General features: G+C 33.2%; 3 protein-coding genes and 1 long non-coding RNA gene across 6 annotated transcripts in view; 3 read left to right on the top strand and 1 right to left on the bottom strand.

Moving 5' to 3' along the window:
- Positions 1 to 8,955: 8,955 nt before the first annotated feature.
- pycr1b (pyrroline-5-carboxylate reductase 1b) lies at positions 8,956 to 25,000 on the top strand. The gene is made up of 8 exons (XM_073825812.1): positions 8,956 to 9,068; positions 9,908 to 9,990; positions 11,901 to 11,971; positions 12,068 to 12,247; positions 17,636 to 17,857; positions 19,718 to 19,810; positions 21,583 to 21,746; positions 24,480 to 25,000. Exons 2-8 carry the CDS (start codon positions 9,924 to 9,926, stop codon positions 24,640 to 24,642), a joined length of 960 nt encoding a protein of 319 aa, XP_073681913.1. The 5' UTR covers positions 8,956 to 9,068; positions 9,908 to 9,923; the 3' UTR covers positions 24,643 to 25,000.
- Positions 25,001 to 25,149: 149 nt separating this feature from the next.
- On the bottom strand, positions 25,150 to 29,762 carry LOC141293757 (uncharacterized). 2 transcript variants are annotated; one of them, XR_012340812.1, is made up of 3 exons: positions 28,013 to 29,762; positions 25,556 to 27,947; positions 25,150 to 25,431 (listed from the first exon to the last, which is right to left on the bottom strand). It is a non-coding gene; the product is annotated as an uncharacterized lncRNA (long non-coding RNA). The 2 variants fall into 2 exon arrangements; XR_012340813.1 differs by having other exon boundaries at positions 25,556 to 26,082; positions 26,119 to 29,717.
- Positions 29,763 to 34,180: 4,418 nt separating this feature from the next.
- mafgb (v-maf avian musculoaponeurotic fibrosarcoma oncogene homolog Gb) lies at positions 34,181 to 65,417 on the top strand. Of its 2 annotated transcripts, none has more exons than XM_073825754.1 (3): positions 34,181 to 34,485; positions 57,422 to 57,489; positions 61,135 to 65,417. In XM_073825754.1, the coding sequence occupies exons 1-3, from the start codon at positions 34,314 to 34,316 to the stop codon at positions 61,612 to 61,614; spliced, it is 720 nt and encodes a 239-aa protein (XP_073681855.1). In that variant the 5' UTR covers positions 34,181 to 34,313; the 3' UTR covers positions 61,615 to 65,417. The 2 variants fall into 2 exon arrangements, with proteins under 2 accessions (XP_073681855.1, XP_073681856.1); XM_073825755.1 differs by lacking the exon at positions 34,181 to 34,485 and adding an exon at positions 36,272 to 36,374.
- Positions 65,418 to 69,057: 3,640 nt separating this feature from the next.
- Positions 69,058 to 72,089, top strand: part of cp110 (centriolar coiled-coil protein 110) — an 11,813-nt gene continuing 8,781 nt past the window's right edge. Inside the window, exons 1-4 of the mRNA XM_073826151.1 lie at positions 69,058 to 69,114; positions 69,359 to 69,500; positions 69,605 to 69,697; positions 71,340 to 72,089. The exon at positions 71,340 to 72,089 is cut by the window's right edge and continues 634 nt beyond it. Of these exons, the coding sequence (XP_073682252.1) occupies positions 69,363 to 69,500; positions 69,605 to 69,697; positions 71,340 to 72,089 (981 nt within the window). The 5' untranslated portion in view covers positions 69,058 to 69,114; positions 69,359 to 69,362. The remainder of the gene's footprint in view (positions 69,115 to 69,358; positions 69,501 to 69,604; positions 69,698 to 71,339) is intronic.

Genomic DNA, 72,089 nt, shown 5'->3' with positions numbered 1-72,089 from the left:
AACAGCTATTATTCATTGGTCCTCTTGTTCTTCTCTTGTGTGTTGGCGGCTCAGATCAATCAGGAGTTTATTATTTATTATGTTTATAATGCCTCATTTGTCTCTTTAGGTTTAAGAGGGAAGATACAGAAACATTTGTCATTTCCTCAAAAGCTACAGGAATAATAATACAGTTAAGAAACAGAGGACAATAAAATATTCACACGTCTGTCATTTAGACGGATTCATTTTTTATTACTTATTAGGAATCATTTATTTTTATTTCGGTTTATTTGTATGCAATTTTTTCTGATAATTCTGATAATTTCAGATTTTCTTTCATCTTAGTTAAAGTTTTAGTCATTTTATTATGGGCTTTATTATTATTATTATTATTATTATTATTTTATTATTATTATTATTATTATTATTATATTATTATTCAGTTTTACTATTAAGGTTTAATTTATTTTAGTTTTAGTTTATTTCCAGTTTTAGTGCTTAAATGTAATTTAATTTTTCAGATAATTTCAGATTTTCTTTTATTTTAAAGTTTTAGTCATTTTTATTCATTTATGTGTTTGTTTGTATTATTATTATTATTATTATTATTATTATTATTTAATTTTACTATTTAGTCATTAATTTATTTTTATTTCAGTTTGAGTTTATTTCCAATTTTCAATTTTGGATTTTCTTTCATTTTAGTTAAAGTTTTAGTCATTTTTTTATTCTTATTCTTATTTGTTTGTTTGTTTGTTTGTTTGGGTTATTATTATTATTATTATTATTATTATTATTATTATCATTATTATTATTATTATTACTATTCAATTTTACTATTTAAGTTATTAATTCATTTTAATTTCAGTTTGAGTTTATTTCCAGTTTCAGTGCTTAAATTTATTCTAATATTTTTAATTAATTTGCAATATTTTTTATTTTTGTTTGAATTTTATATTTATTTTTTATATTACTATTTAGTTTTTTTTTTTTTATTCAGTTTTAGTTTATTTAATTTTTCAGGCAATTCTGATAATTTCAGATTTTCTGTCATTTTAGTTTGTTTTAGTCATTTTGTTATGGGCTTGTTTATTTATTTATTTGTTTGCATGATGATGATGATGATGATGATGATTATTATTATTATGATTTAGTTTTACTAATTAGGTTACTAATTTATTTTTATTAATACATTTATTATAATTTCAGTTATTTTCCAATGCAACATTTTTCATTTATATTTGAAGTGTTTTTACTTAATATATATATATTTTATTTTATATTTTTTATATTACTATTTAAGTTTAATTTATTTTTATTTCAGTTAATTTTTAGTGCTTAAATGTAATCTAATCTTTCAGATAATTCCCAGAATTAAACATAATTTTTTTTTTTTTTGCTTGAATAAGATAAAACATACATTTTTATAACATAAAAACTAGTATTATCTGGTAATGTGTGTGTGGTGGTCCTGAAGCACATCTCCTTGTAAAGGTGCTTACTGATAACACGCTCAGAGATTGCTGACTCCGTGATGTAGATAATCACACTCATTTTTTTTTTAAGGCTGTCGTTGATTTTTCTGCTTGGCTCGGCTCTCTCTCTCTCTCTCTCTCTCTCTCTCTCTCTCTCTCTCTCTCTCTCTAATGTTGTGTGAGTGTGTTCTCAGTGAGTGTCTCAGACAGATGGGTCGGTGTGTGTCTCAGGTGATGCTGCTGTAATGTGTGTTTTTCTCTCATCATGAGGACTTCACGGTGACTTCTGTTGGTTTTATGTAGCGCTGATTATAGTTTATGCACCAAAACACCAGGGGTTTGTTCTCCAACTACAGGGAGTTAATTCATTTAATAGAAATGCCAGTGTATGTATATGTATATACATACTGCTGCTCAAAAGTCTCTTCTGCTCATCAAGGCTGCATTTATTTGACCAGAAATGCTGGGGGGAAAAAAACAGTAATATTGCAAAATGTTATTAAAATAATGTTTTTTTTATTTTAATATAAGGGCCTTTTACGGTTGCCAAAAATGTAACTTTTTTGTTATTAAGAACATAGCCGAGGTGACAAAAAGTAGCACAAATGTAACATAATGCATTACGTTACATTAAAAGTAACTAATGTAATTTGCTACTTTTAATTTTTTATATTACTATTTAGGTTTAATTTATTTTTATTTCAGTTTTAGTTTATTAGTTTTAGTGCTTAAATGTAATCTCTTTTTTTCTGATAATTCAGATTTTACTTCATTTTAGTGAAAGTTATACTTATTTTCTATATAATATATATACATTTTAGTTAAAGTTTTAGTTATTTTATATATATATATGTTTTTCAATAAAAAAAAATTATTTAACTTTTAGTGTGAAAGAGCCTTTTACAGTTGCCAAAAATGTAATTTGTTACTTTTTTTTTTGTATTACTATTTAAGTTTAATTTATTTTTATTTCAGTTTTAGTGCTTAAATGTAATCTAATTTTTCTGATAATTTGGATAATTTCAGATTTGACTTCATTTTAAAGTTTTAGTTATATTATTTTTATTTATTTTATATATATATATATATATATATATATATATTCATTACTTTCCATAAAAAGTAACTAACGCAATTTGTTATTTTTTATATTTTTTATATTACTATTTAGGTTTAATTTATTTGTATTTCAGTTTTAGTTCATTTCAAGTTTTAGTGCTTAAATGTAATCTCATTTTTCGGATAATTCAGTTCATTTCAGATTTTATACAATTTGTTACTTTTTTAATGATGTAACGCAATATTGTAATGCATTACTTTTAAAAGTAACTTTACCCAACACTGTGGGTGTGTGTGTGTGTGTGTGTGTGTGAGAGAGAGAGAGAGAGAGAGAGAGAGAGAGAGAGAGCGATAGAGAAGCAGAGTCTATATGTGTGTGTGTGTGTGTGTGTGTGTGTGTGTGTGTGTGTGTGTGTGTGTGTGTGAGAGAGAGAGTGTGTGTGTGTGTGTGTGTGTGTGTGTGTGTGTGTGTGTGTCTGTGTGTGTGTGTGTGTGTGTGTGTGTGTGTGTGTGTGTGTGTGTGTGTGTGTGTGTGTGTGTGTGTGTGTGTGTGTGTGTGTGTGTGTCTGTGTGTGTCCCTGAGGGCCTCTGGTTGGTCTTCAGGTTGAGTGGAGCCAAACGCCGCTGGGGTTTCCTTCTCCGTATCCATGACCAGTGTGTGGATCACGTTCTGGTCGCTGCCTGCATGTTCACAGCGGGAAGCGTCAGCGTCTGAGCCAGATCAGCAGCGACAGCTGTCAGTCAGCAGTCAGAGGCGCGTGTGGCTGCGGGGAGCTGCGCTTTACTGCGCAAAGAACCTTCCTGTCAAGAGACATCAGTGCATGATGTGCAGACATGAAGCCAACCAACCCTGATCCTTCATTCAACATCAGCTAACCGCTCTTTAACTACATCATTTGCAGTACATTATTACTTATGGTTAAAGTAGCGATGAATCAGAAATAGCAACAGATCTTTTCTTTCAATCATTTAGTGCTCTTGAACTCCGCCCCTCAAGCTCATCTGCATACACAGCTGAGAGACACGCCCACATCTCAACATCCAATCAACAACTGATGCACAGAACTAAGCCCCGCCCTGCATTTGTTCTTCTTCGCTAATCCGTTTTACTCATGTACTTCATGTGTACTTCATGATATATAGTGAAAAAGTCTGGCAGGAGAGGATATTAAACGCAAGTCTGAGAATAAAAGTTCAAACTGCAAAATATAAACCTGAAATTCTGAGAAAACACTTGCAATACTCTAGAAAAAATATTTAAAAAAATCACAATTTTGAGAAAATGCCAGAACTGCAACGCAAACATCAGAATTGCAAGAAATACACTCATAATTCTGAGAAAGTTATTGAACGGCAAGATATAAACTCTGTTTTGAGAAACAAATCAGAACTGCAAGATATATAAACTCTTAATTTTGAGAGAAAAAATATGTAAATGGCAAGATATTATCTCGCAATTGTGAGAAGTCGCAATTATGAGGAAAAAATCTGAACTGCAAGATAGAAACTGATAAATCTGATAAAAATTTAAAGATAAAGATAAGATATCATCTCGCAATTATTAGAAAAAAATCAGAACTGCAACATATAAACTCATAATTCTGAGAAAAAATTATAAGATACAAATTTACAATTCTAAAAAAAAATTAAAGCTGCAAGATATAAACTTACAAATCTGAGGAAAAAAACAATTCTTGGAAAAAAATGTAAACAGCAAAATATAAACTTGCAATTCTAATAAAAAAGTTAAAACTGCAAGATAATATCTCACAATTCTAAAAAAATAAATAAATAAGTCGTACCAGGGTAATCGTACATTTCTAAAAAAAAAAAAAAAAAAAAAGGTTAAAACTGCAAATCAGTGTCAGAAATAGGCTTCCACACTATGATCCAATGACACCGGAAGTCACACATTCAAATAAAAAATGTCCGCACCACTATTTTATCAAGTTGAATAAATGAATCAATATTAATTTAAAAGTCATTAAGCACTCATCTTTTAATGAATTAAAGGCGTGGTTGATCCAAAATATAATCTGCAAAATATAAACTTATAATTCTGAGAAAGTTATTAAAACGGCAAGATATAAACTCAATCTTCAGAGAAAAAAGTTGCTGTATTATCTCCCAATTATGAGAAAAAAGTTGCAATTATGAGAATTTTTTTTTTTTAAAAACTAAGATATAAACTCACAATTCTGAGGAAAAAAACAATTCTTGGAAAAAAAATTTAAACAGCAAAATATAAACTTGCAATTCTAATAAAAAAGTTAAAACTGCAAGATAATATCTCACAATTCTAAAAAAATAAATAAAGGTCACAATTCTGGGAAGAAATTTGAAACTGCAAGATGTAAACTTGCAATTCTGACAAAAAAGATGTTAAAACGACAAGATATTGTCTCGCAATTATGAGAAAAAATTCGCAGTTATGAGAAAAATAATCAGAACTGCAAGATATAAACTCAATTATGAGGAAAAAAGTCAGAATTGCAAGAAATAAACTCATAATTCTAATTAGAACTGCAAGATATAAAGTTGCAATTCCGAAAAAGTAACAGTTTTAGATTTAAACTCATAATTCTGAGAAAAAAATATAAACGGCAAGATACAATCTTACAATTCTAAGAAAAAATATTAAAACTGCAAGATATAAACTCGCAGTTATGAGTAAAAAAAGTCGCAAATATGAGGGGAAAAAAATCTGAACTGCAAGATATAATCTTACAGTTTTAAGAAAAATGTTAAAACTGCAAAACATAATATATAAACAATATTTTTAAAAAGATAACTTTTTCTTCTCAGAATTGCGAACTCTCAAGGTTTATTTCTCAACTGAGATTATATCTCGCAATTCTTTTTTCTCAGAAATCTAAATTGTGAGAGAAAAAAACACAATTACCTTTTTTTTTTTACTTTTTTTATGACACCGGAAGTCTCGCACATTCAAATAAAAAAATTTCCGCACCACTATTTTACGTATTTTCCGTTAGAAATACGGTAGAAAGTATGTGATTTCGGACGCAGCCTAACTCATTTTCCTAGTGCGGCTCGTGCGCTGTATTGTGATGATCCCCTCATGCATATTTTTGATATGCCAGTCAAGTTGAATAAATCAATATTAATTAAAAAGTCATTAAGCGCTCATCTTTTAATGAATTAGAGGCGTTGTTGATCCAAACGCACCTGAACGCCGACTGCTTTTTAATAACAGGCTCGTGCGCTCGGCTTCATTTGTATTCGTGGCGTGGCCGCCGTTACTACAGACATCAAAGAGCCCCTCGTAAGACCCAAGCGTCACCTACGAGCCCCTGAATGTCAAGAGCTGCGCGGCTCTATCGCGCCTGACGCCTCCTTTGTGTGAAAGCGTTTAATCCGGTGGCCACCGCGGTAATTTCAGCGCTCGCGATACGAGGAGAATACAGAAAGAGCGGGAACGCCGTGTGTGGGCGCCTCTCTCTCTCTCTCTCTCTCTCTCTCTTTCTCTCTCTCTCTCTCTCTCTCTCTCTCTCTCTCTCTCTCTCTCTCTCTCTCTCTCCGCGCCAAATGAGCCCCTTAAGAAAAGCCGTCAATCTGTGGATTTGGCATCCGTCTCCGTCTAATCACGGTGACAGAAATCGTGGTGCGCGCTTCGCCTGGATTCCTTTTCAGACAGAACTGATTCATGTATTTGGGTATTTTTAATAAATCTGAGGGGATTTGAGGGAGAAAGCCAATGAGTGTCGGTACGCTCCGGCGGGCACAGAGAGGCATATTGTGCCCACGCCGCGGGACTTTAATTAACTTATTTAAAGAGGCAGACGGGCGAAGTTTGGCTCGCTCCAACTTTCTGTCAGAACGCGCGAACGTTTCCCGCGCTCGCCCTGAGGTGAGGTTAGGCGCGCACACTGGCAGACAGACGGTAAAAATGGCGGGATGAACGCCGGACATGAGCTCTTCGCTCTCAGAGTGAGACAGCAGCTGCTGTGTGGATCTGTCTGTATATTTAGCACACTGGCATGAACACTATTCAGACACATTCTCCCTCAGCTGTGCACTAAACACAAGCACATGATGATTAAAACATGCTCCCATATCAACAACATTGGATCAAGAGGACGGCCGGATGTTCCTGATAAATTAACAGCAACTTCTGCTTCTTCAACGTTTTCTTCAACTTCTGCATCTTTCAATTTTTCTTCGACTTCCACATTTTGTCTTTGACTTCTGCATCTTCAATCTTTTCTTCGACTTTGAATTCTATGACTTCTGCCTCTTCGACTTTTTCTTCAACTTCGGCTTCTTCTAATTTTTCTTAGACTTTTGCATTTAAATTTTTTCTTTAAACTTATAATTCTATGACTTCTTTGACTTCTTCAACTTTTTCTTCGACTTCTGCATCTTCGATCTTTTCTTAGATTTCTAATTCAACTTCTGCTTCAAATTTTTCTTAAACTTTTTCTTCAACTTCTGCTTCTTCGACTTTAGCCTCTTAATTTTTCTTCATCTTTTTCTTCGACTTCTGCATCTTTCAATTTTTCTTCAACTTCTAATACTATGACCTCTGCTTCTTAGACTTTTTTTTTTACTTTTTCTATGACTTCTGCCTCTTTGAATTTTTCTTCAACTTTTTCTTTGACTTCTATGACTTCTGCCTCTTTGACTTTTTCTTTGATCTTTGCATCTTAGAATTTTTCTTCTTTGACTTTTGCTGCTTCTAATTTTTCTTCAACTTTTTCTTCAACTTCTGCTTCTTCAACTTTTTCTGAGAATGTTTACATGCAACCAATAAATTATGACATTTGTGACCCTGGACCGTCATAAGGTCCTTTTTTTTTTTTTTTTTTTTTTTTTAGATTTATACATCATCTGAAAGCTGGGAAGATAGGACAATATTTGGCCGAGATACAACTGTTTGAAAATCTGGAATCTGAGGTTGCAAAAAAATCGAAATATTGAGAAAAATCGCCTTTAAAGTTGTCCAAATGATGGTCTTAGTTCTTCTCAAAAACGACCATGCTTTCTGTTGTCTGACTGATAGTTTAGAGTTTTTTTTGTTTTTGTTTTTTATCAAGTAAAAGGTCTTTTAGTGTAATTGTTTAGTGGGAAAAATCCTGACTGATTTTGATCAAGTAAACGTGAGAATAACTGTAGTGATATTTCCAGATGAACACTTACTGGCCTGAAGCAGCTTGGCTTTACTTGATTCTCCATCAGATCTGATCAAAAGGATCTTTTGAGCAATGTTTGTTTCCAGAAGCTTTACTTTTACTGTTCCTCAGAGGAGAAATGATCTTCCCAAAACACCTCACGTCTTTTGAATAATGTTTATTTGTTCATCTCTCAATCATCATTGGATTGCATTGCATTATATGTTTGAATCATTTCAATATTATCTTACTAAGACATATTATTGGAGATAATATGGAGTCTCTAAATAAAACTGAGCTGTTTTTTCCTCCCTATTCTCTCTATATCTCACTATTTGAGCCATAAAAACCTGATGGATAAGTTAAGATGCAATCTTTTTATAATATTTTGTTTAAAGTTTCAGTTAACTATTTCATTTTTTATATATATATATATATATATATATATATATGTCAGGCTTTACAGGGTTAATATAGTCTTCAACCACTACTGAGACTTTTGTATGTAAATGGTGGACAAAAAAATCCTGAATCCTTTTGATATATAATTCATGAGAAAGAGAGAATTTCAAGTATGCTCTCCTGACTTTTGGATAAACATACTTGAGGTTGTTTGATAATCCGTCTTAAGCTGATGCTGGATCTGATCCGCATGGAGAGCGTCTGGGATACGGTCTGGGCATGCGTGACCTCTGACCTGCAGCGTCACATGGGCTCCAGCGCTGCTGTATCTCAGACAGACACTCAGTCCACTTTATTTTTATGTTTAACCAGAATGCCAAAAAAAAAATCCTAAGGGAATGCAACTGGAATCTCAAACATCATTTAGTTCCAGTCCTAACTGAATATTGTTTTGTTGGTTTTTTTTTTATTTGTTTATTTTTTAGAAATTCGTTTTTTTACTTGCAATAAAACTGGCAAAAAAAAGTTAAAACTGCAAGATATTATCTCACAATTATGTGAAAAAGTCTCAATTATGAGAAAAAAAGTCTAAATTGCAGGATCACAATTCTGAGAAAGTTACTTAAACTGCTGTAAAATCATAAAAAATATGATGGTACCACTTTAATTTATAGGAAGACTTTTTTGAAGTTAACTTCTGCATGTATGCCAGCTGTCAGAACTATTATGTGACGTGTCGACATAAACACACACACCGCTGACCCACATCCAGCCTTTATTCTACAGGAACTGATGCAATAAATCCGCTCTGTTGCAAACCCCGCCCTCGCTGCATCCGCTGCGCCGATTGGCTTGACGCGACAGCAGCTCGTCTCTCATTGGTCAGTCCGCGCGTCAGTCAGAGTGCCGTCCAGTTGCACATGGAGGAGAGGAAGCCACGTTGACATCAATTAGTGTTTTTACCGCTTGATAAACTAGAACAACGAACCGAATCTTCCTTTCACCGTGAGTCTCGGCGGAGGTGAGAAAATGTTCCCTTTCCTGAGATGATGAAACATTCAGACAATCACGATAATGATAAATCAGGCTGGAGCTTTAGGAGTCATTATTCAAATGCACTGATTATACTAACAATAACAACCTGTCTAGAGTGGGTTTTGCTTTGTATAATAGCAATATTACTGTAGATGTACAGTGAGACTCAAGAAATTATGCAAAGTACCACATTATATGACTTTAATGTTTGCTACAATGTAACAAAGCGGTTGATTTACAATGGAACAAGCGATTGTAACAAGTGCAGCTGATGTTGCAGGCTGCATTAATGTATCATTTAATAAGACAGATTGTAATTGTGATTGTATTAAGAGTAAATCATGGCAGTGTCAGTGCCAGAGTCATTGGTTTGCATGAGCTGAATGAGTGTAATTTTAATATGCAATGAAATGCATAAAAAAAGTTAAAACTATTTACAGTAGGAAACTTAAAAAATATTTTCATGGAACATGATCTTTACATAATATCCTAATGATTTTTGGCATAAAAGAAAAATAAAATGTACTTTTGGCTTTTGCTACAAATGTACCCGTGGTTCAAATAATGCTAAATGTTTGTTTTTAATGCAGTGCATTTAAAATTTAACATTAATATTTGAAATAACAGCCTTTGTTTGTTTAATAAATGGTTCTAAACAATATTTTCCTCCTCTTTAAGTAACAATGTTACTTAAACTGCTGTAAAATCATAATAAAACATGATGGTACCACTTTAATTTATATTGAAGTTAACTTCTACATGTATGCCAAGTTATTTTGGATGAAATGATGTGTGATTTTAATGAATAATCTGGTGTTTTGTCAGGTTTGTCATTGTCAGGATGAGTGTGGGCTTCATTGGAGCGGGTCAGCTGGCACATGCCCTGGTCAAGGGCTTCACAGCGGCGGGTGAGAATCGGGTCGAGATGACCGTCCTCAAACACTAACTATTGAACCTTAGTCACTTAGAATGATCAGCATTGTGTTTGCCAAAATTTAAAAAAAAATGTTATGCTCTCCAAGGCTGTGTTTATTTGATCAAAAATACTGTAAAAATTCTGAAATATTATCAGAATGTAAAATAGCTGTTCTCTATGTGAATATCTGTTAACTTGTAATTTATTTCTGTGATCAAACCTGCATTTTCAGCATCATTACTGCAGTCTTCAGTGTCACATGATCCTTCAGAATTCATTTAAATGTAATTCTTATATTTTTGTAGAAGCCATAATACTATGCAAAAGTTTAGTGTTTTCTTAAAAACATTAAAATATAATAAAACAAATACTTTTATTCATCAAAGATGCATTAGATTGATCAAAAGTGACAGTAAAGACATTTATAATGTTACAAATCAATAATAAAATAAAATGTATCATGGTTTCCACAAAAGTATTGTGCAGCACAACTGTTTTCAATATTGATAATAATCATAAATGTTTCTTGAGCAGCAAATCAGCATATTAGAATGATTTCTGAAGGATCATGTGATCTAAAGACTGCAGTAATGATGCTGAAAATTCAGCTTTGATCACAGGAATTAATTACAGTTTAACAGATATTCACATAGAAAACAGCTGTTTTGAATACTAAAAATATTTCACAATTTTTACAGTATTTTTGATCAAATAAATGCTGCCTTGCTGAGCAGAAGAGCGTATCGTTTGACCATTAGTGTTACAATTTCTCCAAAAATAGCAAATCACACAATTAAGAACATCACTTCCAGAACAAAAATGTACAGATAATGTTCTCAACCCCCTTGTCATCCAAGATGTTCATGTCTGTCTTTCTTCAGTCGTAAAGAAATTATGTTTTTTGAGGAAAACATTTCAGGAATGTTCTCCATATAGTGGACTTCTATGGTGCCCCGAGTTTGAACTTCCAAAATGCAGCTTCAAAGGTTTCTAAAGTTTTCTAAAATGTTAGGTTTAAATACGCAAATAAGGCATTATGTAATGAAATATGCACTAATTTGCATACATTTCTAGTACAAAAAACTAAACATTGGATGAAGTCAGTTTTAAAATTGTTTAATTTTGTTTTGACATATTAAAGACAAATGTATTTACAGAGGGGATTTTGGGTATCTAATTTTGTCACGCCCTAATTAATAAATCTTAAAACAGATAGGAAACACTGTATATTTTTTTTTACCATTTGTTGAGGATTAAATGTTGTATAAAATCAAGCGAATCATGTATGAACAAATCCCTCTGTAAAAACCTTCAGGATATAGACAGGAATAAAAGTGTAAAGTTTGGTGTGTGTAAGTGCTACTGAAGTGGAGATTTATGGCTCAGTGTAGGAGAAAAAAACTCATTTTGAGAAAACGGCCTTTAAAAATACATATTGTAATTGAAATCTATTGACACAAATAGATAAAGTGCTATAAAAGAAACACTTAACAGTGTCTTTTGGGTGTTTTCTTTCCGCTAGTCTGAAAAAACAATTTATGAAAAACCAAAAAGCCCAAAATCTCAAACTTGACAGGTGCATGAAAAAACTGCGTTTTTGTCTGCAGTGTCTTTCATCTAGAAAAAAAAAACTGAGTTTTACTAGATAAGACCCTCAAAAAAGGTGACTTTTGAGGGGCTCTGTAGTGCACACCGGTTGACTTACAGTTACCAAAATGCATACACATATAGACCTCATAACAGGAAGTCAGCTATTCAAGGTTTTGTTAAAAAAGCGCATTCTCTGGAATTTGTGATACTCCTGATGGCTCGGGCCCATCATCGCTGCTTGCAGCTGTATTTGTATTTGCTTTCTGAATTATTCCACTCCGCATATTTCATCTTCTTTTGTCTGTGTTTCAGGTGTCATTGCTGCAAACAGAATCACTGCGAGTGCTCCTGACACTGATCTGCCTACAGTCTCTGGTCTGCGGGTGTGTAAACATGAACTCTCTGTCTGTGTGTGTGTATCTTGAGCCGTCTGCTGTTTATATCGTAACATCTTCTTTCCTTCCGCGATGCTTTCTCAGAAATTGGGCATTAATTTCACTACAAGCAACAAGGAAGCGGCGCACAAGAGCGATGTTCTGTTCCTGGCCGTCAAACCGCACATCATCCCATTCGTTCTAGATGAAATCGGTCCGGACATCGAGGACCGTCATCTGATCGTCTCCTGCGCCGCTGGAGTCACTATCAGCTCCATTGAGAAGGTGAGAAACACGCCACTAAACATTAGGATGAACATTAGCTGAAAATGTGCTCATTCACAATTCAGATGAGTTAGTTTCTTCATCAGATTTGTAGAAATGCGTCATTCCATCTCTGTCTCACCATTGAAGTGAATGGGTGCCGTCAGAATGAGAGTCCAAACAGCTGTTTAAAAGCATGCTAGCAACTTGCTAATAATGTAAAAAATCATGCTAGAAACATGTTAACAACTTGCTAATCATGCTAACAACATGATAGTTACTTGTTAATCATGCTAGCAACATGCTAATCATGTTAGAAATGCTAGAAACATGTTAATCATGTTAACAACATGCTAGCAACATGCTAATCCTGTTAGAAACATGCTAGCAACTTGCTAATGTTAAAGACATGCTAATAACCTGTTAATCATGTTAGAAACATGCTAACAACATGTTAATCAGTTTAACAAAAATGTTAGCAACTTGCTTATAATGTTAGAAACATGCTAGCAGCTTGTTAATCGTTCTAGAAACATGTTAGCAACTTTCTAATAAGGTCACAAACATGCTAGCAACTTGTTAATATTAGAAACATGCTAGCAACATGCTTATTACAGAAACATGCTAGCAACATGCTTATGATAGAAACATGCTAGCAACATGCTTATTATAGAAACATGCTAGCAACATGCTAATCATGCTAGAAACATGCTAGCAGCTTATATTGTTAGAAATGTGCTAGCAACATGCTAATCATGTTAGAAACATGCTAGCAACATGCTAATGTCAGAAACATGCTAGCAACATGTTAATCATGCTAGAAGCATGCTAGCAGTTTGCTAATATTGTTAGGAACATGTTAACAAAATGCTAGCAACATGTTAATCATGATAGAAATATGCTAGCAACATGCTTATGTTAGAAACATGCTAGCAACATGCTTATGTTAGAAACATGCTAGCAACATGCTAATCATGCTAGAAACATGCTAGCAGCTTATATTGTTAGAAATGTGCTATCAACATGCTAATCATGTTAGAAACATGCTAGCAACATGCTAATGTCAGAAACATGCTAGCAACATGTTAATCATGCTAGAAGCATGCTAGCAGTTTGCTAATATTGTTAGGAACATGTTAACAAAATGCTAGCAACATGTTAATCATGATAGAAATATGCTAGCAACATGCTTATGTTAGAAACATGCTAGCAACATGCTAATCATGCTAGAAACATGCTAGCAGCTTATATTGTTAGAAATGTGCTAGCAACATGCTAATCATGTTAGAAACATGCTAGCAACATGCTAATGTCAGAAACATGCTAGCAACATGTTAATCATGCTAGAAGCATGCTAGCAGTTTGCTAATATTGTTAGGAACATGTTAACAAAATGCTAGCAACATGTTAATCATGATAGAAATATGCTAGCAACTTGCTAATATTGTTAGAAATGTGCTAACAACATGCTAATCATGTTAGAAACATGCTAGCAACATGCTTTTGTTAGAAACATGCTAGCAACATGCTAATCATGCTAGAAGCATGCTAGCAGTTTGCTGATATTGTTAGAAGCATGTTAACAAAATGTTAGCAACATGTTAATCATGATAGAAATATGCTAGCAACATGCTATCTATCTATATCCATCTATATCTATCTATCTATCTATCTATCTATTAAACATTAAGCCTTTAAACTACTTTAAACTTCAAACTATTTCAGATTGAAAACCTTCAAACTTAAATCTTTTAAAACTTGGAAATCTTAAACTTTTTTATTTATTTATTTATTTTTTTAACCGTTCAAACTTTCTGGTCCAGCTTTTCTCAAGCCAACTTCAAGGTTTGTCTTGACAAACTTTTTTTTTAATCTAGTTTGTTTATCGTGTTTTATTTTTATATTTGTTAATTCAATTTCTTGAGTGCTACTGCTAAACACACCTACTGTACCTGAACATTCAAGTTCATTTTATTGGTGTATTTGTAACATGTAGCCTATCTTATCTTTGTTCTTATTTTTTAATAACGAAAATTATAAAACGACATTTTATCTTGGCTCAATTTGGCCTAAACATCTGCCATTGTTTTTATTTTATATTTTAATACCATGTAAGGCTTTGGTTTTAAAATAGGGAAATTAGTTTGTCTGTGCTGCTCAGACAACTTGCGAAATATTTAAATATGAGATGATATTTTTGCCATATCGCTCACCCCTGGTAACGGTATATTGCGCAACACTATTCTGACGGCACCCATTCACTGCAGAGGATCCATTGGTGAGATATTTCTACAAACATTTGAAGAAACTGAGGGTGAGCACATTTACTGGCTGAAGTATTCCTTCAATATAAATGTAAATAATAGAAGTGTGTGAAAGTCTTGTGTTATTGTTTTTGTGCACTAACCTGTCGTAACCCGTCTTGAATTCACATAACACACATTCCATCTCATTAATTATGCCCAAGCTCATCTCTCCCTCAGGTTATGTATTTTTCTCTTTTATCAAACACATGGGCTGTTTTCCTCTACTGTCGGCCGAAGCTCCGAATCCCGAAGGAATCAATTATATGCTGATTTCATATTGACCGCTGCACGTTCAGCTCTTGTTCTCTGCGCTCTTTGTTTTGATCGTTTCTCTTCCATTTCTCTTCCTGACTAAATCTATTTTTTTTTCATTGCCATGATTGTTTTACATGGAGTGTCAGGGTAAAAATCACAGTTATTTTTTCCATAGAGGTTTTTACACTGCAAAAAAAGATTTTCTTACTTAGTATTTTTGTATTGTTTTCTAGTATAAATATCAAAACAATTCTTAAATAATAGTAAAATGATTTAACTCTTTAAGCATTACCCCCATTTTTGAACATAGATGTGAAAGTGAAATGTAAATTGTTATAATTCATGAATGCTTTGGAATACAGACCTAATATATATATATATAATTTATTTAATATTTTATTTTTTATATATAAAATATAATAATAAATAAATATTTATTTATTTATTTTTATGTATATATGATTTATTTATTTAATTTTTTTATATATAAAATATAATAATAAATAAATATTTATTTTATTTTTATTATATATAATTTATTTATTTTATTTTTTATATATAAAATATAATATTTATTTATTTTATTTTTATTATATATATATATATATATATATATATATATAATTTTTTTTTTTTTTTTTTTATTTATTTATTTATGGAACCTTTTTTGTTTAATAAAAGGTTAAAAACAACATAATTTGTTCAAAATCAAAAAGGTTACAACAATATATACTACTGTATATAGTTTAGGGTCATTAAATTTTTGTTCTTTCTTTTTTTAGAAAGAAATTAATACTTTTATTCACCGAGGATGTGTTAAATTAATAAAAAGTGATAGTGTAGATTTACATTTGTTAGAAAATATTTATATTTTGAATAAATGCTGTTCTTTTCAACTTGTTTTTCATCAAGAATCCTGAAACAAAAGAATCACAGGTTCCAAAAAATATGTTTCCAACATTGATAATTCTAATAATAAATCAGCATATTAAAAAAGATTTCTGAAGGATCATGTGACACTTAAGAATGGAGTAACAGTTGATGAAAATGCAGCTTTGCATCACAGAAATAAAGTATATTTTAAAGTATAATAAAATAAAAAACATTATTTTATATTGTAATAACATTTTTGCAATATTACAGTTCAAATATGATTTTTTTTTTTTTTTTTTTTTTTTTTTTACAAAATATTTTGGAATCCAAAACTGCTATAAAATTAAAGCCTGTCTAAATAAGTTATGTTCCGAATTTGAAGTTGATAGAAAAAATGAGGTTCTTGTGAGATTTTTATTTAGGGTGTTATACCGCAAACAGCCACCAGGTGCCATCTAAACCTTTATTGAAATTTGTATGCATTTTTCTGTCACAAATGTCAAAATTTCTCTGTCAGTATTACTTCTATCAAATATTACTTCATTCCTGTTTTCTGAAAAAAATTATCAATTTTTAGTTTTTGCTTAAAGCAAGCAAAAATATCCGCCAATGGGGTAAGAAAAATAATCTTAATTCAAAGGCTAAACGAGATTTTTTTTTTTTGGGGGGGGGGGCAAAAACTAACAAAATTTAGATTATTTATTCAGAAAACTAGAATATAATATCTTAAGTAATTTTACTTGTCAGGTAAATGCATCTTGATTCAAGAATTTATAGATATTTATACTAGAAAACAAGACAAAAATACTAAGGAAGAAAATCATTTTTTGCAGTGTATTGTTATTATGTGCTCCAAATTTGAGGTTGATATAAAAAAAATGTATTTTGGGCGCAGTACTGAACATTGCCACTAGACGGATTCACTCCTCATTCATTTCATCTTGATTCAAGAATTTATACTAGAAAACAAGACAAAAACACTAAGGAAGATTACTTTTTTAAATTTAAATTACTAATTAATTTTAATTAGTAATACATTTCAGAAAAATTGGTTTTAGTCAGTTTAATCAGTTTTAGTTATTTTGGTACGTAATATATACACTGCTGTTCAAAAGTTTAGGATCTGTAAGACTTGTAATGTTTTTAAAGAAGTCTCTTCTGCTCATCAAAGCTGCATTTATTTGATCAAAAATACAGAAAAAAAACAGTAATACCGAAAATGTTATTACAATATAAAATAATGGTTTTTATTTTCATGCATCTTAAAATATAATTTATTTCTGTGATGCAAAGCTGAATTTTCATCAGCTGTTTCTTCAGTGTCACATGATCCTTTAGAAATCATTCTAATATGCTGATTTATTAGTAGAATTATCAATGTTGGAAACATATTTTTTGGAACCAATGATTCTTTTCTTTTTCTTTTTTCTTTTTTTTTCTTTTATATTTTCAGGATCCATGATGAATAAGTTAAAAAGAACAGCATTTATTCAAAATATAAGTCTAACAAAGTAAGTATACGCTATCACTTTATATTAATTTAACACATCCTTGCTGAATAAAAGTATTACTTTCTTTCAAAAAAAGAAAGAATAAAAATGTACTGCCCCAGAACTTTTGAACAGTAATGTATATTGTTAGAAAACCTTTCTATTTTGAACAAAATACTTTTTATTAAACAAAAAAGGTTCCAAAAAAATATGAAGCAGCACAACTTTTATCAGTTTTCAACACTGATAATAAATCAGCATATTAGAAAGATTTCTGAAGGATCATGAGACACTGAAGACTGGAGTAATGATGCTGAAAATGCTATTTTAATTACAGATATAAATTAAATTGTAATGTATATTAATATGGAGAAGCATTGTTTTACATCATAATAATTTTTCACAATATTAAATAATTTTTCTGTATTTTTGATGAGCTTAAGAAACTTCTTAAAAAACATCAAATGTTCCTGTTGTGTGTGCAGAAGCTGCTTCAGTATCGCACGTCTCCTAAAGTGATGCGCTGCATGACCAATACGCCGGTGGTGGTGCGCGAGGGAGCGACGGTGTACGCCACAGGAACTCACGCTGATGTGGAGGACGGGAAGCTCCTGGAGCAGCTGATGGCCAGCGTGGGCTTCTGCACCGAAGTAGAGGAGGATCTGATCGACGCCGTCACGGGACTCAGCGGCAGCGGACCTGCTTACGTGAGCTTTTATATCGCCACATTCACACACTGACTTGAAAAAAGTCTCTTGTAAACCAAGCCTGCATTTATTTGATCAAAAATACTGTCAAAAATCTGATAATATTATTAGAATTTAATATAGCTGTTTCTGTTTGATTATCTGTTCAAATGTAATTTATTTCTGTGATCAAAGCTGAATTTTCCTGCTGAAAGTAACCTGTTGCTGACAATAGTTCAGATGTTTTTTGAAGTCTCTTCTGCTCACCAAGGCTGCATTTACTTGATCAGAAATACTGTAAAAAAATGTGAAATATTATTAGGATTTAAAACGGCTGTTTTCTATGTGAATATCTTTTAAAAAGGAATTTATTTCTGTGATCAAAGCTGAATTTTTTTTTTGTGTCACATGATGCATTAGAAACCATTCTAATGTTGAAAAATGTTGAAAACGGTTGTGCTACACAATATTTTTGTGAAAACCATCATGCATTATATTTTTTATGATTCACAGATGATTAGAAAGTTCAAAAGAACAGCATTTATTTGAAATCTTTTGCAACATTATAAATGTCTTTACTGACACTTTTGATCAATTTAATGCGTCTTTTATGAATAAAAGTATTAATTTCTTTTAAAAAACCTTACTAAGACTTTTGAACATTAGTGTATTATTGTGCAGCACAACTGTTTCCAACATTGGTAATAAAAGTAATAAATCAGTATATTAGAATGATTTCTGAAGCATCATGTGATCTTAAGACTGCAGTAATGATGCTGAAAATTCAGCTTTGCATCACAGAAATAAATTACAGTTTAACAGATATTCACATAGAAACAGCTGTTTTATATTTTAATAATATTTCAAATTTTTTTTTACAATATTTCTGATCAAATAAATGCAGCCTTGGTGAGCAGAAGAGACAATAAACATTGCATCTTATTCCAAACTTTTGACTGGTAGTGTAATGTTTAATGCATGTGTAATAAAATAGATTTTAGATTTTTTTTTTTTTTTAATCATAAATATCTGTTTTTTTTCCCCCCCTAATATGAAAGTAACCTGCTGCTGACAATAATTCAGTTTTTTTTTTTGAAAGAAGTCTCTTCTGCTCACCAAGGCTGCACTTATTTGATCAAAAATACTGTAAAAAAATGTGAAAAATTATTAGAGTAAAACAGCTGTTTTCTATGTGAATATCTGTGATGCAAAGCTGAATTTTCAGCATCATTACTGCAGTCTTCAGATCACATGATCCTTCAGAAATCATTCTAATGTTGAAAATGTTTAAATGCTAAAGGCATTATTTTTTGTGGAAACTGTGATACATATTTTCACAGATTAATAGAACGTTCAAAAGAACAGCATTTCTTTTTAAACATTATAAATGTCTGCTCTGGCACTTTTGATCAATTTAATGCATCATTGATGAATAAAATAATTAATTGCTTTTTAAATCCATACTTACCCCACACTTTTGATTGAAAAAAATATTAGTTGCAGCACAACTGTTTTCAACTTTGGTAATAATCAGAAATGTTTCTTGAGCAGCTAATCAGTATATTAGAATGATTTCTGAAGGATCATGTGACACTGAAGACTGCAGTAATGAAGCTGAAAATGCTGCTTTGATCACAGAAATAAATTACAATTTAATAGGTATTCACATAGAAAACAGCTGTTTTAAATTGTAATATTTTTTCACTGTTTTTAAAGTATTTTTTAATCAAATAAATGCAGCCTTTGGTGAGCAGAAGAGACAAAAACATAACATTTAACGGATTTAATAATATTTTCAAAATATTATTAATCCTAAAAAGTATTGATCCAGAATGTTACTTTTTTTAAATTATTTTATTATTATTATTATGTGTTTGTCAGGCGTTCACGGCTCTGGATGCTCTGGCTGATGGGGGGGTGAAGATGGGGTTGCCACGGCGACTGGCGGTCAGACTGGGAGCACAAGCGTTACTGGTTCGTCACATGACTCCAGCAAACATTACACACTTACTTCATTTATTAGGTTGGCTTCAGAAACATCTGCTACTTACGCTTTTTATTCTTCTTCTTCTTAGACTAAATTTCTGAACGCTACTCCTCCTAGAGCTTTCATGATAGAAGCACCAAACTCAGGCCAGCTCTTCAGACTGATCCCACTTATAGCTTTCATCAAATTGAAGATTATAAATCATAAAAATCCCATAGACTTACACTGAGGGAATGTTCAAATGATCAACACTATTCAAACTCACACTGACAAAACTCCCAGAATCCCTTGAGACTCAGTCAAGCTTCCCTTCTATCAACTATATATTTATAATCCATTCAAACTTCATTCGATCGAATATTTATCATCAATTGAACTATCCAGCCTAGCCTAGCAACTACAATCATGCTAGAAACATGCTAGTAATTTATCAGTCATGCTAATGTCATGCTAGCAACTTGCTAATCATGCTAGCAACATGTTATCCATGCTAGTAACTTGATAATCATGCTAGTAACCTGCTAATAATGTTAGAAACATGCTAGTAATTTATCAGTCATGCAAATGTCATGCTAGTAACTTGCTAATCATGCTAAAACATGCTAGTAACTTGCTAATCATGTTAGAAAAATGCTAATAATGCTTGAAACATGTTCAAAACATGCTATCAACTTGTTAGTGAGCATAGAAACATGTTAGCAACTTGCTAATCATGTTGGAAAGATGCTAGCATCTTACTAATAATAATAGAAACATGTTAGCAACTTGCTAATAATGCTAGAAACATGCTATCAACTTGTTAGTGAGCCTAGAAACATGTTAGCAACTTGCTAATGTTGGAAAGATGCTAGCATCTTACTAATAATAATAGAAACATGTTAGCAACTTGCTAATAATGCTAGAAACATGCTAGCAACTTGTTAATCATGATAGAAACATGTTAGCAACTTGCTAATGACATGCTAATAATGCAAGTAACATGTTAATTATGCTAGAAACATGCTAGTAATTTATCAGTCATGCTAATGTCATGCTAGTAACTTGCTAATCATGCTAAAACATGCTAGTAACTTGCTAATCATGTTAGAAACATGCTAACAACTTGCTAATAATGCTTGAAACATGTTCAAAATGTGCTATCAACTTGTTAGTCAGCCTAGAAACATGCTAGAAACATAACTTGCTAAATCATGCTAGTAACTTGCTAATCATGTTAGAAACATGCTAACAACTTGCTAATAAAAAGGCTAGAAACGTTCAAAACATGCTATCAACTTGTTAGTGAGTCTAGAAACATGTTAGCAACTTGCTAATCATGTTGGAAAGATGCTAGCATCTTACTAATCATAATAGAAACATGTTAGCAACTTGCTAATAATGCTAGAAACATGCTAGCAACTTGTTAATCATGATAGAAACATGTTAGCAACTTGCTAATGACATGCTAATAATGCAAGTAACATGTTAATTATGCTAGCAACATAACTTACTATGCATGTTAGAAACTTGCTAATGACATGCTGGTAACTTGCTAATCATTCTAGAAACACACTAAACATGTTGGAAAAATGTTAGAATCATGCTAACCATGTTCTAATTATGCTAGCAACATGCTAATCATCTAATCTGTCTATATAAATTTCAAAACGTTAAGCTTCTACAGCTGCTTTAAACTTTCAAGCTAGGCTTTCTCAAGCCAACCTGCAGTTTGTCTTGTCATAGTTTATCTAGTTAACATTCTGCTGTTTTTGTGTCTCAGGGAGCAGCTAAAATGCTTCTGGACTCGGAGCAGCACCCGGGACAGCTGAAGGATAACGTCTGCTCACCAGGGGGCGCTACCATCCACGCGCTGCACTTCCTGGAGAGCGGAGGCTTCCGGAGTCTCCTCATCAACGCCGTGGAGGCGTCCTGCATCCGGACCAGGTGACGCTCCGCTGCTTGATACGGTGTTTCTGTCGGGTCGAGATGAGTGCTGTGTGTTTGTAAGAGTGAGATTAATCAGCTGACACTGCTGGGATTATTTGGATTGGCTGATTAACACAAGTGTGGCAAACGCTGATGGCCTTATGGATCATGCACGTTTGGTAATGAGGAAATATTGGGTGAGATCAGTGTTCAATTAATTTCATGCTGTTTACTGTCAGAAAACAATTGGAAATAGTTTGCCTTTAGGGCTACAACAGCTTTAGAGCCTTGAAATATTTACCTTTTTTTTTTTTTTTAATTCAGTTTTGCTAGATTTAGTTGAGTTAAATTTATTTTATAATCAAAAGCATGTGTAATGAACTAAAATGATGAAAGTAGTTACATTTTCGGGGCCCTATGAAATGCATTTTATTTATTTATTTATTTTTGGATTCAGTTTTAATGGTTAAATTACATTTTTAGTTAGCCTAATTATCTGATATTATGAAATGCATACAGTTCAACAACAATTTATCAAATTATAACAATTTAATTTTTAGCAGTCTGAAATGTTTTATTTTTTCCCCCAAGTTGTTTTATTTTTTGTTTATGGTTTTAATGATTTAATTTCATTTCAACAAAAAAAAAAATCATGTCGAATCAATTGGGTTTTATAAAACATTACCAATTTTATAACTGATTACAATTTTTACAATGGGGCCACATTGTGTTTTTTTTTTTTTTTTTTTTTTTTTTTTTTTTTTTTTTTTTTTTTTAGAAATTTTCATTTTTTTTTTTTACAAATGTCTCAACGACAGTAATCAAATAAATCCACAAAACTAACAATTGATATTTTTTTTTATATGTAATCAAATTTGAAAAAAAAAATCAACAATCTCTTATATTTGGCAGACAACGTGCTGCTCAACATAGGTTTGCTGTTAAAATCAAAACATGGACTAAAATTGTGTGAATCTGTTAAAGTTGTCATTTAGGTTGTAATAGTAATACTACTAATAATAATTAGTGTGTTGATTGGCATTATACTGGCCTTCAGTCAGCTGCTTTCCAGCTCTTTTCAGCTAATAAACACACATTTGTAGTCTAGTTATGGTCAGTGGTGGACAGTAACGAAGTAGTTGTACTTCGTTACTGTACTTAAGTACATTTTTCAAGTATCTGTACTTTACTGGAGTAGTTTTATTTTGAGTAACTTTTACTTTTACTTCACTACATTCCAAGGCATAAGATCGTACTTTTTACTCCACTACATTTCAAAAACATGTCGTTACTCCTTATAATATATCACGTGTTCCGAGACGCAGAAGCGGTGTCTGATTAATGAACAAACTGATTCTTTTCAATCGGTTCGCAAATCGCAACAAACGATTCATTCACGAATTGGACTGATCCAATTGCAGCTGTTCTCGAGTCGACAACTTTTTGATTCAAATGAGCCGTTTAGAGCGAGTCTCCCGTCAACTGGATTCACAAACAAGAACCGGGAGATCATGTGAGCGCGTGCGCGAGTGATGCTGCCAAAAGTAAGTTATAATGTCGCATTTTAGGATTAATTATTGTAACTGTCAGTTGTTTGCGAACTAAATCTGCTGTAGAGGGTGATGTATTTAAGCCCTCTGAAATGCTTGAATGCAGACACATTAACTTAACATCATTGTCTCTTTTTAGGTCAAAAAACATTAAAACAACGGATTAAATAAAATAACTCATGCCCGTTCATATTCGCTGCTGTAACATTAACAGTTTTATTAAAATGCTACGTATGTATCCTTATGTGACGTCTGTTTTTAAATTGTTTATTAACGGTATACTTTTTTATATTGTTCGGATCAACTAGCCTAGTAGACAGATGTTTATACAAATGTTTATTCATAACCATACTGAAAATAAGTAAATATAGCTGATGCTAACTTCCTAACAAACAAGCTTGCTGGTGCTAAGTTGAGGTAATTTTCAGATATGAAGTCCACATATTTATAATCAACCACCTAGACAGTTTACATCTGAGGGAAAAACAAAAGATGTGATGTTCAGAACATGGTACAGAACTACAGTAATTATCAAAGTGGGAAGTAAAGCCCTCTGTGGGCATTTGGCCAGGAGTGTTTTTACACAGACAATGTTTGAGAAAAAAGAAAAATATTATGAAAAATAATTAAATTTTTCTTCTTAACTTCAGGCCTTATTCTCCTATCATTTATAACTGTGCCGTTCTGCAAAATAACAAGCTTTAAAAATAACACCTTTTCTTACTGGTTGAAATGAGATGGTCAAATCAGTTTTCTCTCAGGTACATGGCAATGTAAGCTTCACAGTGAACATCACTCTTGTCAACGTTGTCCATATCAACAACACTTGACTCCATGTAGGCTAGTGATTATTTTGGGAAAATCCAAGGCTTTTTGAACAGTAGGATGTTTAAAATATATATATATATATATATATATATATATATATGCTAATATAAAATTAAATTAAGTAACCTTTATAAAATATCAAAATAGTTCAGTACTTTTTTACTTAAGTACACAAAAAATGTATTACTTTTGTACTTTCACTCAAGTAAAATTGAAAAAGGAGTACTTTTACTTTTACTGGAGTAATATTCTATTATACGTATCTGTACTTTTACTCAAGTACTTGATTTGTGTACTTCGTCCACCACTGGTTATGGTAGTCTGTCTCATGTCTGTTGTTATTCACTCACACCTCTTGTGTTTCTCCTCTCAGGGAGTTGCAGTTTCTGGCCGATCAGGAGCAGATCTCGCCTGCAGCCATCAAGAAGACAACACTGGATAAAGTGCTGCAGCAGCCGGGCGTCTCGTCCACGTCAGTCGGCACCAAAAGCAGAGTCAACCTGTTTAACAACAAAAGCGGCATCAAGAAGAACTGAACACACACATATATATATATATATATATATATATATATATATATACACTCTCACACAGGACAATACAAGTACTACGGCGTCCATCCACACACCCAAACAGACAGACATTCTGACTGAAAGGCATTATAGGTCCGTGCTTGTGTTGACAGAGTTTGTCCTGTTACACTGGTACAGTATTAGACCAGAAAACATGCATCATAAAGTGTTATTAACATTATTATTAACTCTTTCTTATCTATTAAGTCCATGAAAATTCAATGGGGAATAATGTAAATTGTTTCCAAACAGGTCTTTATGTCAATGGTCACTTTGTTCCAGAATTAAACTGGACACATGGCACACGTTTTGCACACATGAACTGTCAGAATACTTGATTTTGTTTTGATTAACGAGATATAACAACTTCCTATAGCAACGCCCTGGCAACAACTTGCTACACCCTATAGCAACACCCTGGCAACACCTCAAACCCCCTATAGCTTTATTGTGGAAACAACTCACCACACTCTATAGCAACTCCCTGGCAACACCTCGAAACCCCCTACAGCAACACCCTGGTGACACCTCAAAATCCCCTATAGCAACACCCTGGCAACAACTCGCCACACCCTACAACAACGCACTGGCAACAACTTGCCACACCCTATAGCAACACCTCAAACCCCCTATAACACCACCCTGGCAACAACTTGCCACACCCTATAGCAACACCCTGGCAACACCTCAAACCCCCTATAGCAACACCCTGGCAACAACTCGCCACACCCTACAGCAACGCCCTGGCGACAACTTGCCACACCCTATAGCAACACCTCAAACCCCCTATAACACCACCCTGGCAACAACTTGCCACACCCTTTAGCTTTATTGTAGAAACAACTCACCACACTCTATAGCAACACCCTGGCGACACCTCAAAATCTCCTTTAGCAACACCCTGGCAACACCTCAAAACCCCCTATTGCAACACCCTGGAAACAATTCACCACACCCTATAGCAACACCCTAGCAACACCTCAAAACCCCCTACAACTTTACCCTGGAAACAACTTGCCACACCTTACAATAACACCCTGGCGACACCTCAAACGCCCTATAGCAACACCCTGGTAACACCTCAAAAACCCCTACAGCCTTACCCTGGAAACACCTCAAAACCCTGCACAGCTTTACCGTGGAAACACCTCAAAACCCCCTACAGGTCTGCCCTGCCAACAACTTGCCACACCCTACAGTTCACCTCAAAAACCCCTTATAACAATACCCTCGCAACAACTTGCCGCACCCTATAACAACTCCCTGGCATCACCTCAAACCTCCTATAGCTTTACCCTGGAGTCAACTCGCCACACCCTACACCTCTCAAATACCCCTAAAGCAACACCCTGGCAACAGCTCAAAACCCCCTATAGCAACACCTTAAAACCCATATAGCGACACCTCACGACCCCCTATAGCAACCCCTTATAGCGACACCTCACAACCCCCTATAGCGACGCCCTAGTGACACCACAAAACCCCCCTATGGCAACGTCCTGGTGATACTCTGGCTACACCTCACAACCCCCTATAATAGCAATGCCTCAGCAATGCCTCAAAACCTACAGAAATGCCCTTCTAAACAGGTGTTTTTGTCCATGGTCATTTTGTTTCTGTTTTGCACACAAACTTTCAAACCTGTTGCTTTTCTTTGATTAACAGGATATCAGAACTTCTCTGAGCTTTTATAGGAAGTGATGTCATACAACTTTTATTTTGCTTTTTTTTTCTCTTTAATTTTGATTTGTTCTTTTGAATTTGTTACCCGTAATTTCTTTCTGAAACATTTCTTTGGGATGTATTGCAGATCTGAACACCCTTATATATTTGTTATTTGTCCTTTTTTAAATGCTGGAAAAAATAATGAATGTCAAACAGCCAAAGTGTTTTGTAAGCCGATTATCGAGCGTGAAGCATCTTTCTGTTTGTCTGTTCTGTGTGTTTCCAATACAGAAATATGAAAACTGCATAAATGGTGCTGTAAGTTTAAAAAGAAAAGCTGTGTTTTTGCTTACGCTTGTGGTTTTATTTCCGTCGGCTTCATTGATTAACTGTGTTCCTGATGAGCGAGAACATTGTAGCGTTTGTTCCAGACATGTAATTAAAGCAGGAGCGAACTATGAATAATTAATGTTTCTTTAAGCAAATTAACTGAAGGTTTTTCTCTGAAAGCCATTACTCAACTATACAGGAGAACAAACAGGCGGCGTCATGCCGTCCTTCAGGTACTAAGCGCTGAAACCACCAGCATTGTGCAAGTTTTTCTCAGTAGCCACTTCTTCCTTGTGCTTTACTGTAAACCGTTTCTCCATGTGTGATTGCGAAAGGATTTCATTCAACGTTTCAGTTTTTATTAAGTCTAGTAAATCATCACTACTACTAGTCTGATTTTACCTGCTGGAGCATAAACTAGGTGAGACAATTTTCTACAGGTAGTCTTAAAATGATAAAAACAGATCCCTTAGCAACTGCATGGAAATGTGTTAAAACGTGTTTAAACAGTAAAGCAGTCCCCTGACAAAAACTAAAAAAAAGCAGTCAACCCAATAAAAATGCTCTGGCAACAACTACAAAAGCTCAAGCAACCTTTTAGAAATACTCTAGCAACCACAGGAACCCAATAGCAACACGCTGACAACAACTTAAAGCACCCTGGCAAACTTTTAGCAATGCCTTGGTAACAACTTGAACACCCTATAGCAACACCCTTGAAATCACTCAAAACCTCCTATAGCAACGCCCTGGCAACAACTCAATACATCTTAGCGATGCCTTGGCAACAACTCAAAACACCCTGGCAATGCCCTGACAACTCGAAACACCCTCGCAATGTCTTGACAACAACTCAAACCCCCCTATAGCAACGCCCTGGCAACAACTCAGAATCCCATGGCAACACCTTGACAACAAATCAACATACCTCACAATGCTTTGACAAAAACTCAACCCCCTATAGCAACTCCTTGGCAACAAATCAAAACCCCCTGGCAATTTCCTGACAACAAATCAAAAAACTTTAGCAATGCCTTAACTAAAAACTCCCTGGCAATGCCCTGACAATAACTCAAAACCCCCTGGCAACGCCCTGACAACAAATCAAAATACCCTTGCCATGTTTCAACAGAAACTCAAAACCCTCTATAGCAACTCCTTGGCAACAAATCAATACCCCTGTCAACACCTTGACAACAAATTAAAATACCCTACCAATGCCTTGACAACAACTCAGAACCCACTGAAAACGCCCTGACAACAAATCTAAATACCTTAGCAATGCCTTGACGACAACTCAAAATGCCCTGGAAACACCCTGACAACAAAATCTAAATACCCTAGCAATGCCTTGACGACAACTCAAAACACCCTGGCAACACCCTGACAATAAATCAAAATACCCTAGCAGTGCCCTGGCAACAACTTAAAGCGCCCTGGCAACGCCTTGACAACAACCCAAAAACCCCTGGCAGCACCTTGACAATAAATCAGACCATCCTAGCAATGCCTCGAAAACAACTCAAAATGCCCTGACAACAACTTAAAACCTACCCTAAAAAAACTTAAAAACTACCCTAGCAATGCCTTAACAACTAAAAAACCCCTGGCAATGCCTTAGCAACAAATCAAACTACCCTAGCAATGCCCTGGCAACACCCTGACAACAAATCAAACTACCCTAGCAATGCCCTGGCAACACCCTGACAACAAATCAAACTACCCTACCAATGCCCTGGCAACACCCTGACAACAAATCAAACTACCCTAGCAATGCCCTGGCAACAACTCAAAACACCTTAGCAACACCATGGCAACCATCCACAACATTAGTATCAGTGGTGAGTTTTAGGAAAGGCAAGTTTTAGGAGCATTTATACACGATAGTAATTTGAAGTGCTTTATGTAAAGTTTTTGTTAAAATATTCAAAAGAAATACATGCATGTAAAATAGTGTAAAAAAAAAAAGAATTCAAAATATTAAAAAAATCACAGTCCATGAGACTCCTGCTTCTCTTGCAAACAGCTGTAGCTGTGAATGTTTGGGGTGAGTTCTGGACCTGCAGCTCTGAGTCAGTCAGGCTGATGTGAGGAACGCTGGAGGCTCAGGCTATTTCTAGAGCTGCATTGTGTAGATGTTTCTCTGCTCAGCTGGCATGGAGATGAGTGTTTGTCACTCTGAAGACGCACCGCTTTTAGAAGCGTCAGGGTCACTTATGAAGCCGCTCTGTCCTACGGGTCAAAGGTCACGCAGAGGAGACACAAACTCAGAGAACGAGCAAAGCAAACGCATGAAGATCAACCTGAACAACGATCACAGATAACAAAAATGTCTTCAAACAACATCAGCTTCAAAGAACATTTTGCTAATGATCCCATTAAGTTCTGAAAATCATTATTTCTGAATGTTCTCTGAAGCAGTTTTTTATACATTTGTAAAAATAGTTTTTGTGGTCATGCAAACGAAAAGAGACTGACATCTAACAATCCAGCTAACACGATGTTCAAAGAATGTCTTATTTGGCTGATTTAAAGACCTGTGATCCTGAAGGTGTTTCATTCTTTATTGCAGCCTGTTTAATCAAATGACTCAAGTCTATATGAAAACATCAACATTGAGAAAGATCAGATGCCATCTTAAAGTTGAACATCCGCTTCACTTCCTTGTCATTGTGTAAAAAGTCTATTAAAGTTGAAGTGTCTGCGTCTGACCGAAGCAGATTTCTGATCGTCTGATACTTCCTTCAATTACAGCACAGGGGTTTTCATTTCTACGACATTTCCGAGCTCGAGTTGATTTGAGTTCCTCCGTGTGTCTTCAGGATGTCTTGACGTCGAGGGCAGGGACAGCAGGATTAGTTCCAGAGCTGCTCTTGTGTTTGTGTTTCTGACGGCCGCTGTTTATTTGTGAGTCTGATTGGAAGTCGAGGAGGCGCTAAAGAGTTCCATAATCCTCCTTTTATTCCAGAGGTTCTTCCTCGGTCGGCCCACCGCTCTCAAACGCTGATAAGTCAAACGAATCTTACGCTCCTGTTATTCCTCTGGAAACACGCAGGACGCCGTTCATCATTTTCTGATGATATTCCAGCAACACAATCAGCCGTTTTCAGCGCTCCTGAGTTGCTCAAACAACTTTCTTCAAAAGAGCTTTTGCACACTGATGAACCATTTTTTACTACTTCAGATTAGTTTCTGAGTTTTGCAGTTTTAACTGCATAGTTCATCCAAAAGTAAAAATAATAACATTGTGGTCTGTTCCTCAGACTAAATGAGTATTATGAACTACATTCATGTTGCTTTTCTGTCCTTTTTTAACTTGACAGCCCGTTTGCTTTTATTATACAAAAAAGTGCAGTTTTAAAACAGTATTTAGTTTTAAAATCCAAGAATGCTTTGGAAACATGACCATTAAGTTATAAAAAATGTTATTTCTGAATGTTCACTGTTTTTTTATGTTTAATTTTTTAAAGAAAAACATTCCATTTTATCATTTTGTGAAAATTATGCAAAAGTTGTTTTTAAATGTTCTCTGAACATCAATTTTTTTTTTAAACATTAGGCAAGAGGCAAAGACGAAAAAGGGTTTAAGCATAAAAATAACAAATGTAATACTGCTTTAAATTGTTTTTCCAAAAAAAAAAAAATAAATAAAATATATATATATATATATATATATATATATATATATATATATATATATTAAAAGGTTTTCTGTTTATTTTATTTTGCATTTTTTTTTTGTTTTTCTGAGCACAAAAATAAATATCATACATTTTTTCCTAATTTACAGAAGACACCCACTAAAATGTCATTCAGTGTCGATCTTGTCAGGCATATTTACAACAAAAATTAATTTTATGACATTAAAAGACAAATTTCTTTCACCCCAAGTACTAATTAGTTGTAATTCTAAATTTTTACAATCTGCCACTATCCTAGGTTTTGCCCATTTGTCAGTAAGAATTTTTTACTCATTTAAAACACAATAAAATTTAATGCTTCCTCATTCTTTTATATATTTTTTCATAAGTCAGAATAAAGCATGTTTTTAAATAAATATTTTGTAACACTGAATGACAATATAACATTATTTCAACCAAATATTGACCTTTTTTTTTCCAAAAACTTAAAAGTAGACACTTTACTTACATTTAATGTGCTTTCTATAGACACAAAATTACTTTTGATGTGGACATCTTAACATCTTTGACACACAAACTTAAATGTTATCTTAACGTTCAAAATATAAAGATTTGTACTTTTTTAAAATGTTTTGTTTTGTTTTGTTGCAAACATAAAAGGAACATTCCATTTTAGCAATATGCAAACATCATAAAAGGGGTGTTTTTGAATGTTTTCTTAACATTCTGTAACAAGTAGTACAAAATACCCCAAATAATCTAGAAGAACATGCAACTCAACCAGGAAAAGTGTTCCATGAATATAAAGTTCCATAAAGTTATAGACACATTATTTCTAAATGCAATTTAAATGTTCAAAAGTACAGATTTTTAAATGTTTTTAAAATGTTATGTGAACATTAATGTTATGTTTAGTATTTTGCAAACATTTTGTGAATGTTACTTTCGAATGTTTTCTAAATGTTCTGAAACAAGTAATGAAATTCTAGAAGAACATCCAAACTTCTAGGAAAAGTGTTCCATGAATGACATATAAAGAACGTTTTGCTAACTTTCATATTATGTTATAGATACACATTATTTCTAAACGCAATTTAAACATGCAAAAAGTATAGATTTTTAAATGTTTAAATGTTTTTTTTGTGTTAATGTGAACATTAAAGAAACATTCCATTTTAGTATTTTGCAAACATTTTGTGAATGTTTCTATGAATGTTCTCTGAAACTCAAAAAATTAAAACATTCCAGCGAAAGAACTTTAAATTCTAGATTCTATCAGTGAAGATCAGAGAATATTTCACTGTTAAGTTGCAGAAGCATTATTTCTGAATGTCATCTGAATGTTCAAAATGTCAATTTAAAAACAAGTTTTAATTTAAACTACTTTGTGTTTTTCCCCCTCATTTTTGAGCTAGACAGTCCATCTGTTTTGTTGTGCAGAAAAGTGCAGCTCAGGTTTCTAAACAACATTTTGGGTGAACTATTGTGATAGCGACGCTGATTTCATCTAATTGACATCTGGCACAGAATCAGCGCGCATCTAAGCCGTCTTTCCTGAGCGCTGTCTGGAAGTGTCCATTAGATACCACAAATCCATCTTGATGTTCGCTCAAAACCACCTTGCGTGCAGCAGATGCATTTCAGCTCTTTATTTGTGCTGCAGCTTCCGCAGCACTGAGATTCTCTGAAAAGAGCTGCTGGGAAGGACTGCGAACAGAGAAGTGTGTTTAAACTGATATATTTTATCATTGCCGTACAGCTGGTGGCTGCAGAGAGAAAGAGGAAGACGGGCTCTGGTTCTGACGGTTCGTCTAAACCGCAGTGAATCGTCAGACCAGCTTCCTCCTGTGGACCAGCGCAGCTTCACAGGAGATCTCCATCCTGGACCAGTTTAGCCCTTTCTATTCTTTCATAACATACATATTTCAATTTGTTTTATAGCACTATAGTGATACTTTTTTTGTTGTATTACAAGTTTTCTGAAAAGTTGTTAAAATATGCAAATCACGCATTATCTTATTAAATGTGCATTCATTTCCAGAATATTAATCTGAATATTGGATAAAGCCAGGTTCAAAATTTTTGTTTGATTTTATTGTCATATTACAGTTAAAGGTTTTTCTCTTTTATTCACTCCATAAATCAGAAAATACTTTCAACACGCAGAAATTTTATTTTATATCATGTTTTAAAGAATATATTATCTAAATCAGTGTGAATGAAATTTGAACAAACCCCTCAGTAAAAACCTTCAGAATATAGACAGAAATAAAACGACAAAGTTTGTTCTTTGTAAGTGCTACTGAAGTGGAAGAGAAAACTTTTAAACACATGTATTGAAATTGAAAATTAAATAAACACTTAAAAGTATATTTTGGCAAGAAAGTACAGCCAAATTTTTTTTTTCTAAATGTACTGGTCAATTTTGGGATTTTGGGCTGATTGGCCTTTTATTATGAGTTGTTTTAGACTAGTGGAAAGAAAACATTCAAAAGTGTTTATTTTATTGCATTTTATCTATTTTGCTGTATATTTCGATTACAGTATAGATCTTTAACGTTTTTTTCTCCACTTCAGCAGCACTTACATACAGTACACCAAACTTAGCAGTTTTATTCCTCTCTATATTCTGAAGGATTTTACTGAAGGGATTTTGGATTTCTCTTGTTATCACTCTATAAATCAGAAAATACTATTAAAATACAAAAAACGAACAAATTTTCATCTTGTTTTTAAGAATAAAGATTTATATAATTCAGTGTGAATGATATATGAAGTATAAACGTAAAACCTTCAGAATATATAGAAAAAAAAACTGCTAAGTTTGGTGTGGGTAAGTACTGCTGAATTGGAGGAGAAAATGTTTAAAGATATTTATTGAAATTGAAATTAAATGTGTATTTTGGTATTTTGACACTACAGCCAAAAACATTTTTTAATGCACATGTCAATATTGAAATTTTGGGCTGATTGGCTTTTAATAACGAGTTGTTTCAGACTAGTGGAAAGGAAACATCCAAAATATGCATTGACATATTTATTTTATTGCATTTGATCAATTTTGCGTCTCTATATTTCAATTACAATATAGATCTTTAAAAGTTTTTCCTCCACTTCAGCAGCACTTACACGCACCAAACTTAGCAGTTTTATTCATTTTTATATTGTAAAGATTTCTACTGAAGGGATTTTGGATTTCTCTTTTTATCACTCCGTAAATCAGAAAATACTGTCAACAAGTAGAAAAAAAAAACATTTTCAGCAAGTTTTTAGGAATAAAATGTTATAAAAACTCAGATGAATTATATATTCACAAACCCCTCTGTAAAAACCTTCAGAATATAGAGAGGAATAAAACTGCTAAGTTTGGTGTATGTAAGTGTTGCTGAAGTGGAGGAAAAACTTTTTAAAGGTGTGGATTGGAATGTAAAAATCTATAGATGCAAATAGATAAAGTGCTACAAAATAAACACCTAAATGTGTGTTTTAGATGTTTTCTTTACAGTTGTCTGAAACAACATGTTATATAAAGCCAATCAGCCCAAAATCGTAAAATTGACCAGTGCATGAAAAAATGTTAAATTGAATGAGAGTTCTAATAAACTTATTTGATTAGAAGTAGACAATAAACACAACTTTGTATTTATTGCATTTATTTAAAAATATACAAACAAGTTGAAATCTTGAGGAATAAAATATTCACTAAAGCAGCATATAGTTTTCTTGAAAGGAGACGCGCGCGCTTGTAACCATAGCAACTGCAGGCTCCAGCGCGTTTCCCACATCACCGGTCCTCACTTGTGCTTCATGTGAGAAACAAAAACAAACATACTCACGTATATTTAACTAACATTTTCAGCAGTACTTCTAAACATCTTGCTCTTAATGTGTTTTTATTGTCTTTTGTTTATTGCCTTTTAAATGTAGGCTGCATGTGTGCTACTCAGCACGCGCGTGTCTCTTTAAGAGTCGCGCTGCCGTTGCGTAGATCCTTCATGAATGAAACCACGTGACCAAAGCAAATCATATGACGTCTGGCTCCAGCGCGAGAGAGAAAGAGGATCAACACGGTCACAAAATTCGCCGACAACAGCGACAAACTCCCGCCGGATTCTCCTCGGTTCCACCGGCCGCCGTCATCCCCTGCTCCGGACGATCCGTGACGCGTGCGGTGAGTGCGTCGTTCCTCACTGTGCTTCCAAACGCGCTGAAGTTGCGCTCGGGAGGACGAGAGTCGCTCAGATCTGTTTTGCTGAGTGTGCACGACACCGTGTGTATTTGTGTGTTTGCGCGTGCGCGCGCGTGTGTATATGTCAGTTTCTTTTTTTAGTGCAGAACATGAACCATTTACAAATACGTTCAACACATGAGGGACTGAATAGCATTAGAACAAAAAGAAAATTGAAGATCATTTTTAATGCTTTTGTTACATTTTAACCATATTTTTCATTTCTTTTAATATAATATTTTGTTTTAAGCAGCTTTTTCCAGGAAAGATCAGCTGTTTTATAAATCATATTTTGCTATGCTTTAATCTGATTATTATGGAAGATAAACTTTTTTGTTGATTTTTTTAATATATCATTTCATAATCAGATTTGTATGGAAGATCACTTTATTTTTAAAATATCATATTTTGCTACATTTTAACTTGATATTTAATTTAAGATCATTTTTCAATTTCATATTTTTCTTATACATTTTAACCTGATTAATCATGTTTTTTTTTCTCATGTCATTTTTTACTGATTTTTTTTTTTTCATATCATATCAGCTGTTTTATATATCATATTTTGCTTTTTTGGCTGATTTTTCATACATGATTTCATAATCAGATTTGTACGGAAGATCACTTTTTTATATTTTTACATCATACTTTGCTACATTTTAACTTGATAGTTAATTTAAGATCATTTGTCAATATCATAGATTTTTTAATGAAAGAATATTTTTTTCTCATGTCATATTTTACATTGAAATTATTCTTTTTAAATATATTTTGTTACATTTTAAGCATATTTTTCAAGATTTTTTTTAAATATATCATATTTTGCAATGTCTGAACCTAAATAATTATGGAAGATTTTTGGTTGATCATTTCATAATCAGATTTGTATGGAAAATCACTTTTTATATACATTTTACATTATCATGCTATTGATAGTTCATTTAAGTTTTTTTTTTCAATATCGTAAAGCAGATGGTTTTTTTTCTCATTATATTTTTCATTGAAATAATTTTTTAAACATCACATTTGGTTTTATTTTAAGCAGCTTTTTCAAAAAAGGTCAGCTGTTTTATGTATCAAAAAATAATTAAATTATTTAAAAATAACCAGAATAAATAGTCAAAAATGTATGTGTTTTTAAAAACGTCCACGTTTTGCTTTTTGCCTTCATTTTTGCAACATCATTTCTGGCTTATTTATGTATGTGTTTACTTTACTATTTGCCTATTTCTGCTTATGAATGTTTTAGTTAACTACTTAACTAGCGGTAACAACGAAACTGTGTGCATATGACATGAATTTATTAATATATGCATTGTTTACTATAAGTATATCAGCGTACATATGTGTGCGCGTTTGTCGTCTGTCTGGCGAGGCGACGTGACGCCGCCGTGCGCGTTAAGCGCGTTAAGCGGGACGCGCGTTTTAAAGGGCTCGCCGTGCTGAATCATCACGATCGGGTCATTCCGCTCAAACCCCGCCACACACACACACACACACACTTACACAGAGCCATGATGACAGCGAGCAGACAAAGGGCTCATCGATACACACTCACACACCCCGATCTGTGATCAATCGCCGGCTCCGATCGGCTCTCATCGGCTCTGATCGTCGCTTTTCGATTTGAAACGTTTGCAGAAATCAGCGGGATTCGGCTAGTGTTATATTTAGAGTGTGTGTGTGTGCGCGCGTGTCTCCTCTAGTCAGGCAGAGGTTACACAGCAACACAAACGCGCGCGCGCTCACGCGGATCTCCGGATCTGTGAAGAAGCCGAACCTGCTGGTTCATCAGAACCGTCTGCGCTGGACACGGATCGACCCGGTTCGAGGTGGGTTAACGTTAACGTCACTCTTTATCGCTTTTGTCTGCTTTACGCGGCGTTAGTCAAACTGTACCATGGTACAGTGATGGTATCAGGTGGTAATACCGGAGTACTTTTGGCAATGTGTCATGGTATTTACCTTCAGCATCTTCCTCGTTGGGAATCGTTCCAACGTGCTCCCTAGGTAGGGAACACACTCGGGTTTGAAACAATAAAACACAGTTTTGCTATAGAAAGTAGGAAAAGTAACACACAACGTTGCGCCGTCGTGATACTTCCACATATATAGAAATATTCATACTGTGGTATTTGAGGGAATTGTCTCGAAACTAGTTTTATTCAGCATTTGTTGCTTATCGCCTCATCTGTGAGTGACAGTTGAGGTTTGACGGTTGGATTCCGTTACCGCGCGCGCGCTCCTCAATCACCAAATCAGCGGGATTTCAATTCAGCGCTGTTTGAAATCATCTCATCTTCGGCGTTAATGGCCATATTCGAGCGGACGAGCGAGATGCTGATTCATCAATCGCTGATATCTGCTTGACGTGAGCCCGGTCACCGGGGCGTCATGGCAACACGGCACATCGGAGCGCGCGGAACCGGCCAGCTTTCGAGGCACGGAGAGAACGGCGGCGACAGCGTTCAGATTGATGGCTTTATCAGCGCTCCGCTGCTGCTTTCACACTTGACACACATAACTGCGATTTTTGGGATATTTGAAGTTTTTTTTAAATAATTTAGGACGTATATTATGATCATTAGTGACGAATCTTGTAGTTATCATAACACACACATAGCTGCTGTTTGTGCTTGTGTTTAGTACAGACTGTTTGTTCTCAGACAAATGTTTTAATCAGTAGGCTATTTATGGCAGTACTGTGGTAATACCATGGTAAAGTGATAGTATGTGAGATGACATGATGCTCCAGCCTAGACAGCATTTCTAGGCATCGGGCTTGTTCGAATCAGCAGCATTTTTGTCCATCATATGAGATCTTCAAGCAAAATTTATTGTTTTATATCATCTTTTGCTACATTTTAACATGATATTTAAGTTTTTGATACTTTTTAAGCTGATCTTTTTTTCCTCATTTCATAATTTTCATTAAAATAATGAAAATATCATATTTTGTTACATTTAAGCAGATTTTTCAACAAAGCTCAGCTGTTTTATATCATATTTTATTTCATAATCAGATTTGTATACATCGTATCATATTTTGTTACGTTTTATTTTGGTTTTTCATTGACCAGTCATTTTTCAATATCATATTTGTTTTTACATTTTAACATAGTTTTTTTCATCTCATATTTGTTATTGAAATATTGAAAAATGACATATTTTACATTTTAAGCAGCTTTTTCAACAAAGTCCAGCTGTTTTATATCGTATTTTATTTCCTAATCAGATTTGCATGGAATTTTTTTTACATCATATTTTGTTACATTTTAATTTGGTTTTTCATTGAGCAGTTATTTTTATTAGCAAATTTGTTTTTACATTTTAACATAGTTTTTTTTTCATCTCATATTTTTCATTGAAATATTGACAAATATCATATTTTGTTACATCTTGAGCAGTTGATTTATGTATCAGATTTTGATATGTTTAAACCTGATTATTTATGGAAGATAAAAATGTTTTTATAATTAGAATTTTATGAAAGATCTTTTTTTTCAATATCATATTTTGTTGCATTTCAACCTGATTTCTCAGGAAAGATGATATCTTTTTTTTTTCCATTGAAATTATTCCTTAAAAATCATATTTTCAATGCATGGTCAGCTTTTTTATATCATATTTTGCTACGAACCTGATTATTCTTGGAATTCTTGGTTGTTTCATTTCATAATCAGATTTTTATTGAAGATAATTTATTTAAGCATATTTTGCTACATTTAACCAGATTTTTCAAGAAAGATAAACTTTTATTTTTTTTTTTTTCCTATCATAGATCATATACTACATTTTAACCTGATTTTTTAAAGCTTTTTTATACCATATTTTGATACATTTGGACCAAATTTTTAATTGAAGATCATTTTTGAAATATAATGTTTGGTTATATTTCAACCTGCTTTTTCATAGAAGGTCCACTTTTTATATCATTTTGCTATGAACCTGTTTATTCTTGGGGAATTTTTTTCTCATCAGATTTTTTAAATATATATATTTTTATTTTTATCATATTTTGCTACATTTTTTGTTTACTTTTTCTTATCAAATATCATATGCTACATTTTAACCAGATTTTTATTTTTATTTATTTTTTTATACAAAAGATACTTTTATTTATTCTAGCATATTTTGCTCAGTTTTACCCTGATGTTTCATTAAAGATAAATGTTTAGTTTATTTTTTTGTATCATATCTTGCTACATTTTACATTTAATTTTATTTATGGAAGGTAAACCTTATTTTTTGTGTCATATTTTAATCAGATTTTTAAAAATTGTTTACCATATTTTGCTACTTTTTAACCTTTTTTTTGTATCATATTTTGCTTAATTTTAACAGTTTTTTTAGTAGAAGAAAATGTATTTATTTATTTTCATCGTATTTTGCTAAATATTAACCTATTGTTGGTATTAACCCCTTCAGACCCTGCGTCCATTGGAATGGACATCACATGATTTTTTTGTTTAAACCAATAAAATGTTATGTTTTTATAATATGAGCAATGCCTGGTCACTGATTCGTCCCTGATCAACCAATCACAACAAAGATATGACTCCTAACTTAATCTGATTGAGCTACAGGCATCACAAAAGAGAGACTTGATCACTTAGAGAGGAAGAGGAGGAAGCCCACATTTGACCTTTTATATGCAGAGTTATGTTAATGGTAGGCTCATCAACTTGCATCTGTTATAAAATTAAGACTATCAAATGATAATATTCAAAGTTATTTTGAAGATCTTTCAGATTTGCAGAACACAGGATTTTTTTTTTAAAATGCAATGTCCATCACAATGGACATCAGGTCTTGAGCGATATCAGCAGGAACCTCATGAATTAATTGTAAAACAGGTTGAGAAATTTGTTGAAGCATTTCAAAGCTAAATACAGAGCTACAAATTCTAATGTTAATGTTTTATAAATGTTGATGTAAATTAATGAAATTAATATTAATATGATTTCATTTATGTCTTCGAATTGACTATAGTCTGTAAATCAATATTTCATTGATTTTAGTGAGGAACAGCTATAGTGGATGTGTGATCAGTGAATACAATGCAATACACACATTCACACCCCCTCCATGCACACTAATGCCTTAATACTATAATACACACAATCATATATTCATCAAAACAATCAGCAAGTACACATAAACCCATTCACACACACACACACACACACAAAGACATTTATACATATACTCCAATTCACCCACTTCAACCAAAAAAAGTGATCAAACATTTTTTTAGATTTCATATCATCTTACCTTTTTTCCACAATCTTACTGCATTGTTTATTCGTACAGTATGTGTTCTTTTCAAAATTTAAACACTAGTTTAACTTTAGTGCACAAACTCTATTTATTACGTATGGTTAAAAAATGAGGATTTTTGTTTCTCTTCAGACCCGGCGTCCATTGTAGTGGACATGAGAAAAATCAAATAAAAAATGAGTTGGCACAAATCTTTCTTTTTTAGACTCATTTAGATGTTGGAGAAGAGCAAAAAAAAAATTTGTTCAGTGAAAAAAATTCAGGACCGAAGGGGTTAAAATAGCTGTAATACATGGCACAGTGTTAAATTACAAACAAAAAAATAATATTCTGATTCAGAAACATGTCTGGTGTCTAAAACCGCTGCTGTTTATCATATTCACACACCAAAGATGCTTCAGACCACGGTACACAGAACCAGTGCCCCAGTGTTTTATTGCTAGTAAGACATGTGTAACCATGTAAATCCATTTAGACCCTTTTAAGAGCCTGTTTACATCATTAACCGGAAATCTCCCAATAACAATTCCAGCTAATTGTGATATTTGTGCAATTAGAGTGAGAAGCGCAGAGCTGGAGAGGTGTAATCTGATCAGGACGTGGGCTCGGCCTGCTCTTATACGAGCTCGCGACTCAAATCTGCTGATGGTCGGGAGCCAACCGACGCGTGAGTGAAGTTGTGGCGAACGGCAGAGTTTTTTGTCTTTAAGGCATTCTGTGAAAGCGCTGAGACAACCAGAAAACAGCCTCTCGCTTGGCAGATGGCGTTTGCGCCGGTTACTGGTGATCTCTGAGCTCTGAGAGACGTCCTGATGATGCTGATGTCGGAAATGACTGGCCTCAGGTTACTCTTTAAGTAAAGGTGTTTTAAACGCTGTGATGAACGAGAGCCGACGAGGCTGAATGCTGCTCTTGCAACTTTTTAAAATGCGAGACTTGCATCACCAAAAGAAATGCGATCGTTTGCATTTACAGTAAGTGTTTTGCAACAGATTGCAGTTTCTGTTCTTCCTCTTTTCTCACTAACAGGTAGTTTTCTCCTTTTTTTTCTTTCTTCCCTCAGCAGAATACTGTTCCTCTTATTCAGAGCGATGTGGCTGCATTAGCTCTCTCTCTCTCTGTGTGTGTGTGTGTGTGTGTGTGTGTGTGTGTGTGTTTTAGAGCAGACTGAGCTGCGTTGTGTTTGTGTTCGAGGACAGTCTTCATATCAACCCCATTTGTGTCTGTTTGATCACATTAGTTTCTCTGAACACATGATCTGTCCGTCCTGTTAAGACTTGTTTTTTTAGCCTGAAGAACATTACATCTTTATTATTTTTATTTATTTATTTATTTTATTTATTTTTGGCATTACAATAATGGGAATTAGGTGAAGAAATGCACTTAACACAGTGTAGTAACTAAAGTTTTTTTTTTCATTTATGGTGTAAGATTACAGTCAAAAAAAGAACTGAAATATATTTAAAAAATAAATATATATATATATTTAATTTAATTAATTAATTTATTTATATAGTTATCTTTTAATTTTTTTTGTCAAAAATATGTAAAATAATATGTATACAATTTTTGTTATAATTAAAATAATTAAAATAATATAATGGTATTTTTTATATAAGTGTATAAATATAATTCTATATGGGAAAAATGGAAAACATCATTTATAAAAAATATTTTTATAATCATATATATTAAAAAGAAAGAAAAAAGTTTTCAATCTTTTAAATTTTTAATTAATGGTGCAAGATTACAGTCAAAAAAGGACTAAAATTAAGATAAAATTAGCATCTATCTATCTATCTATCTATCTATCTATCTATCTATCTATCTATCTATCTATCTATCTATCTATATATATATCTATATATCTTTTATCGTTATCATTTTATGTATGACTATTCTGTAGTCAAAAATATGTTAAATAATATATATACATATATACATTTATGGTGTAAGATTACAGTCAAAAAAGGACTAAAATTAAGCTAAAATTAGCATCTATCTATCTTAAAACTTACTTAAATCAGCAAATATATATATAAAAAATGTATATACAATATATTATTATTATAAATGTATGATTATAATTTTATATATTAAATGCACTTAAAGAGTAGTGACTAAACAAGCGTTAAAATTACATTTTTTTATTTACAATGTAAGATTACAGTAAAAAAAGGACTAAATTTCTATATGTAAAAAGTCTTTTATAAAAATATATTTGATCATATATGTGACCCTGGACCACAAAACCAGTCATAAGGTTAAATTTGACAAAACTGAGATTTATACATCATATGAAAGCTCAATAAATAAGCTTTCTATTGATGTATGGTTTGTTAGGATCGGACAATATTTGGCTGAGATACATCTATTTGAAATCAGAAATCTGAGGATGCAAAAAAATCAAAAAGACTGAGAAAATCACCTTTAAAGTTGTCCCAATTAGGTTCTTAACAATGAATATTACTAATCAGAAATTACATTTTGATATGTTTACAGTAGGAATTTTACAAAAAATCTTCATGGAACATGATCTTTACTTAATTTCTTAATGATTTTTGGCATAACAGAAAAATAAAAATTTTGACCCATGCAATGTATTTTTGGCTATTGCTACAAACAAACCCCAGCGACTTAAAGACTGGTTTTGTGCTCCAGGGTCACATATATGGAAAAGAAATACACTTAACACAGTGTAGTAAATAAGTTTTTTTATCAAATTTTTTATTTTTGGTGTAAGATTACAGTAAAAAATGACTGAAATATAGTTAAAAATCAGCAAATATATAGTTATCTTTATTAAAGAATAAAAAAATATGTAACATATATATATATATATATATACATACATACATACATACATACAATTTTTGTTATAATTAAATGTAAAATTATAATGTTATATATGTAAAAAATGTAAAACAAATATTATATAAAATTTTGTTAAATATTTTTAAAATCATATATAATCACTTAACACAGTGTAGTAAATAAACAAGCTTTAAATGTTTTTTTACAATTTTCATTTATGGTATAAGATTACAGTCAGCAAAAAACAGCCAAATGAAAATAAATAAATAATAATGAGTAATATATATATATAAAATGGTAAAAAAAATAATTAAAAAATATTTATATATGTAATATATGGTATAAAAAAAATTTAAAGCTGAATTTAGATGTGCACGTGTTTTTGAGAGGCATTAAGAGATCCACCGCGTTCATGTATCTCAGCAGGAAGTCAATTACATCTGCTCTGAATTTGTCCTATTTTGTCCAAACATCCTTAATTTATTAGAGACGGATATTTTTAACAGGAAGTTGTCAGCGTGAGTGATGAGTGTTTGTGTCTGCGCTGAGGACAGGTGTCCTTCACAAAGTCTCTCTCTCACTCTCTCTCTCTCTCTCTCACCCTTCCTCTGTTTAATAAATATCTCTCGCTCAAGCTTATGAGGACAAATGAACATTGTTCAGTATTCAGTGCAGGAGATGAGCCTGAGATTTATTACCTTCTGTGGGGGAATCGGTGAGCTCTCGCCACGCCAGACGCGCTTTACACACTCACACACACACACACACACACACACACACACACACACACACACACACACACACACATGCAGACGCACACAGAGCAGCAACAGTTTGATGTTTGTGTTTGCAGTATGAATTCACACACATTAGCCTTGAGGTGTGTGTGTGTTTGTGGGCAGATCTGGGTGGAGGGTTGATGAAACTCCAGGAAAGACGTTGAGCTGCGTGTCTCTCTCTCTCTATGTGTGTGTGTAGCAGGTGCTCTAGAGTAAACACACACACATGCTGATCATTAACCCACTCCATGAGTGTGTGTTCATCTTTATGTGTGTGTGTGTGTGTGTGTGTAATAGCGGCGTTCAGACAGAGATGAAGGTTATTTGAGGTCAGTGTGTGTGAATCTACAAGCTCCAAACTGAAAACTGTTTTCAGAGTTAATGTAAAAAAGAGGAAAGAGAGTGTGTGTGTGTGTGTGTGTGTGTGTGTGTGTGTGTGTGTAGATCAATGGAGTCTATTTTTTTCATGGCCTCTTTGAGCAATGATGAAATACTCTGTAAGATACAGCTCAAGTATAGTAACGCAGCGCCTCAGAACAGTGGCATAGTTTTAAAGACAGACACCGCGGGAATTACGCGAACCACTGCAGTCCGAACGCCGGAGAACCGGAGCACCAGCGCAAACAATGCGTTTATACACTTATGTGAACATATATGAGCTGCTGCGGTGATCCCAATGGTTGTCAGAACGTTGCTGTTGGGTTGTTTAGCTGTAGATGTGACTCAGGTCCTGTCTGTGGGATCCCGTCAGCTGGGTTTTAATTTAGTCTTAGTCTTGTGTAACACGTTCTTCTTAGTTTTTATTATATGTAGTCAAGCTGTCCTGTTTATAGACAAGGTTTAGTTGACTGAATGTCTAGTTTTAGTCATTTTAGTCATGCTGATTGTCACGCGATTGGCATATTTTAAGAAAATCAGAATTCTGAGCACTCATCTTGTTACCTGATTTATTATATGATCAGAAATATAAACTGTCTCTACATAATGAAAAGTTGAAATTTGGTAATTGGTTGCCAGATTGTACAGATAAATTAAACACATGGAAGAAAATGTGTCCTTTTAGAAGAGAAGCACTAATGGGGGATTTAAACTCTTGATGTCTGGCAACCACAGACATAAACTTTTGGAGGTCACAACTTTTTCTCATATTTTTTTGTTGAAGAAAATATAGAGAATTTTGGCTATACAATATATACACGTTCTTCTTAGTTTTTATTATATGTAGTCAAGCTGTCCTGTTTATAGACAAGGTTTAGTTGAGTAAAAGTCTAGTTTTAGTCATTACAGTCATGCTGCATAACGATAATCGCAGTTGTTTTGCTCACCGTTACTGATGACGATTGGCATATTTTAAGAAAATCAGAATTCTGAGCACAAATCAAGAGAATGTGACTCATATGAAAAGTGAAATATAATATAAACTCAAAAGCAGGAACAGTGACATTCATAATATTCATTGCAAATTATATTGCTTTCTTCGACCTCATCTAGTTCCCTGATTTATTATATGATCAGAAATATAAATAGTCTCCAAATAATGAAAAGTGGTAAAATTCATTGGTTGCCAGATTGTAAATATAAATGAATCACATGGAAGAAAATGTGTCCTTTTAAGAGGGAAGCACTGATGGAGGATTTAAACTCTTGATGTCTGGCAACCGCAGCCATAAACTTTTGGAGGTCAAGACTTTTTCTCATATTTTTTTGTCAAATATGTGAATGTAACTCACACACATGCCTAATTTGACTTTTTAATTGACCAATTTTGTTCAAATTGGGGATTTGAACTCTTGATGTCTGGCAACCGCAGCCTTAAACACATGGAGGTCAAGATTTATATTATATAAATATTTTTTATTTAAGATTTAGTTCGTTTTTTTTGTGGAAGATAGACTCTAAAAATACGTTTGTAAATAGTTATTTCTCTTTATATATTGCAGTTTTAATCTGTTTCTGATTATGAAAATTGCTGTAGTATCTGGCCAATATTTCTCATTGTTTATGTGAGTGTCAGTCAATTTTTGAGAGCTTTATTCAATTCATCATGAGTTTTGCTGCTAATTGCACAGAAGGAGCAGTCAAATGCATGTTTTGATTCTGAGCCGTTCTGGGGTTTAGTTGACTAAAAGTCTAGTTTTAGTCATTTTCGTCATGCTGCATAATGATATTCACAGTTATTTTGCTCACCGTTACTGATCATGATTGGCATAATTTGAGAAATTGCATCAGAATTCTGAGCACTTACTCTTATAAGCACAAATCAAGAGAATGTGACTCACACACATGCCTAATTTGACCTCATCTAGTTACACGATTTATTATGTGATCAGAAATAAAAACAGTCTCAACATAAACTCAAAAGCCGAAACTATATTCTTGTCTTTCTATTAAAACAACATCAAAAGTCATTGTATTGTGGCACAGAGATGTATTATTACAGGATCTATTACAGTTGGTCATAAGAAGGTTTGATGGCAGATTGGTTGCCAGATTGTAAAGATAAATTAAACACATGGAAGAAAATGCAGCTCTGATTGGGGGATTTGAACTCTTGATGTCTGGCAACCGCAGCCATAAACTCATGGAGGTCAAGATTCTTTCTCATGTTTATTTGTTGAAGAAAATATAGAGATTTTGGCTATAGAACGTTTTTATTTTTTGTAGATGTGTTGCTGTCTTGTGTAACACGTCCTTGTTAGTTTTATCATATGTAGTAACCCTGTCCTGTTTATAGACAAGGTTTAGTTGACTATAAGTCTAGTTTTAGTCATTTTCGTCATGGTGCATAATGATATTCACAGTTATTTTGCTCACCGTTACTGATGACGATTGGCATATTTTAAGAAATTACATCAGAATTTCGAGGATTTTCTCCTATAAGCACAAATCAAGAGAATTTGACTCACACTTCCAATATTCGACAATACAGTCGAGATTATGTTTGGATTTATTACAGTTTGACATGAGAAGGTTTGATGGCAGATCGGTTGCCAGATTGTAAATATACATTTATAAACGCATAGAAGAAAAAGTGTCCTTTTATAAGAGATACTTATTGGGGGATTTGAACTTGTGATGTCTGGCAACCGCAGCCATAAACTGATTTTTTTTTTTTGTTGAAGAAAATATAGTTTTGATATAGAGACGTTTTTATTTTTTGCAACAATATTGCATGTTGATATACACTTAGTGTTTTATGACGCGTCATTAATGTATAACTACAATTTTATATATGGAAAAAATGGGAAAAAAATCATTCAAACAAATATTTTTATATTCCTTTATGAAAAAGAAATGCACTTAACACAGTGTAGTAACTAAACAAGCTTTCAAATTTTGTACAATTTTAATTTATGGTGTAAGATTACAGTAAAAAAAAGGATTAAAATATAGTTACAAATCAGCAAAAATAATATATATATATATAAGTTTTGTTTTAACAAAATGTTGTATTCTTTTTATCAATGTATAACTGTAATTTTTTATATGGAACTAAAATGTTACAAATCAGCAACAAAATAAAAAAAATTGTAATTGTAATGTAATTATTTGTATCACATTTATTTAATAAAAAAATCTAAGTTAAATAAATATATTTTTGTTATAATTTAAATGTTATTTTTTAAAAATGTATAATTATTTTTTATGTATAATAATTTTATACATGGAAAAAAGAAAAAACATAATGCAAAAAATATTTTTATAATGATATATATGCAGAAGAAATGCACTTAACACAGTGTAGTAACTAAACAAGCTTTCAAATTTTGTAATTTTTCATTTATGGTGTAAGATTACATGACTAAATGTAAAATGTAGTTAAAAATGTGCAAAAAAACAGTATAAATGGTTAAAAATCATTTATTAATCATATTTATGATCATGATTATGGGTCATTTTCAGAGAGACACTCCGATTGGGGGATTTGAACTCTTGATGTCTGGCAACCGCAGCCATAAACTCGTTTTTCTCTCCTCTTTTTTTTTTGTTCAAGAAAATATAGATTTTGGATATAGGGAAGTTTTCATTTTGTGCAAGAATATTGCATATTGATAAACAGTTAGTGTTTTACGGCATCAGCGTTGTCTCGTCAACTGATATATTTCATCACAGTTTTCATTGATGCAATTAACCCTGGTTAAAATGCCAAATAACACCGATCATTTGAGCAATCACTGGTTGAACGCTGCTTTCACACACATTTAAGTCTCAGTGTCAGTATTTGGTGTCTCAGATGTTTGTGGATGTTAGATTTCCCTGCAATTACAGATTTAGCAAACAAAGTTTGCAAAGATAATCATCAAAGCGGCGCCTTCACGGGAAAGTTTTCTTGGAAACGCGCGTTTGCCGCAGTGAAGTATGGATATTCATAATGTCTCTAGCACTTTTTTTCCAGTGGTTGATGGCGTTCTCGCTCTGCCTGGAGTTACACGCAGGACGATGTCTTCCAGTTGCATCATCCCGGCTGCGCTTTGCTGCAGTTTTTACCCGCAGTGTTGAAGTGTTGCTCGCTCTTGCAATCTCCACACGCCCCAAACGAACCTCCGACGACTGAAATGGAGACAGGAGACCAGAAAGCTGGGCTTTTTATGAGCTTCACCTATTCGGCAGGTGTGGCGCGTGGTTTGCGTTCGCTCTTGTGTTTGAAAGCTAATGCCGTCTGGCGTCGTCTCACACTAATGTGTCTTTACACAAACACTCCAGAAGGACGGAAGTGGGGGGAAATGAGCTCGTTAGCGAGGGCGAGACAGCCGTCACACCTCTGATGTCCAGACCGCGGGAGGATGGAGCTCGTGAGACCAGTCCAGTGTCCCGAATGTCACAAACATCCAGGCCCCGCGTCGTTTTTGTTTTGCTTCTCAGACGGATTGTGTGACCACAGAAACATGCAGTGATCAGTGATCTTCTCATTTGAAATATTATTAAAAATTGTCTTAATAATATTAATAAAATATATGTTTTGTGAAATATTAAATATTATACATTTAATACTTTTAAAATATTTATTTATTTTTTGCAAAACACAATTTGCGCAATACAAAAAACAACATCCATTAATACAGAATAACATTTTTTTCTAAAAATGCTGACCTCAAAGTATTAATAAATAATATTTTTTCACAAAACACAGTATACACATTAACAAAAAAATAACGTCCAATATTTTGGAATAACAATTTTTCTAGGGCTCTCAGCTTGAGCAGATCCTCCTTTTTTCCTCTTATACCAATATTTTTTACTTAAAAATAGTAATTAATATTAAAATATATAATATAATAATTAATCAAATATAAAAATAATAAATAATATAAATATAACTTGAACATCCTTCTTTGTTCCTCTTAGACCAATATTTTTGACCTTAAAATATTCAATATTAAAACAATATATAATAATAAAAAAATTAAAATAATAATATAAATATAACTTGAACATGCTCCTTTGTTCCTCTTAGACCAATATTTTTAACTTAAAAATACGAATTACTAATATATAATTAATGCACAACACAAAAAACATCCATTAATTTAGAATATTTTTTTCTAAAAATACTGACCTCAAAATATTAAAAAATAATAAAATAATATATAATATATTAATTAATAATTTCAAAAAATATTTTAAAATGTATTTGAGTTTTTTCACACACAAAAAACTAATGTACACATTAACAAAAAATAACGTCCAATATTTTGAAATGACAATATTTCAAGGGCTCTCAACTTGAACATTCTCCTTTTTCCTCTTATACCAAGATTTTTTTACTTATAAATAATCAATATTGAAATATATAATATAGTAATTAAACAAATATAAAAATAATAAATAATATAAATATAAACTTGAAAATCCTCCTTTGTTCCTCAATATTTTTTACTTAATGATGTTAATTAATAATAAAACAATATATAATATAATAATTAATAAAATACAAAAATAATACAGAATGTAAATATAACTTGAACATCCTAATTTGTTTCTTTTAGACCAATATTTTTGACTTAAAAATACTAGTCAATAAAACAATATATAATATAATAATTAATAAAATATATGAATAATATAAATATAATTTGAACATGCTCCTTTGTTAAAATTAAAATTAGTGTTAAAAATACTAACTAATAATAATATACAATATAATAATAATAATAATTGAACATCCTCCTGTATTCCTCTTATATCAATATATATATATATATATAAATCAACATTAATTTGGAATAATAATAATAATAATAATAATACATTTTTGCAACTCCAAGGTCAGATCATTTAATATAATTTAGTAAATTTTTAATAAAAACGAGGACATTTTTTTTTTTTTTTTTTTTTTGGTGGAAGTAAATAGTTTTCCTCTTTATATTTTGCACTTTGAATGTTTCTCATCATGAAAATATCCGTAGTAGCTGGCCAATATTTCTCATTGTTCATGTGTCAATCTGTTGTGTAATATATTTGAGAGCTGTATTTACTCTGTGATTTTTGCTGCTCATGTGTTCTCTGATGGGATTGATTCCGAGTGGTTTGTGTTATTTATGTGTCGGCGTGTCTGTGTTTGTGCTGACCTGCGCCAGAGCAGGAGGGGGATATAAGATTTAGTTAACTTATCTGCCTGCGCCTCCCAGAACCAAATTAACCCACGAGTCTCTCTGCTGGAAAAAACCCTTACTATAAAAAACAGGCCTTCCTGACGGAGCAGTTTTTCTGCTGCGCTGAGGAGATTTCTCTCACACTACCTGAGACGCTTTCTCTCCTCCAGCGCCGCACCATCGCTCTCTCGTCTTTCACTCGTCTAATTGCACCTTTGAGTTTTCCTGTCGCTCTCAAGCTGATGCTTTTACTTTTCTTCTTCCCCTTTCAGCCTCTCGTAGAGTCTCTCAGTCTCTCCGTCTTTGTGCGGCTCGTTCCAGACTCGCGTCTCCAGCAGATCAAATGTCTGAATCAACCTTTCTCTTGCTTGGTTTTTTTGTCTTGTCTGATTTTCTTTTGCAGTATTTTGGGGTTTTGTGTTCATACTTTGATTCATTTACCTTTTGCATCTCTGAGTTAGTTTTAATATGTTTGAAACAATACTGTAAAATCACAGGGTTTTTTAATCAGATGGAGACTGAAATAGTATGTTCTTGCTGTTTTTTTCATGCACCTGTCAAGTTTGAGATTTTAGGCTTTTTGGTGTTTCATAAAGTGTTTTTTCAGACTAGTAGAAAGAAAACATCCTAAAAACACTTTTAAGTGTTTCTTTTATAGCACTTTATCTATTTGTGTCAATAGATTTACAATACATATTTTACATATTTTTAAAGGCCAAGAGTTTTTTCTCCTACACTGAGCCATAAATCTCCACTTCAGTAGCACTTACACACAACAAACTTTACATTTTTATTCTTGTCTTTATCCTGAAGGTTTTTTCAGCGCGATTTGTTCATATATAATTTGCTTGATTACAACATTTTATTCCCCCCCAAAAAGTAAAAAAAATAGTGTTTCCTGTCTGTTCTAAGTATTTTCTGAATTATTTTATGACAAAATGAGACCCAAAATTTCCTCTGTAAAAACTTTTGACTCTAATATGATTTTTAAATTTAGAAACTGATTTCATCCAGTCTTTCGATTTTTGCACTAGAAATGTATGCAAATGAGCACATATTTAATTAAATAATGGCTCATTTGCATATTTAAACCTAACATTTTAGAAAACTGTTTATATATAATTTGTTTGATTTATTACAACATTTTATCCCCCCCCCCAAAATGATGAAAAACATAGTTTTCCTGTCTGTTCTAAGTATTTTCTGAATTATTTTGTGACAGAATGAGACCCAAAATTTCCTCTGTAAAAATGTTTGACTCTAATATGTTTAAAAAAATTAAACAAGAATTTAGAAACTGACTTCATCTAGTCTTTCGATTTTTGCACTAGAAATGAATACAAATAATCACATATTTAATTAAATAATGGCTCATTTGCATATTTAAACCTAACATTTTAGAAAACTGTTTATATATATAATTTGCTTGATTTATTACATTTTATTCCCCCCCAAAAAAGGTAAAAAATATAGTGTTTCCTGTCTGTTCAAATTTTTTTCTGAATTATTTCGTGACAAAATGAGACCCAAAATTTCCTCTGTAAAAACATTTGACTTTAATATGTTAAAAAAAAAAAAAATGTAGAAACTGACTTCATCCTGTCTTTCGATTTTTGCACTAGAAATGTATGCAAATTATCACATATTTAATTAAATAATGGCTCATTTGCATATTTAAACCTAACATTTTAGAAAACTGTTTATATATAATTTGCTTGATTTATTACAACATTTTATTCCCCCCCAAAAATGATAGAAAACATAGTTTTCCTGTCTGTTCTAAGTATTTTCTGAATTATTTTGTGACAAAATAATTCTCTGTAACAACTTTTGACTCTAATATGTCAAAAAAATTAAACAAGAATTTTAAAACTGACTTCATCCAGTGTTTACATTTTTGAATGTAATGCAATGTATGCAAATTAGCGCATATTTCAGTAAACAATGGCTCATATACATATTTAAACCACATTTTAGAAAACTTGTAATACAAAAAATGTTTGCAATTATCAAAGTAATCAATCATCTGGGTAAGTAAGGTGATAACTATTAGTTAATTTTTTTACCCTATTCACCTGCAGTGTCTCGCCTTGAATTATGTTTAGTTCCTGTGTTTTTATTCCGCTGCTGTTTTTAGATTAATCCTGTATGTGAGTGTGTTTATATAGTAGCTGCTCAAGACACCTTCTGTGTTTCACAAGTGTATTTAAACCGGATTAACACTCCTATAACGGGACTGAACTTCTAGGAATGGCCGCACACATTCTGTCTGGTTCACACCTTCTCTCACCTGTGCTTTTTCAATCTCAGACTGGCGTCGGTCATGTGACCACACCCTCGCATTACTGCCGCCCACCCGCAGACCTGAGCGCTCACATCAACCTTCATGCAGAAGTAGGTCAGAGCGACAGAGACCCACTTTCTGATCAGCCGTCATGCGCTGCTGCGTGTCACTGGCCCATCTTTACAGATATTAACACTTACTGTATGCAGCATGCACATACATAGACAAAGACAGATTTTAAATGATGTTTGATGATTATTATTATTAACTTTTCGATTTTAAACAAGAAAAATAGATCTAGATATATAATAGTTATAATATAACCAAAAGTAAGTATATACATATAGTTTAAATTAATATAATTTGTATATGGGTCAAAGACATTAAGATGTCCACGTTTTACGAAATGTACAAAAGTGATTTTATGTCCATAGAAAGCACATTAAATGTTATTAAAGTGTACTTTTAAGGTTTCAAATAAGTTTTTGAAGAATAAAATGTCCAAATTTGGTTGAATTATTGTTACATTGTCATTCAGTGTAACAATGTCTATGTCGAAATTCAAACAACATGCTTATTCTGATTTGTGCATGTTAAACTATATATAAGAATAAGGGAGCATATTATATGTTATTGTGTTACATGAGTACAAATTCTTACTGAAAATGGGCAAAACCTAGAATAGTGGTAATTTAAAAAATGTAGAATTACAACTAATTAGTATTTGGGTCTTTTAATATGTCATAAATAGATTTTTGTTGTAAATATGCCTGGGAAGACTGTTACAATGAATGACATTTTAGTGGGTGTCTTCTGTAAATTAGTGGAAAATGTGTGATATTTAGGCTATTTGCTCAGAAAAACACAAAAACAAAAATGCAATGAAATTAAACAGAAAACTTTTTAATATTCTTTTTAGAAAACAAACAACTATTTAAAGCAGTACTTGTTGTTTTTATGCTTAAACCCTTTGACGTCTTTGACCCATATATAAGAACATATTTTTCTTTTTTATGTTTTTAAGATCTATTACAATTTTGTTTCTCAAAGGACGCATTGTTTCAACTTCACAGAGAAATATTTAATGTTTAATGAAATGTATTTAAAATAATGTAGAATAATCAAATTTATATAAAACAGGCATTGTTTCAGCTAGACACTTATTGTAACCAAACAGACAAATATTTAATTAAATATGAAATCTAATTAAAAGTAATGTAGAATAATCAAAAAACAAAACCAAAAAAATCCCAGTTTTGCTGAATGCAAAGATTAGTCACGTTTAAAGACATATTCCAACCAAAATTAAAATTTCTTTTTTCTGTTGAACACAAAAGAAGATAATTTGAAGAATGTGGGTAACCAAACACTTTTAGTTCCCATTGACTGCCACTGTATTTTTTGTTCATTTAACGGAAGTCAGTGGGAAATGAAACTGTTTGTTCCCAATATTTTTTTTAAATATCTTTTTAAATTCCACAGAAGAAAAAGTCTTTTGGATTGAATAATCCCTTTATTGTTGTGTTTAGGAATCTTAATGTCTAAAAAATAGCATTGAAATCATCATAATATTGATAAATCCAGTAATTGATCTCCATGTTGGTGAGTTGTGTGCGTGTTGAGTGTTTCTGCCGCTGAAGGTCCTGCAGCAGAACTTTTTCTAATTGCAGGTTTTCTGGCGTCGGCTGCTGAGTTCAGTTCTTTTCCTCCCCTTCGCTCGACCCCAATCCTGCCGCCCTCCGCTAAGCTTCACAAATGTGTTGAGGAGGCAGTTTTGACCGAGAGCTTCCCAACAACCCCCAGCTCTCTCTCTCTCTCTCTCTCTCTCTCTCTCTCTCTCTCTCTCTCTCTCTCTCTCTCTCTCTCTCTCTCTCTCTCTCTCTCTCTCTCTCTTTCTCTCTCTCTGTTTCTCTCTTTCTCATGCCTCATTCTTTCTCTCACACAGTTCTGTGAAAGTTGTTTTGCTTCTCTGGTTGTTTCTGACTGAAGTTTGTCAAATTGAGGGACTGCAGAGGGTAAAGTGCAAGTGTGTGTGTGTGTGTGTGTGTGTGTGTGTGTGTGTGTGTGGTGGTATGTGATGTATCAGTGTGTCGATATGTCATCGTGTGTGGTCAGTGCTGAATCTGATTTGATGATGAAACTCTTTCTGTGACGTCTGCTGTCACTGATGATTACAAACGAGGAAGAATCCCCATTACGTGATGGACAAATAACAGGTACTAACTCATAGCACTCTCACACACACACACACACACACACACACGCACACACACACACACACACACACACACACACACACACACACACACACACACACACACACACACACACACACACACACACACACACACACACACACACACACACACACACATATCAGGAACAGGTCAGGATGGTTAACTAGTCACATAGTCGGGTCAGCACAGAGTTCATTTATTTTTAGCCTAATTACTTGAATAATGAAGCCTAATTATACAGTGCTTCAATCGTATCGTGCTGTGAAGTTCAAGTCTGATTCAGGATCAGATGAGCTGCTGATTCTCACTGAGTTTAGGAATGTGCAGAATCACGCTTGTGTATCCCATGATGGCACTGAGGGACAATGGCGACCCTTCTTCACGCCACGAATCACCAAACGCCTCAATGAGAGCCATTGTAGATGTGTGTGTGTGTGTGTGTGTGTGTGTGTGTGTGTGTGTGTGTGTGTGATCTCATCAGGGTTTCTCTTTTGTCATCGTCCTCCTCTTTCATTCTCCATCATGTTTTGCTGATGAGTTTTCTGATTATGAATGACGTATGAAAACACTGATGATTACAAACGAGTGAATATTGCTGCAGATCTTATTAGTGATGGACAATATAACAAATATTAACTAGATAGGGAAGTTTGTAGAACAACTTGGCCTGAGAGAGCCTAGTCTGAAAGTTTAAATTGTTTAAGAATCTGTAAGTATTAAGAATTTAAAATCGAACATTTAATGGTTCTATGTTTCTATTGAATTTATAAAACTTTAAGAATTTATTCAGTCTTTTGGCCCTTTGAAATTTTTTTTTTTTTTTTCCAAATTCCATTTTTTCAATTAAAAACAAATATTACTGATAAAAAATCCTTGAGCTTACTGAAATCAGTTTGTTTGTTTATTTATATATTTTCTATCTTTACCATTTTAACTGGAATCCATTTTAATTACATTTTAGTCATAAAAAATAACATCAAACGAATTGAATTTTTTATTTTATTTTATTTTTTCAAATTCCTTTTTTTTCAATAATAACAATAAATGTTACTCATTAAAAAATGACAAACTCAATTGAATTAACAATTTATTCAATCTTTGAGCCCACTGAAATATTTTTTTTGGTCTAATTATTTATGAAATGTGATTTTTGAAATGTAATTTTTTAAAAATATATTTTTCCATATTCCATTTTTTTCAATAATAACAATAAATATTAATCCAAAAATTACAAACTCAGTTGAATTAACAATTTATTCAATCTTTGATCCCACTGAAATCAGTTTTTTGTCTATTTATTTATTTGTTTTCTATCTTTAAATTTTACTGGAATCCATTTTAATTAGATTTTAGTCATAAAAATAACATCTAATTAATTGAATCTTTAACAATTTATTCAATCTTTGGGTCTGATCAAATCAGTTTTATTTTTCTCAATTTAAATCTTTCTGTATTCTGATCTTATTTCATTTTAATTTTCTTAATTTTACTTCTAAGTATACTCATTAAAAAAAATTACAAACTCAGTTGAATTAACAATTTATTCAATCTTTAAGCCCACTGAAATCATTTTTTGTTTGTTTATTTATTTATTTTCTATCTTTAAATTTTTACTGGAATCCATTTTAATTGAATTTTAGTCATAAAAATAACATCAAATTAATTGAATTAAAAAACAAACTTTATTCAATCTTTGGGTCCGATTTTTATTTTTCAATTTTAATTTTTCTGGATTCTGTTCTTGATTCCGTTTTAATTCAGTTTTCTTAATTTTACTTCTAGATGTTGCTTAGGAGGTTGCTGTGCAGTTGCTAGGGGATATTTGATGGTTGCTAGGGTGTTTTATAAAAAAATATACATAAATATTGCTGTCATAAGTAGCACAGGTATATTTGTAGAAATAGCCAAAAATACATTGTATGGGTCAAATTATTTGCTAAAAATCATTAGGATATTAAGTAAAGATCATGTTCCATGAAAATATTTTGTAAATTTCCCACGGTAAATATATCAAAATTAAATTTTTGATTAGTAATATGCATTGCTAAGAATTTCATTTGGACAACTTTAAAGGTGATTTTCTCAATATTTCGGGTTTTTTTTTGCACCCTCAGATTGCACCGCAGATTTTCCAATAGTTGTATCTCAGCCAAAAAAAATACCCTTATGACTGGTTTTGTGGTCCAGGGTCACACATGTCTAGATTTTAATTAAACTAGATTGTTACTTTGCATTTAAACATTTTAAATCTAATTGGCTTTGAAAAAAAATAAAAAAAATTTAAAGCTATATAATCCTAAATAATCTGTTTTCTTGAGACGTTTGCTAAACTCTAATGGCGTTTGTGTGAGATGACGGCAGTATTTGATTGGTTTGATGCAGTCGGTGATTGTCTTTCATTGGGGTTTGGCTCTTTGGAAGGGATCCGGTGTTCCTCTCCAAATGACGTGTGGTGTCTGCTCGCCCTTCATCAGGCTGGTAATCCCCTGGACCACGGCCCAAGCCACACTTCCTCATCTGCGCTTCTCCTTCCTCTTATTGGCTCTTCGGCAGCCTATCATCCTGCAGCGAGGCTCAGATGCAGAGAAGGTGTTGTAGAGCATCAAGTTCCCAACCGCCACAACCACAGAGGAAGTCTGAAACAGGAAGTCGTGGGTTCAAAGTTATCACTTTCACTAGTCCAGTTTTTTTTATTTTTTATGTCAGAGTAAGGTAGTCGTTTCCTTTCACACGTGGCAGGAGATATCAAAACTCTTTTGCTTTCACTTGCTGTTTCTCATCCTCGAGCTCATATGAAGCTCTGCAACATGATTAAACGAGTTTTGCCCTGACCGGACGTCACATGTTCTAGATGCCCAGTGCCCAAAAGTCTAATACGTGTTTGTTTTGCAGATCTGCGTGGCTTGGCAGCGGTTCCTCGTGGCATGACGACCACCAACAAAGGAAACAAGGCCTTGAAGGTGAGCGCAGTCTATCTTTAAAGGGATAGTCTTTCCAGAAATGAAAACTCTGTCATTATTCATGACTCACAAGACTGCTGTCTTCTGCAGAGCACTAAAAAATTATATTTTGAAGGATGTTGGTATAATCAAAACAGTTTCAGTTCCCATTAAATTTCAATATATTGGAAAAAAAATACACTAGAAGTCAATGGGAACTAGGGATGCTCATTTCGGTTAATTTTCCTGACCGACAACCGCTGCTCGTTATCCGAACATTAACCGTTAACTGATAAAATTAGAATAATAAATTAGTTTAAAATAAAAAATAGAATGCACCAGTATCTGTGATGATACATTAAAAATACAAGCAAATGTTTTATTTTAACGTGCAAACAGCAGCATACAGAGCTACAACAAAAACTGTATTGACATATACTTAAACTATCACGCATCAGCAGCGGTTCTGAGAACAGAGAAAATCTGAATGAAAAAAAAAAGAATAATATAAATAGGCCTACACTAAATATATATAAATTAAATAACTGCCTAATTAAGATGACAAAACTAAAACACACTGAATCCTTTTATGCGCTTTGAAGAACTGTACCGGTCTTATTCTTCTCGTCAGACATAAAAATATATAGCAGGCCAGCCAATACCTCAGTGTGCCTAGTTTTTAACATGTCCACATGCTGTACGGATAGGCAGGACCGCTGCCTGTTAACTCTTAGATCCGCGAAAAAAACACCATCACAAAAACCCTTTCAATTTGCGGTTCGGGACTTCCATCCACTGTCATATGCGTGAGGAGAAGCGCGTGTTTTACAGCGTTCAGCAATAGCCAATCACAGACATGTATGTTGATTTGATTATCACTGTGGCCAATCACAGGAGGCTATGTTACAATCCACTCACCAACCAAAGTGCCGGTTTCAGTTCTGCTGCTTTCTACACTTTCGCGAACTCTCTTATTAAAACAAAGAAAGTGTTGGCATTATATAAATAAGAGATTAATTGTGCAGTGTAAAGGTTATTTTATTACTTTTTAATAACTTTATGAGATTGCGATGAACTACTCTAGGATGAGTGATAGCTTTCCAGTGATTGTAACGGCAGCGCCTATTGTGCACTTTCTAGACTATAATTCATTCAGAATTTAAATACATTCACTCACGGATTCACTCTAATAACCCAATAACGCCACTTGCCACTGAGTTGCATATACTACATCTGTTTACTAAGCAAAGGTGAAGTGAAATATGTCTGTACAGCCACACTGCACGTGTCGACACGCACGCGTGAGTAAACAGATAACTTACAAATAGCATTATTTTTTTCACCATGCAGCAAGCGTAAAAAAAAAAAATAGAACAAAAACCCTTTTAAACCGTTTAACTGATAGTAATAATCGGTTAAAATTCTTACTGTCGGTTAACGGTTAAACGGTCAATATGAGCATCCCTAATGGGAACCAAAACTGACAGAATTGAACATCATTTACTTATCATCGTTCCAAAACTGTATGAGCAAGAATATTGAATATTTTGAAGAATATTGGTTCCCACTGACTTCCGTTGTATTTTTTGTCCATATAATGGAACAGAAGATAAAAGAAGATATTGACTTCCATTAAATGGACAAAATATACCATGGAAGTCAATGGGAACCAAAAATGTTTGGTGAGATAATGACATTAGTAAACAATGATAAAATTGTTATTTATGAGTGAATCACACCATCTTTGTAATTAATAATCCTCATTTACTCACCGGCGTTGTATTAACCAAACTGTATTAACGAAAAGATATTTTTGGTTTCCAACATTCTTCAAAATATTTAAAAGACATTTAGAAGAACACAAAAGAGGTTACTTTGAAGAGTGTTGGGAACCAAATTTGATGACACGAGAATGAGTAAATAATGACAGAATTTTCATTTTTGGGCGGACTACTTTCATTTGCTCACTGTAGTGTTGTTTCAAACCTGTGTGACGTTATTTTGAAGAAAATTGGTAGCCGAATTGTTTGGCTCTTATATGGACAAAAAATACAATGGAAGTCAATGGAAACCAAAAACATTTTTTATAAAAATTGGTTCCCATTGACTACAATAGTATTTTTTGTTCATATAATTGAAGTTAATGGGAACCGGTTCTGTTGGGTTACCAACATTCTTTCAAATTTTTAGAAGATATTTAGAAGAAGATAAAAGAAGCATATTGGTAGCCAAACAGCTTTAGTTCCCATTGACTTCCATTAAATGTTTCAAACCTGTGTGATGTTATTTTGAAGAATGTTGGTAGCAAAACTGTTTTACTTCTTATTGACTTCCATGGTATTTTTGTCCATTTAATGGAAACCAAATGGGAAGCAAAACTGTTTGGTTACCTACATTCTTTAAAATATTTAGAAGACATTCAGAAGAGCACAAAAGAAGATATTTTGAAGAGTGTTAGGAACCAAACAGTTTTGCTTCCCATTGACTTGCATTGTATTTTTTGTCAATATAATGGAATCCAATGGGAACCAAAACTGTTTGGTGACCAATATTCTTTAAAATGTTTAGAAGAACACAAAAGAAGATATTTCGAAGAACGTTAGGAACAAACGGTTTTGGTTCCCATTGACTTCCATTGTATAAATGTCAATGGAAACCAAACCAGTGTGGTGAGATGATGGCATGAGTAAATAATGACAGAATTTTAATTTTTGGCCTGAATACTGTCACTTACTCACTGTTGTGTCGTTCAAAACCTATGTGATGATATTTTGAAGAATGTTGGAAACCAAAAAATTTTGGTTCCCAATTGGCTTCCATTTTATTATTTGTCCGTATAATGGAATCCAATGCGAACCAAAATGGTTTTTTGACATTTAGAAGAACACGAAAAATATTCTGAGGAGTGTTAGGAACCAAACAGTTTTGGTTCCCATAGACTTGCATTGTATTTTTTGTCAATATAATGGAATCCAATGGGAACCAAAACTGTTTGGTGACCAATATTCTTTAAAATGTTTAGAAGAACACAAAAGAAGATATTTCGAAGAACGTTAGGAACAAACGGTTTTGGTTCCCATTGACTTCCATTGTATAAATGTCAATGGAAACCAAACCAGTGTGGTGAGATGATGGCATGAGTAAATAATGACAGAATTTTAATTTTTGGCCTGAATACTGTCACTTACTCACTGTTGTGTCGTTCAAAACCTATGTGATGATATTTTGAAGAATGTTGGAAACCAAAAAATTTTGGTTCCCAATTGGCTTCCATTTTATTATTTGTCCGTATAATGGAATCCAATGCGAACCAAAATGGTTTTTTGACATTTAGAAGAACACGAAAAATATTCTGAGGAGTGTTAGGAACCAAACAGTTTTGGTTCCCATAGACTTGCATTGTATTTTTTGTTAATTTATTGGAAGCCAATTGGGAACCAAAACTGTTTGGTTCCCAACACTTTTCAAGATATTTGGAAGACATTTAGGAGAACACAAAAAAGATATTCTAAAGAGTGTTAGGAACCAAACAGTTTTGGTTCCCAATTGACATCCATTGTGTTTTTCGTCCATATAATGGAAGCCAATCGGAATGGAAACTGTTTGATTCCCAAGACCTTTTTTTGTGATCTTCTAAATAAGTTCATCTCTCTCGTGGACTCTCAGGTGAAGAGGGAGCCCGGCGAGAACGGGACGAGCCTGACGGACGATGAGCTGGTGTCCATGTCGGTCCGCGAGCTCAACCAGCACCTGCGCGGCCTGTCCAAAGAAGAGATCCTGCAGCTGAAGCAGCGCCGGCGGACGCTCAAGAACCGGGGCTACGCCGCCAGCTGCCGCGTCAAGCGCGTCACGCAGAAGGAGGAGCTGGAGAGGCAGAAGGCGGAGCTCCAGCAGGAAGTGGAGAAGCTGGCCTCGGAGAACGCCAGCATGAAAGTGGAGCTGGACGCGCTGCGCTCCAAATACGAGGCTCTCCAGAGCTTCGCCAGAACTGTGGCCCGAGGGCCCGTGGCCCCGGTCTCCAACGCGGCCGTACCCATCTCCCCCCGCGGGCACCTGGCGTCCGTCATCGGGCCCCTCGTCCCCGGGAAGGTGGGAGCCACCAGCGTCATCACGATAGTTAAATCGAAAACCGACGCCAGGTCTTAGTAGCGCACAGGTGGGACGTGTTGGTCAGTGCATGAGGGTTTAGGTCCTATGAGAAACCCCTAATGTGGTCAGGAAAGCACATCTAAGGCGGTCAGTTCACTTGGGCTTCCAAAACGATCTCCAAATTGCTCAACTCAAATCGACAAACATGCAGCCAAATTTTTCCTGGTGGGTGTGTGTTGTATTGCTGTGAGATTTGTAATTTTGTACAAATATTGGCGACTTTGTATCGTGTTTTTCACATGGGGTCCAAGTGTTTTCTTTACACGTGATCATTGTCATTGTAATCTTGTACTTTTGATACAGCGTCTGTGTTGATTTTCCTCTTCCGTTGATTTTTCCGTCCTTTGCTTTACGGACTGCAGGCACAAAACACTTTAAACCGTTCAGACTTCCAAACTCTTCCGCCGTCTGGCTAGGAGAGTATCAGCCAATGAGAAACTCCCTTTACCTGAGCCTCATTTATGCACTGACCAATCACTGACGGGCGGGAGGAGAGGAGGCGGAGTCGAATCAGCTGATGTTGTTCATATGGTAGCTATCAGTATCTGCCACCAGTTTATGTGCTCCGGTCGTCCCTTTCAGGACAGGAGATCGTTTTTATTGGCGAGGCAATAACGCGTTTATGTCACGCGGCGTTCGGTGAGCTTCGTGTCTCTCATTGTCTGTCCAGAGAGGTGTTTTTCAGTGTGTTCTATGCCAGTTTTTAGTCTTAAAACGAAAAAAAAAATATCCAAGTTCCTGTTTTTGAAGGACGGACTGTTGGGCGACATAAACTGGTGAAATCTCACAAGCTTTACCATAACTTTGTTGCTGTGACATTGCGTAACGTATTCTAAGAATCTTTGTCTATATGGTGGAGTCTTGAATTTTATAAAAAAAAAAAAAAAAAGATGACAGAGTATCTTGCATTATTTATAAAACGTTTAAAAAAGAAATATAAAGTTGTTTGATAGCTCTCTTTTTTGCAATTGTACCAAAAGTGGCTTAACTATTGAAGTCAATAGCTTTTTCTAGTGACTAGGCGCGTCAAACTGTGGACTAGCGCGTGTGGTGTGATTTGTACTGGTGAGGTGGCGGTGTTGTTTACGACGTGGATGTGATGCTCTTATCTTCTGATTTCAGACGAATGCGCGAGCGACCGCCGCCGACGCTTACCCAGAATCCCCTCTGAGCGTTCGCGCGCTCCATGTTTAAGTGGACGGGATGCGGACGCCGGCGCGGGGATCTCTGGGACGCGGCGGCGTCGCCCGCGTTTGAGTCCTTTTATGTGACGTGTGATTTTTATATATTTTTGGTGTACAACGTTTCTATAGTATATTATATTTGTTGTTGTTTTTTCTTCTTTTTTTGGGTTGTTTTCTTCAAATGCCAGGGAAGTGACTCTGTCTGCACTGGTTTAGTCCAGCGATATGTGCTCCTGCTGCTCTTCATGCTGCGACGCTGCTCAAAATACTGCTTTTTTCAACATTTAAAACTAAAAAGCAATTTTCTTTTTTTTTTGGCCCAAAAGTTTCTCCATAAAGATGTAAAACTCTGAACTTTTTGTAATGCTGCATTCACATGTCTTTGGGATTACTGTGATTGTTTGTGGATTCTGTTAAAATGCACATAACTGGAATACTTAAATCAAGATGCATTTACTTGGAGAAATCTTTTTTTTATTCCTAGAAAATAAGACAAAATCTGAAGTGAGTTGAAGTTAGAAAAATCAACTTAAATAACTTAAGTTAACTTAACTTAAAATAACGATAATTTTCTGAGGCCATCTGCAAACATTTGTTCGTTTTAAGTATAAGCTCACTTGATTTTATGCAACAAATATGTGTCAGTGAGGTTAAAAAAACATAAAAAAAACCAAACAAGCAAACAAATGACCCCACTGGTAGATATTTGTTTGTGTTTTAAACACTGAATCGTTAAATTTTTATGTGTTTTTCAGAAAATAAGACTTCTTAAAAGATAAAGATCTGCCACTGAGGTCAGAAAAAATATCCTGTTTTTCCTATGAATTAAGCCGAATTTTCTGACACCATCAGCAGATTTTCTTAATCTCACTTAATCGTGAGTTTATGCTTAGAAAAAAGAAGGTTAAATTCACTTAATTTTGTTTTGTTTTTTGGAACACACAAAAAAATTGTGACTCACAAACCCAATAAATCAGCAATTAATTTAGTTAAATTACAATATAATCTAAAAAACACATGTTTGCATAATTACAGAAATTTTAATGACCTACGTTTTGGTAAATTGACCTTCCTCAGGCTTACAAAACATATAAAAACATATAGAGTACAATCAGCTGGGAGTAATAAATCACCAATGCCTCCGATTGGGGAAATAAAAAATAAAAATAAAAATAAAAATAATTAATTAATTTTAAAAAATAATACAATAAATAAATACAATCCACAAAAATTGTAAATATAAAAAAAAAATAATAATAATAATAATAATGTATTATCAGCTGATTGTACTCAATTTAAATGATGTGGAAGGCTGACTGAAAAACATTGCTTAATAAAATTTCTCTCATTATGCAAACTTGAGTTTGTGCAGGATCTATATTTTTTAATTTACAATGCAAAATCAATACATTGATTTAGCTCTATATGCTCTTATGGAATACTGAAAATTCATAAAATGCACGACTAAAATTAAAAAATTTTTTTTTACAAAGATGTGATGTTTGTGCGACTCAGAAGCTGATTATGATGTGAATGCAGCATTAAAACTCTGATAAATTAATCATCACAGCACAAGATTCTTTATGGTTTGGTCTAATCTTGTGACAATCTGAACTGTTTTTTCCCCAATCCATTCCGGTCTGGTCTGATCCGGTCCGGTCCGCACTGATCTGGCATTTTAAGAACAGATTCGTTGTAGGTATATTTGTACCACAGGTTTTTTTTTTTTTTTAAATTCTGGATGTAAATCAACAGAAATAACTTCCTCTGACTGGCTAATCTGTGAAATCGTTTCGTAACCAAGTCTTCGGCATTGCTTTCGTAATCAATGGTAGCGTTTCTCCTATCGGCTGTGGCGGTTTTGTGGCGTTTCTATAGGCGATGTGTCGAACGGTTTTGAAGACAAAAAAAAAAAAAATCTAGCTTCCTCGCAAGCGATGATGACGATGTGGTTTTGCCCAATAATGACGCTCTTGATCACGCGCTCGATTTCTCTTCCACGAGGAGCGGCTCCTTGGCGTTTGTTGTCGTTTTGGTCGTCATGGTGACTCGGTGTTACTAGTGAACTATATGCAAATCAGCTGGCGGTAGGGAGGGGTCGCGACCTCTCGGTAGGAATAGAGTTTTCTGTCCTTGAATTTGTCGTCCGTAAATAATGGCAGCGATTGATGACGATGACAAGTGCTAGATTTACCCCAACAAGGGCTCCGAAAGCGAGCGTTTACTTTCATTTCAATCCCTGTTAGAAACAGTGCCACGTCCCACGAGGCCCAGCCAAGAAAGACACACTGCAAAACATCAGTCTCTTACTTAGTGTTTGTCTTCTCCAGTGCAAATATAGAAATAATAACTCAAATACTTAAATCTAGACACATTTATTTGGAAAAAATATTTTTTTCTTTAGAAAATAAGACTTAGAATTTTAAGTGAGATGTTTAAAACAAGAACAAATCAGAAAAAGTCAAAATCAACTTCAAAAATTCAAAGAAAAAAAACGAAAATATTTTTTTGAGCCCATTTGCAAATATTTGTTCTTGCTTTAAGTATAAACTTTTAAGTATTAAACATAAAGCAAAGTATAAAGCATTTTTCAGAAAATAAGACTTTAGTGAGTTTGTTTAAAACAAAAACAATTATGTGTCAGTGGAGTTAGAAAAATAAACGTAATAAAAATTTAAAATAATTACCCTGTTGGTAGATATTTTTTCTTGTCTTAAGCATAGACTCACTTAATTTTGATGCATTTTTTTAGAAAATAGGGCTTAAAATCTTAAGTGAGTTTATGCTTAAAACAAGAAAAAATTAGGTTAAACTCACTTAATTTAGATTTTTTTTAAATAATAAATAATAATAAAACTTAAAATCTTAAAAGACTAAGATCAGCCACTGGGGTTAGAAAAACTTGACTTAAACCCTTAAAACTTAAAATTGACTTAAACATTTTTTCAAAGAAAATAAGACTTAAAATCTTAAAAAACAAAGATGGGGTCAGATGAAATAGCTTGTTTTTTTTTTCTTTAGTGTCATTCTTGTTTTAAGCTTGAACTCACTTAATTTATTTTATTTTTATTTTATTTAAAAAATCTGCCAGTGGAGTCTAAAAAGAAAAAAAAGAGCAAAAAAATAAGGTGAAACTCATTGAATTTTTTTTTTTTTTTTTTTTTTTTTTTTAGAAAATAAGACTTAAAATCTTAAAAGACAAAGATCTGCCAGTGGGTTCAGAAAATTTTTATTTTAATTAAGCTTATTTTTTTGACTCTAAAATCACTTCACTTCATTTTGATGCAAAAAACTCCTTTTAATTTTTTTTTTTTAAATCGGCTTAATTTAAATAATAAAAAAATTCATTACCATCATATTTGTTTTAAGCTTAAACTCACTTCATTTATTTAATTAATTAATTTATTTATTTTAAATCTGCCAGTGGAGTCAGAAAAAAAAAATCAAAATCTAAAAAGACTAAACACTATCTAAAAATCAAAACACTTCATTTTGATGCAAAAAAAGTCCTTTTAATTTTTTTTTAAATGAGCTTAATTTAAATAATAAAAAATCATTACTATCATATTTGTTTTTAAGCTTAAACTAAGTTTATTTTATTTATTTATTTATTTTGGAATTCAGACTTAATCTTAATTGAGTTTATGCCTAAAAAAAAAAATCTGCCAGTGGAGTCAGAAAGTAATCTTGTTTTTCCTTTGAATTAAGTTGATTTTTGACTCCTTTGGCAGATATTTCTCCTAATGTTTCAGACTTAATATATGAAGCCATTTTTACATGTATAATAAATGCATATTGATTTAAAGGTGTTGCACTGAAAACAAGACAAAAATATTTTTTTGAGCATTTTTTTGCAATCCAATCTCTCAGACAAACCTGAATCTCTTACAAATCACTCCGATCTTCAGTTTGTAATGAATGATGAGTGCAGCAGGTTTGTCTCCCGAGCGTCCGTCTGTTGCCGGGCAAAGCGTGAACTACCTTTAAATGGCCGGCTTTGTCCTAGTTCTCGCGCAAACTCTCTCAGACTCGCACATTATCTTGACTTTTATTCGCTCTTGTCACGGCCCGATGTGTTTCCGCTCTCCCCAACAGACGCTTTCTCTCTCTCGGGCCTCGTGGGACGCGCATTAAGACGTTTCATTTCAGGTTGAAGACAAAAAAAACAGTCTAGGATGTTCAAAGAGAGAGCAAGAAAGGTTTCAATCTTTCAGTCGCATGGGTTTTAGTGACTTTTCCAGCACTCAGATCAGTAAAGATCACTATTTATGTTCTAGTAAACCTTTAATAGTGTGGAAATCCACTATTATTCCCTTGAAAAAGCTCTTTGGACGTGTAAAAGCGAGAAATGTCAAGCTATAAATTGCTGTGGATTTTTTTGTCTAAAAAAAAAGCAAATTCGTTCTGTTGTTTTTCTGTATGGGGTGTATTAAATTAAGATATCATAATTCTTCGTATGGGAAATATAGATACCGTGAAAGTCCATTTAATTGTAAGTATTTATCAACTAAGTTATTGTACTTTTGCAATTTGTAGATAAGTAATATAATGTATTGGTATATAACGATGAAATTAACTGTATCAGTCAGTCTGGGGCGTCTTTAATTTATTGATGTATATACTGTATGTTTGTTGATATACAGCTTACTTTATTTTGTATATGACTAATAAATACATTTTGAAAAACAGCGCTGGTTTTGGGTTTTTTTTTTTGGGTGTGTGCCATTAATGACCCAATTTAACATGCAGAAGAAATATTCCTGAATTGAAGGCTTTTTTTAGGTGTGCCGTGAATAGCATTGCCACATTTTATTTTATTATTTTTTTTCTGGTGGACCCTGAGCGAGAGAATGGAAGAAAGAAAGGTAGCGGATGACCTAGTTTGCGGCAGCTCTCGGCGGCGTATTTTTGGCCTGACATTAGTAAAACATGACAGAGTCATGAGGGACGTCTGGAGACGGATCACTGTTTACGGCCGTCACTGATGTCATTTCCTCTCTTCATCTTCATCTTCTTCATCAGGGTCTGCGCTGCTGTAATGAATGACCATCGCTGTGGAATCAGTAAATGCTGGCGTCAGTGCAAATCGACTGGAGATTTATGGTCACGAATCTTTTCTGATTTTTTTAGCTTCTCCAAAAATACTGGGAAATCTCTTGTCAGTAACTTATAATACGTACTTATAATATAATATAATATAATATAATATAATATAATAAAATATAATATAATATAAAATAAAATAAAATAAAATAAAATAAAATACAATATAAAATAATATAATATAAAATAAAATAATATAATATAATATAAAATAAAATAAAATAATATAATATAAAATAAAATATAAAATAATATAATGTAATATAATATAATATAAAATAATATAATATAATGTAATATAATATAATATAATATAAAATAAAATAAAATAATATAATATAATATAACATAACATAACATAAAATAATATAATATAATATAAAATAATATAATATAATATAATGTAATATAATATAATATAAAATAAAATAATATAATATAATGTAATATAAAATAATATAATGTAATATAATATAACATAAAATAATATAATATAATAGAATATTAATATAATGTAATATAATATAATATAATATAAAATTATATAATATAATGTAATGTAATGTAATATAATATAATGTAATATAATATAAATATAATTATATATAATTATATTAATTATAATTAAATATTATTATTTATATTAATTATAATTAAATGTGACGCTCAAATCATATTTTATAAAATCACTTCACAGATTTGCTTATTTTTGCAGTCTGAGAAACAGATTTAAACAGACTGTTATATCGAATAATAATAATAAGTGCTGATTATATTCAGTATATTTCTTTTGTTTCTGCTCAATGATCCTGTAATGCCGCTATCATCCGTTCATCCGGGTCTCGAGGGGGCGCTAGAGCCTCTTTCCCGCTAATATCAGCGCTTGAATTCCCCGCGCCGCGCGTGCATCAGTGCGTCCGGCAAAACGTGGACTGGATAACGGTGGTGTTAAAACGATTTTATTTTACTGACAATCCAAAATGAGATCTGCGATAGAACAATAGCTTAATATTTAACATAATCTTTAAATTGTATGCTAAAGTGTTGTTTAGATTTAAACAGACGTCTCCATTGCTGATTTGATCAGTCCGGATCCACATCCTGAGAAATTCCAGTCCGTTTTTGACGGTCGTTATCGAGAGCGGAAGCGCTGGAGGAGTGTAAACAGACATTCATACACTGAGGAAGATTATCAACTCCTCACACACAGGTAAAAACACTTACAAATGTGATTTATTTTATGTACTTGTGCTTAACTCTCTGTTCAAAACTAATAAAGCTGTTTGGTGTAGCGTGTGTTCAGTTCTCAGGCGATTTCAACAAAGAAACCATCATAAATGAACAGAACAGAGTGTGTTTATCGTGTCATGTCAGCTCTAGCTGAGTTTAATATCGTGATTTGAGTCATTATTGTGTGTTTTAAATCGTTTTTAATCGCACCAATCGCTTTTTAGTGTCATGGAGAGTTATGAAGATTTCATCCAGAGACATTATAACACTCATAATGATGAAGATGAGGATGAAGATCACCTGCAGACCCCCGTCACACCTTCATCAGTCATCGTGTTTCATGGAACTCGAGTTCTTCCTCCTCTGGTATGAGAACCACCATCATCATCATCATCATCATCATCATATTCAGAGCTTCTCATTATTTATGGACATATGTTAATGAGTTACTGTTAATGTGTGTTTTTCAGCTGAATGAGCAGCAGAGAGATGAGATGAGACGACTGAGAGAAACAGCTGTGAGTCTGATGAAGAGGAGCGGAGAGGAAGAGTCTCACATCAGCGTGAGTTTCCTGACACAAACACCTTACATCATTTATCATAGACGTGACCCTGGACCAGTCATTAGGGTCATAAAAGCTGAATAAATAAGCCTTCCATTGATGTATGGTTTATTAGGATAGGATAATATTTGGCTGAGATACAACTATTTGAAAATCTGCAATCTGAGGGTGCAAAAAAATTAAGTATCGAGAAAATTGCTTTTAAAGTTGTGCAAATGAAGTTCTTAGCAATGCATATTACTAAACTAATATTTCATTTTTTCAGTTTTCATATTTTTGCAGTAGGAAATTTACTAAATGTCTTCATGAAGCATGATCTTTACTTAATATCCTAATAATTTTTGGCCTTTTTGGTGACATTATATACATTGATAGTTAGTGTTTTATTTTAATCTTGTATTGCAAAACTATTTAATTTAAGTCCCCTTTTTTTCTACATTTATTTTTAGTGTTTTATTTAGATTTTATTTATTATTGTAAAATTATTGTTAATTTTTTTCCATTTGCGTTTAAAAAAAAAGGTATTACTTTTATTTAAAAAATATTTATTTTAATTTGACATGTATTTTATATTTTATGGATTTTTATTTTGAGTCGTATATTAAAATGATTTATTTTCTTTTAATATTTAATTCATATTAATGGTTTTATATATATTTTGTAATTGTTTTATATTGATTTGTATTCCTTTTTTTAATTATTAAATGAAATCTTACAATTATTAATTTATTTTCATTTTATATTTTTATAATGTTTTTTTATTGAAATGTATACATTATCGGAATAAATAAGCTTTCCACTGATGTATGGTTTGTTAGAATAGGACAATATTTGGTCGAGATAAAACTATATAAAAATCTGCAATCTGAGGGTGCAAGAAAACCGAAAGATTGAGAAAATTGCTTTTAAAGTTGTCCAAATGAAGTTCTTAGCAATACATTTTATTCTCAATATTGCAAAAAAAAGTCCTAATTGTGAGATAAGACATCGCAATTAATTTTTAATTATTATTTATTTGTATTATTATTTTTTTATCTGTGGTGGAAGTAAGGTATATGTATGTTTTTCAAAGAAACTGAAATATATATATACTAAAAAATATAAGAGACCTGTGTTTGATAGTTTGAGTTTAATGTACAGTAGAAATTATGCTGTTTAATGCTTTTGCGAAAAAGAGATTTTAAAACCTGCCTATATTTTTTTATATATCTATATCTGTCTATATATTTATTTATCTATGTATCTGTATATCTAATGGACAACAAAACCAATCTTTGTAGCAACATAGGTTTTATACCTATGAAAAATCTTTAGGATATTAAAATCATGTTCCATGAAGATATTTAGTAAATTTTCTACCATAAATATATCAAAACCTAATTTTTGATTAGTAATATGCATTGCTAAGAACTTCATTTGAACAACTTTAAAGGCGATTTTCTAAATATTTAGAATTTTTTGCACCCTCAGATTGCAGATTTTCAAATAGTTGTCCTCCAAATATAATAATTCTCATCCAGATTTTGTCCTATTCTAATAAACAATACAGCAATGGAAAGCTTTATTCAGCTTTTACATGGTATATTAATCTCAAGTTCATACAATTTTTATACATAAATATATTTTTCTGTTTCTGTGTCAGTTCACAGATGTGAGGATCAGTGACGCTGACAAGAGTGATGACATCACAGACTGTGACATCATCTCCGCTCCTCTGACATCGACCGCTCATGACGGCCGATCGACCAATCAGCTGAGAGCTTCACCAGACGCTGATTCGCTGGAAAACTCCCAGATCACGGTTCTGTTTGAGGGACACAAGATGCACAGACCTCAGGACGCACCGAACAATCGCTCCCACGGCCACACGACAACAACGACCATGATGTCATCAGGCTACGTGACCAATGACAACACAGACATCACCGTTCACTCCGGCTGGACGGAAAGAGAAGACCTCCACTTAGAAACCACACGATCAGGAAGTGACATCATAAGTCACGCGCCAGTAGATGGAGCCGCTTTAGAGGATGAGAATGTGGAGCCACTTCCAAAACCTGTGGAAGATGTATTAGAACAGGTAAACTCAACATCGGACACAGATGAAGGTCCATATCGGATGAGCCTTCAGAACCTGCTCAAGAAATCCCAGGAGTATCGGCGACGCCAGCGGCTTCTGCGCAGTCAGGCCAGAGCTGTAGAAGAGCACAACCTCTCTGACAAGGAGAACGAGGAGCTTCTTCCCAAACAGATGTGGAAGACGGAGCTGAGGGAAGCCAGAGAGAAGAGGAAGGAGAAGACGGAGGAAGACGTCCTGAATGATGAACAGGTGGACGCTCTTCCTCAGTCCGTCTCTGTCTCTGTCTCCGCAGAGCCTCCTGTTACGGCCAGA

This window comes from Garra rufa, chromosome 20, assembly GCF_049309525.1.
Source record: "Garra rufa chromosome 20, GarRuf1.0, whole genome shotgun sequence".
Lineage (NCBI taxonomy): Eukaryota > Metazoa > Chordata > Actinopteri > Cypriniformes > Cyprinidae > Garra > Garra rufa.
Note: the sequence above shows the minus strand (reverse complement) of the source record. Positions and strands in the feature narration are given on the sequence as shown.

Coding starts and splice junctions, on each gene's coding strand:
- pycr1b (XM_073825812.1), top strand. CDS start 9,924: ATGAGTGTGGGCTTCATTGGAGCGGGTCAGCTGGCACATGCCCTGGTC. Junction 11,972..12,067: donor CTACAGTCTCTGGTCTGCGG/GTGTGTAAACAT, acceptor ATGCTTTCTCAG/AAATTGGGCATTAATTTCAC. Junction 12,248..17,635: donor CTATCAGCTCCATTGAGAAG/GTGAGAAACACG, acceptor TTGTGTGTGCAG/AAGCTGCTTCAGTATCGCAC.
- mafgb (XM_073825754.1), top strand. CDS start 34,314: ATGAAACCACGTGACCAAAGCAAATCATATGACGTCTGGCTCCAGCGC. Junction 34,486..57,421: donor GACGATCCGTGACGCGTGCG/GTGAGTGCGTCG, acceptor TTTGTTTTGCAG/ATCTGCGTGGCTTGGCAGCG. Junction 57,490..61,134: donor AAGGAAACAAGGCCTTGAAG/GTGAGCGCAGTC, acceptor GTGGACTCTCAG/GTGAAGAGGGAGCCCGGCGA.